Source organism: Lithobates pipiens, unplaced genomic scaffold (assembly GCF_037356315.1).
Source record: "Lithobates pipiens isolate NorthernLeopardFrog02 unplaced genomic scaffold, aLitPip1_a1.2 Scaffold_19, whole genome shotgun sequence".
Classification (NCBI taxonomy): domain Eukaryota; kingdom Metazoa; phylum Chordata; class Amphibia; order Anura; family Ranidae; genus Lithobates; species Lithobates pipiens.
The window spans coordinates 267,990,314-268,062,402 of record NW_027507764.1 but is presented as its reverse complement, the minus strand read 5'-3'; positions in this window follow the sequence as shown (position 1 = coordinate 268,062,402).

The following is a 72,089-nucleotide window of genomic DNA, read 5'->3' as shown; positions in this document are numbered from 1 at the left end:
ATCACAGATCCGAGTAAGGGGCTGATCTCGGCCCCTTACCATGTGATCAGCTGTCAGCCAATGACTTTTGATCACGTGATGTAACCAGATGATCGGTAATCATAGAAAAAAAAAATCATCAGCTTCTGTCAGAGGGGTATCGGTCCCTAACACAGAGATTTACTGCTGCCTCATCAGTGCCACTTACCTTTGCCCAACAGTGCCATCTATCAATGCCCACCAGTGCTACCATTCAATACCCATCAGTACCTCATCATCAGTGCCACCGATCAGTGCTGGCTATCTGTGTCACCTACCAGTGCCTATCGGTGCCCATCAGTGACATATATCAGTGCCCTTCAGTGCCACTCATTAGTGCAATCTCTCAGTTCCCATCAGTGCCACCTATCAGTGCCCATCAGTGCCGCCATATCAGTGCCCATCAGTGCAGCTTATCAGTGGCCATCAGTGCAGCCTCATCTGCGCACATCAATGAAGGAGAAAAATTACCCATTTTCAAAATGTTATAACAAACTATTAAACCGTTTTTTTTTCTTTCAAATTTTTCAGACTTTTTTCATTTTTTTTACCAAAACATAAAAAAAACTGTGGTGATTAAATACAACCAAAATAAAAAAAATATATACAATTTTTATGTGGGTACACACATAATATGTACCCACATAATATGTTATTATGTGGGTACAGTGTTGCATGACCATGCAACTGTCATTAAAAGTGTGAGAGCACTGAAAGCTGAAAATTGGTGTGGGCAGGAAGGGGGTTTAAGTGCCCATTTAGCGGTAAGTGGTTAAGGTAGAATAAGTTCTAAAGGCTGACATAATGACTATATATGTGGATCTGAGACAGGCCCTTCTGAATGTAAAGGAGATGGAAGATTGCCTAGACCAGTGATGGTGAACCTTGGCACCCCAGATGTTTTGGAACTACATTTCCCATGATGCTCCACCACACTGCAGAGTGCCAGAGCACCATGGGAAATGTAGTTCGAAAACATCTGGGGTGCCAAGGTTCGCCATCTCTGGCTTAGACATACATGGGGGGATTATACTATACACACACACTCTGCATTCAGTGTAGCATATACAATATCTCCCAAAAGTGAGTACACCCCTCACATTTTTGTAAATACTTTATTATATCTTTTCATGTGACAACACTGAAAAAATTACACTTTGCTACAATGTAAAGTAGTGAGTGTACAACTTATATAACAGTGTAAATTTGCTGTCCCCTCAAAATAACTCAATAACACAGCCATTAATGTCTAAACCGCTGGCAGCAAAAGTAAGTACACCCCTAAGTGAAAATGTTTAAATTGGGCCCAAAATGTCAATATTTTGTGCAGCCATCATTATTTTCCAGCACTGCTTTAACCTTTTTGGGCATGGAGTGCACCAGAGCTTCACAGGTTGCCACTGGAGTCCTCTGGTGGATGTTAGAGACCTAGTACTCCTACACCTTCTGTTTGGAACCTTCACCTTCTGATACCCCACAGATGCTCAATAGGGTTTAGGTCTGGAGCCCACCACTGAAAAGGTACTGACACAAAGTGATTTGAAAGATGTACCATTATCCAAATCAAAGTTTATTGTAAATACAAGGTGAAATACATCATATTGGTACATAACGATAATGCTGAGCGAGAACATTGACAAATTGGTACACTACATTTAGCAAGGATGTTTCCAAAGCCCTGTACAATTCAACAGGATATGATTGAACAAAACGACATCATAAACATATAACTAATAATCAGAAGTGAACAGGGGCAATTAGCCTTAAAAATTATACAAGCGAAAGAAACAACACAGAATTCCAGTTTAGTTTGTATATTGTATTTTTTCTTTTCTTTTTTCCAAGTTTCAGCCCCTTGATAAGGGAGTCTAGGGAGTATAACTGGTACTTTATGAAAGTCCAAACCTCTCAAGGCGGTTCCGAATTAATTATATATCTAGAGCGAAAGAGGCCAATTGGAGGTAAGGCAGTATTATCTTGGGTGAGTAGACTTTCGGTTAGAGCAGCAAGGTTGGGGAATAATCATTTAGGGCTGTTATGAGGTTATATAAAATTGTCAACAACCCATTGCCTATTTGCGCTTGATGTTTAAGTAGCTGATAGGGATGTGATCACTGGACCACTAGCAATCCCTAATAGTGGTTCCTCTGGTAGGCAAGGTCTTTGCACAGGGTGGGGCCTGAAGAATATGAGGTTTGGAGCAGGTCTGAGCAGAGGAAGGATTAGGAGTGGGGGTGATATTTCTGGTTAATAGGGGAGCATAGCAGTCCTATCCATGTCGTGGCAATGGTTATTTCGGATGGGGGGGGGGGGGGGGGAATGAAGGATGTACCATTATGTAACCCTGACATGACACTTTTTGTTGACGGCTCCAGTAAGAAAAATCCAGATGGCACAAATGCAACTGGATATGCAATAGTGACACAGGATGAAATCTTAGAAGCTAAGCCATTACCAAAACATTATTCAGCACAAGCGGCAGAACTTGTAGCACTGACAAGAGCATGCATACTATCAAAAGGAAACCATATACACTGACTAAATAATTAGATCTGTATAACAGATCAACTCAAGGATATAAATGTTTTTCTAAAACACTAGTACAGAGTATTCGAAGCACAAAATTGCTTCAGTGTAAGATGGCTTGTGCCTACTGTCAGAAGCATTATAACAGTGACAGCAGTAATAGAAATGATTTAGGGGTTGAAAGTCTATCCCTACCTTAGATTTTTTTATTTTATTTTTGTGTTTACTATAGCAACGAATGACACATGTATGGGAGTCTGATAAAGCTGCACACCCCGATAAAAAATGTTTGAACGGAAGTGGAAAATTCCCTTTTTAGCAGCAAATAGGAGTCAAAAAATATTTTTTCCAAAAAAATATTAATTTTATTCATTAATAGACAATTGGACATCAATATGATACAAAAGTTAAAATATGAGCTCTGGTGTACACAATGCAAGACAGTTTGGACTAAGAAGGGGAAGCAAACAGTAGATAGTACCATGTGATATAACTGATAAACAATACGCATTAGAGGGTACTCCCTCACGGTATTGATGCATTATAATTATACTATCCAATGTTTATAAAATGACCCAATACATTTCGACCTTAGAGGTTGTGATCTTCTTCAGGGGGTTCTTAAATTTCGATAAATACATCAAAAAGGTCATATATCAATATTACAATATATTATATGTAAACACATTCCTTTATAAGTAATCATATATCAGACTTGGCAAACACACTATGTTTACCCTTTTCACCAAGACGGCTCGCTTATCCAGAGACTTTGTTAAAAAGCACAGAAGAAAATAAAGAATTCCCCCAATGATGATCCTGAACCCTGCTTGGGAAATGCACTCACCTCCGCTCCCTAAGGGGAGAACAGCCCGGCCCATGAGGCTTGCAAGTGGTGACAGGCTACTATGCCCCCCATAGGGGAACCTCAGAGACCAAAACACCAGAAAATTATTGTAATTATAATAATTTTTACAGCTGACATTATCGGGAGCTCTAACTTTGCCAGCAGCGTTCTGTGATTGCCACCAGACAGGGATGGTGCTGCGTGCATGCGGGGTGTGATCCCCACATTTGCGGGGAGTTCATGCACTGTGCATGTGCATTAGCTCCTCTCCAGTCGTGTTAGTTATGTTGGAGGTGACAGAAGAATCCGGGGAAGTATTGCCTTCCTGAATGCCGAGGTGGCCACAGAAGGGCTGCTTCCAGCAGCCTGATGTTCCCTCTTTGTGGAAGTAAACCTATGAACAAATACTATACACCTGTTATCAATTAAACCACTTATAAACATGGGTAAAAGATGAGGGGTTCTCTATCGGAGTTCCTTAGTTGATCCCTGATGTGAGCACACTGACATTTTTTTTAGATTCTTGGGTAAGAACAGACATTAGCAGACTGCTTTGCTGCCTGGCTGGATGATTGCTACTTTATTTACTTAGTAATTTATTATAATTTTCTTTCTACTCAGACATGGCACTTGCATGTTCCTGATCTGAACAGACAGACACTACCTATCTAATTGTGGAAATCATAATGCCTGAATAATTCCTATAAAGCAATTAGGTATTTATTATTACCGGTTACATTTTTCATTTTCACATCATTTAGTACTTACTTTGTTCTTATTGCGTCTGGCAGTTTGTATTTTGCACATGCTGCTAGGGATGGCCCCTCCCAGTGGGAGTAAATCTATGACCAAATGTTACACACTTGTTTTCAATTAAAGCACCTACAAATGTGGGTATAAGAGGAAGTGCTCTCCATCAGAGTTCCTCAGCTGATCCCTGATGTGAGCACACAGACTTTTTTTTTTCCCCCTCAGACTCTTGGGTAAGAACAGACACCATCTCAGACTGCTTTGCTGCTTGGCTTTATTTACTTAGTAATTTATCATAATTTTCTTTCTATTCAGACACGGTAGCTGCATGCTCCTAATTTGAACAGAATAACACTGCACATCCAATTGCGGTTGTTACAGTGCTTAAATAATTCCTACAAAATAATCAGGTATTTATTATTGGTTAAGTTTTTTACATCACTTAGTATTCACTTTGTCCTTATGTGTCTGGCAGTCTGTATTTAGTACATGCTGCTAGACTACATAATGCTAATTTCTTATCACGATCACCATATTATAAGCACTTGGATTTCTTACACCACTAACACCTCCTTAATAACTATCCTTATCACATTAATTTCCATTATGTTTTTTTTGCCATAAGTAATCATGATGATTCGATTACCTTTTTATGCACGTTTTCTTTTTCATCACATTTTTGCAGTCACATTTTGAACCTTTTTGATGTATTTTAGAAGGGGTAACAAAAAATATGGGTATTTTTTTTTTATTTTTTATTTTTTTTATATTCACACACTTGCACTTTTACTATTTGATTCAGTTTATTAATTATATAATATGAGCTTTAGGAAATAACTATAATTAATCTTATCAGGCACAGACGGCTATAGTTGAGCCTTCTAGGCCTATAAAGAAGTCTTGCAACATCTATAATCTATGGATAATACACAGGCAATTCTGTGCTTTTGGCAGCACCTGGAGGGGATCTCAATGTATTTTGAGATCCTTCCCTGCTAATAAATAAAATAAAAAATAGAAATGTCGCCCTTTACTTCATCAGCTTCATCTTTTGCTAAAGTTAATTTCTATGACCCATGTTATAATAGCAATCTAATATGTATACAGCAGACTAATTATTATAATTAAAATCATTTTCAGGTGATTTGGTCTCTGAGTGTCCCCTATGGGGGGCATATTAACCTGTGACCACTTGCAAGCCTCATGGGCCGGGGCTGTTCTCCCCTTGGGGCAGAGGTGAGCGCAAATCCCAAGCAGGGCTTGGGATCATCATTGGGGGAATTCTTTATTTTCTTCTGTGTTTTTTAACAAAGAAGTCTCTGGATAAGCCATCTTAGTGGAAGGGGTAAATATATGAAAAGGGTAAACATAGTGTGTTTGCCAAGTCTAATATGATTACTTATAAAGTAATGTGTTTACATATAATATATTGTAATATTGATATATGTCCTTTTTGATGTATTTATAGAAATGTAAGAAGCCCTGAAGAAGACCACAACCTCTAAGGTTGAAATGCATTGGGGCATTTTATAAACATTGGATAGAATAATTATAATTCATCAATACTGTGAGGGAGTACCCTGTGATGTATATTGTTTACCAGTTATATCACATGGTACTATCTACTGTTTGCTTCCCCTTCTTAGTCCAAACTGTCTCGCATTGTGTACACTAGAGCTCATATTTTAACTTTTGTATCATATTGATGTCCAATTGTCTCTTAATGAATAAAATTAATATTTTTTTTATGGAAAAAATATTTTGTGACTCCTATTTGCTGCTAAAAAGCCCCATGGGGAATTCTCCACTTCCGTTCAAACATGGTAACTGTTTACTGATCTTTCATCTTTAAAAGCCATTTTAAGATTTATTACAACATTTAACTTCATAGAAATTTTATATGTTGACCTGATAGTCTTTATTTCTGCTGTCACAAAGAATATGTACTGTTCTACACTAGATATGAGCTTCATGTTCGAATCGAACCCATGTTCGACTCAAACATCGGCTGTTCGCCCGTTCAATGAATTCCGAACGTTATGGGCCACCTAAAGCTACCCATTTGCTGGTGTTCTGCTGCTCCTATAACACAGGCAGGCAGCTGCAGAAATTTACAATCAGTGTATTGTGCCACCTGCAGTGTACAGGTAAAGCTACCCCAATTGCTGGTGTTCTGCTGATCCTATACCACAGCAATTAGTTGGTTTATTGTGCCACCTGCACAGTGTACAGCTAAAGCTACCTCAATTGCTGATGTTCTGCTGATCCTATCCACAGGCAGCTGCAGTAATTACAGTCAGTGTATTGTTGTTGTGTCATCTGCACAGTGTGCACCTAAAGCTACCCCAATTGCTGGTGTTCTTCAGATCCTATACCACGCACAGGCAGCTGCAGTAATTACAGTCGGTGTATTGTCATCTGCACAGTGTACGCCTAAAGCTACCCCAATTGCTGGTGTTCTGCTGATCCTATCCGCAGGCAGCTGTAGCAATTACAGTTGGTGTATTATGCCACCTGCAGTGTACAGCTAAAGCTACCCCAAATTGCTGGTGTTCTGCTGCTCCTATAACACAGACAGGCAGCTGCAGTCGGTGTATTGTCATATGCCCAGTGTGCACCTTAAGCTACCCCAATTGCTGGTGTTCTTCAGCTCCTATACCACAGGCAGGCAGCTGCAGTAATTACAGTTGATGTATTGTCATCTGCACAGTGTACATCTAAAGCTACTCCAATTGCTGGTGTTCTGCTGATCCTATCCGCAGGCAGCTGTAGCAATTACAGTCAGTGTACTGTGTCATCTTCACAGTTTGCACTTAAAGCTACCCCAATTGCTGGTGTTCTGCTGATCCTATACCACAGGCAGCTGTAGTAATTAGTCGGTGTACTGTGTCATCTGCACAGTGTGCACTTAACGCTACCCCAATTGCTGGTGTTCTCATAGTAATAATACTACAGGCAGGCCGTTGATTCTGCTAGCTGAAGTATAATCAGTATATACGCCCCAGCTTTGTGCAGCTACAGCTCCCTGCAGGCCATTAATGTCTGGAAGGCCAACACGGAGAGGCAGACAATCACAAGCCAATAAAAGAGGGCAAGCAGGCTCTGTCTAGCAGCAACAGTGCTGGTCGTGGACACGGTGCATCCTCATCAGCACCTGGCCATGGGACACACTTGTCCTTATTTTTGGCAGCTGGACATCTTGAGCCTCCACAGGCTTAAGACTTGGTAGAGTGGATGACCAAGCCGTCCCCATCCTCCTCATCCTCTCTTACCCAGGTTCAGGGTACTGGCAAAGCAGCTCACAATGTGGCCTCTTCCCTCATCCCCTGCCCAAGAACCGCCTAATCTGTGACATGCCCACCAGGTGGAACTCGATGTTGGCCATGCTGCAGCGACTGCACACGCAGAAGAGGGCCATCAATGAGTACCTGTGCAACTACGGCACCAGGACAGGGTCAGGGGAGCTTGTTTTTTTTCCATGGGCCATGATCAGGGATGCATGCACTGTCCTGTCACCATTTGAGGAAGCCACAAGGAGGTGAGCAGTGACAGTGCATGCATCAGTGACACTGTCCCTCTTGTCCACCTGTTGGAGCACATGCTGCATGGAATAATGGACAGGGCACTTGAGGCAGGAAGAGGAGGACTTTCTTGCCTCTCAAGGCCCCCTTTATCCAAACAGTGTTCCTGCTGGCCTGCCGATCACACAGGGAGAGGACGAGTAGGAGGAAGATTGTGTCAGCATAGAGGTGGAGCCTGGCACTCAGCATCAGCAGCAGTCTTTTAGGGATCATTTACAGTACCAAGAAACCTGTGGACTTGTATGTGGCTGCGGATCATGTCGTCCTTAGTGACCCAGAGGACTCCGGACTGAATGCCTCAGCTAACCTATGCTGCATGGCCTCCCTGATCCTGCAAAGCCTGCGGAAGGATCCTCATATTCAGCTGATCAAGGAGAGGAATCATTACTGGCTGGCAACTCTCCTTGATCCAAGTTACAAGGGTAAGGTAACCTTATCTTGCTGTAGCAGAGGGAGCAGAGGATGAGAAATCTTCGGTAGGCCTTGCAGAAAGGTTTGTGCAATGCATTCCAAAGAAACTGGGAGGTTACAAATTCCTGGTCCTGGACAACGTGTTTCTGAGGCTTCAACCAGTCACAGAAGGAGCAGTGGACAAGCTGGCCATCTGACCGATGCCTTCAGAAATTTTTTAGTCCGCAGCCCCAAGGTATGATCAGTTAAGCAACCATCGCCAGCATCTGATTTACATGGTGCAGGAATACCTAGGGGCAAGATCAGACTTGGACACCTTTCCCACCGAAAATCTTCTGGGTTACTGGGTCTCGAGGATGGGTCACTGGCCAGAGCTTGCACAGTATGCAATTGAGCTACTGGCCTGTCCTGCATCCAGCGTTCTTTCGGGAACACATTCAGTGCTGCTGGAGGCTTTGTAACCGATCACAGGGTGCGCCTGTCCACTGACTCGGTTGATCGACTGACCTTCATAAAAATGAACCAGTCTTGGATCACCACCAACTACCAAGCACCTGAAGCTGATGTAACTGAATAATTTTTTTGAAATGTCAGATCACTTCAAGACTGCCTAAGCTGATGCTGAGTGACTATCCTCTTCCTCCTCAATGATCCTGCTGATAGCTTGTAAGAACATTTTTGGTTCTGGGCACCGCCACCAGTGGCTAAGGTCCAATTTTTCAGCCCCTGTTTAACAGGGGTGTGTAATTACAATTTTTGATGCAATACTTTGCAGCAAGGCTCATTCCTGCGCCCACCAAGAGTAACTGTGAGGACTTAGTGTTATGGCAACAGCACCACCACCAAAGGCCCAATTTTTCTACCACTGTTCAACAATAGCATGTAATTACAATTCTTAATATAATAGTTCACAGCAGGGTGTTCCAGTGCCCACCAAGAGTCACTTTGAGGGCTTACAGTGTTGTGACAACACCAACACCTTAGGCCCAAATTTCTGCAGAGCATATAGGGCAGGCCACTACTTTCAAGCATCCAACTTACAAACGTCTCCTACTTGCAAACAGGAGACAACAGGAAGTGAGATGAAATCTACACCTAGGAAGGGAAATTATCTCCTGTAAGAGTTGATATGAGAAAAACATGTCTCCTCTCCACTGATGCTTTAGCCCAATACTTGTTTTACTAAAAAACCCAAATTTTCAAAAACCATTGGTCATTGGGACAGAAAGTGAGGGGAAATCTTCTGAAATTTGTTTACAGGGGTGATAACCCTTCCCTATGTTTTCCAAAAAGCTTAAAAATAGATTTTTTGACTGGAGCTACACTTTAAAAAATTACCAGTTCAAAATTACAGATTCTACTTAACAAACCTACACAGTCCCTGTCTTGTTTGCACCACCTGTATAATGCTGTTCTGAGTATATAGGGCCTGGGGTTCCCACGCCTTTCCTTTTTTTTTTTTTTTTTTTTTGGAGTATGAGGTTCCCCTTAATATCCGTACAAGACCCAAAGGGGCTGGTAATGGGCAGAGGGGGCTACCCATGCCATTTTTCTCAATGATTTTCATCCATATTCCTGGGACCAGACATTACATTAAAACCACAAGCAGTTTTAAATGATTTTTTTTCCGTTAGAAATGTCATTTTGTGCAGGGACTGTTCTAAACACGGGAAACACGTGCCACTTTACAGGCATACTATAGACATGGCATGATATTTAAAGGAATATTTCACTTTTTGTTTTACTTTAAGCGTCATGAAAATCAGTGCTCCCGAAAAAATGGACGTTTTAAAACTTTTTGTTGCATTGATGCATGTCCCCTGGGGCAGGAGCTGGGTCCCCAAACCCTTTTTAGGACAATAACTTGCATATTGGCCTTTAAAATTAGCACTTTTGATTTTGAACGTTCAAGTCCCATAGACTTTAATGGGGTTCAAAAATGTGCACACATTTCCGGTCCGTTCGCAGGTTCTGGTGCGAACTGAACTGGAGGGTGTTCGGCTCATACCTATTCTACACTCTACTTTAATCTGTACATGGAGACATACATTTGAAATAAAAACTCAAATTTATGTCTCCTTAAATTGCTGCTTGGAGATCCAAGTTCAGTCTTTTTCATGCAGGATTAATGAAACAAAAATGCAGGCATAATGCCCTCTTGTGGTGGGTATGCATAGTGCCCATTTGAAGCAGGTGTCCTAATGAGGAATAGTGCCCCTTTCTGTGTGTGTCCAGGGGTGCAATAGTGCCCCTTTCTGTATGTGTCCAGAGGTGTAATAGTGCCCCTTTGTGGTGAGTCTTCTTGTGAGGAATAGTGCCCCTTTCTGTGGGTGTCCAGGGGTGTAATAGTGCCCCATTGAGGTGGGTCTCCTTGGGAGGAATAGTGCCTCTTTCTGTGGGTGTCCAGGGGTGTAATAGTACCCTATTGTGGTGGGTCTCCTTGGGAGGAATAGTGTGTCTTTGTGGTGGATGTCCTGGGGAGCAATAGTGCCCTATTTTTGTGGGTGTCCAGAGGTAGAATAGTGCTCTTTTGTGGTGAGTGACCAGGGATGGAATAGTTCCCCTTTCTGTGGGTGTCGAGGGATGGAAAAGTGCCCCTTTTGCGGTGGGTGTCCATGGGTGGAATTGTTCACCTTTCTGTGAGTTATTGGCTGCAATAGTGGCCCACCAAGCACCAACATTTTATTAAAGGCCGAAATGTTGTCCCAAAGTTCATTTAAACACAAAAAATGCAGTTTATTTCCTTCCCGCCCATGCTATAGCTGAAAGACGGCTATGGCCGTGACTTAATTTGCCAGGGGTTAACATGGATGTCCTCCCACAATCTGTGATCACTGAGTCCTTCGAGCTCAGTTGACCACAGATCATGTAAAGTACAATAAATATTATTCAAGGCTGGTTACGGATTCCCTCTATTGCATATATGTATTAACTTGTCTATTCCCCTAGTTAGCTAGTCTATTAAAACTCTGATCACATGTTACTGTAATCACAATAATACAAGGTTAGCTATGAAACCAAGCACACTGCTTAATAAAACAAGCAGTGTGCTTGTTTTTTCCCAAGAAAATAGGAAAATGCTAACATAAGAAAGATATATTACAGAGTATATGACAAAAGAACATCAAAGATACTTATCACAATGATTTCCTCGATCTTGTTTCGTTGGCTGGGCTTGGATGGCAAAAGAGAGATAGCCCTGAGGCTCAAAATGGTGAAGAGAGCCATGCGGCTCAGGCACAAGCCAAGAGTGAAAAGGGTAGAGAGAGGAGGCTCTCTGACTCATTCAGTCCTTTTATACTTCAATCATACACCATCCAGACTCAACCCCATTGCCATTCCATCTAGACTTTTGATGAATCACAGTACTTATGGGGCAGTCCTCAATATATTATATTACTGTTCATCCTGCTGTATTGGCCTCTAGGGGCAACATTGTTCATGTATCGTGTCATATATATATATATTTAATACCTGTTGGTCCTTTGATCTTCTGTAGCACGACATTCGTCAATCATCTTGTCAGCTATGGTCCCTTTCAAGATTGCTTGCGTTGTTATAACAGACGGTCTGGAGCCAAGTGTTATTCGCCTTGATGGAGGCCTGATCTCTTCTCTCAGATATGATACAAAGACATTCCAGACCACCCCTAGAAAGCAAAGGCTTGGCTGTATCAACCAGAAAGAAACTCCAGAAATATGATATTAAATCATGTTGCCTTCCAATATATTTTGCCTAAAGGGCACATATCACCCTTCTTTAGACACGGCTTCTATGGAACAGTCCATAAGGGTCTTAACGGGTTGTGTTTCCAAACCTGAGCCGCTTTGCTACTGATTGGCACGCCACCATCATTCTTCTGTGACAGCTTCCATGTCACCATTCTGTGTCTTCTCCTTTCCAACCTCCTATAACTCATTACTGTAGATACGGGTCGGGATTAGGCAAGCTTGCTCACAATGGCCTTTCCTACCGCAATTTTGGCACATCAGCAGTATTTCAGGGCTTTGAATTGGCAACAAAGCCTGTAACTTCTATGAAGAGACTTAACTGTCAATTCATCCCTCAACTTGCATAGATAAATGGGAGACCCTTCTGCGTAAATAGTCTAACTAACACATAGTCTAACTAACACATAGTCTAACTAACACATAGTCTAACTAACACATAGTCTAACTAACACATAGTCTAACTAACACATAGTCTAACTAACACATAGTCTAACTAACACATAGTCTAACTAACACATAGTCTAACTAACACATATATAAACCTGAAAAAATTACAAACCACAAAATTCCAACCCTGTGCCATGCCCAGGGTATACCATGCATCACCTGTTGTTAGGTTCAAGGAACACCTTAGTTCCATGAATAACATTACATTGGTATCCTTTAGGACAAAGAAACAAACTTGTCTATGTCCCAAATAATACCCAGGTGCTTCCTTCCCAGCAATGATCTCTCCATTCAGAACCCAGAGTGAAATATCTTCCCAACCTTTCTCGTTCACCACCATGTACTGGCCTGGCATACCAAGGACATCATGGTCATGCTTCTGAAAGAAATAAATATCAACTGAGTCTGCACTTCTGTACATGGCATCAATGATTAAGCATAATATTTCTCGTAATCTAAACTAGCACAGCCCATCCAGGCATTCGGCCACCACCTTGGATTGGTGTAAGAGGTGTTTTGGCAAAATCTTACTGAGCTGTGATAACTCATAAGGCCACTGCCCCTCATACAGAGACTGTACAATCAGCTTGAAGTTGGTTAATGCCTCTGTCTGCCACTGTGTGCACACCAGAGCCCATGACAGATTTCTGTCCTTACTATCACACTCTCTACCACACTCTCAATATGGTTGGCAAAACCACGAGCAACATTAGTTTGGGTGCTTATGTGACTTTGGTAGCATCCTTGATAACATTCAACAATCTCTCTGAGCAACAAAGCCCCACTTAAGCTATGGCTGAGAGTTTGTTCCTCAGGATACTGATGTCCACTCCATTAACATCCCAGCTCCTATTGCCCCCCAATATAGTGCTGAATACATGCCTTGTCCTTTTGGTTACTCCTCAGAAATGAGCATCCTGCATGAACCTCATCCTGTGTCCTCACATCTTTGGAAACCACTGGTACAATGACAGCACTTGTGTGTACTCAGCACATATAGGGTAATAGGTTTCTATCAACCGCTGTGAGATGTTGAAGCACCATGTGGTGAAGGCATACTGTGCCCTGGTAGCCAGCGTTTGTTCCCTTTATCTAATGGAGAATGCTCCCATGTGTAGTCACTGGCATTACCTGTGCAAGGGTCCAACCTTTCAGGTGAGACATCAATCAGGCATATCCCCCCCATATCTAGCTCTGGTGTCCCACATGTCCAGTACCCAAGAACCTCTCTGTAGGACTGCTAAGATTGAGACATCACCCCTACAAGGAAATTTTCACCTCATTGATGTGTCACCTGGCACCCTCTAGTCTGGCCAACAGACACCTTATTATGCATAAGTGCCATCCTCCTGGGTACCTGCACCACGTTAATTCACTTATGTCAATACATGTCACACATTAAAAACATGATTTGCTTCTTTCAGTTCCTCCCTCCAACAAAAAAACCATAATTTTCATTTTCTGAAGGATTGGATAGGTTTTATTCCTTCCCCAACCTCCAACCCATCGCACATGTATTACTAGCATGTTTGCGTTCATCAATGACAGGATAGACTCCGGCAAAATGTTTCACACGTTTTTTTGATAAGCAGTCTTTCAGATTCAGCCTTAGCACTAAATTGTCCATAAGAAAAAGAAAACTTATATTGCAAGAATTAATCTGAATATTTTCGTTTGTCCCTTCTCTCCTGAATGTTTAGCAGAGCAAATTTGTGATGTGGTATTGCACCGACAACTGCGAACCAGATGAATATCTTTCATCTTTGTTCCAGAAACAGCTCCAATCTTCCTCCACCAGGATTCTAGAAGTGAAAAACAAGAGCAGAATCAAATTTGTATCCACAATATCTACTCGCTTGCTATTATTATTATTATAATATTATTGCTAGTATTCCTGACTTCTACAACTCTGAACAAATTCTCAATACAAATTCTCAATACAGCCATGATTTTTTTTTATTTATTTTTTTAGGCTGAGCTCACTCTAAAATGGATCCCCATGGTATAAGAATTATTTTTTTTTTTTAAATGAACGTGAATGTTGCTTCTCAAAAATTCTAATTTTAAACGCAAATAAAAACCCAATGCATTCACCTATACCTTAAGACCTATGCACTAACTTCCCTTTCAGGTGGACAAAGCCTAAACCTTTTGGAATTTTGTCCACCTGAATGAAAATAAACACAAAGAAAAAAAAAATTCCAGTCACTAGAATGTCTTCCTACCAACTCTTGTCTTAAACAAAATGAATTGAGGTGGACTAAACCTAACAATTTTTCCCTCTGAACAAAACTAAAATAAATGAATAAACAAAAATTAAAATTAAAAAATTAAACTAAAAACATAATTATAACTGAAAAAAAAAAAACAATCCAGAGGCTTATCCTTGAAAATACTAGAAAAAAAATCAAGGTTATCTATAATATTCCAAAAATGAAGGTTAAATTTCTGAAAGTCACATCTAAACCTTCTTCATAGCAAAGCAGCATTAACCAGAAAATTCTTACCATCCATGCAGCTCGCTAAGGGCTGCTGACATTGTTTTCCCCAGTGCTATATTTGAATGAACATGCGGCTACCTCCATTTTGAGTTTACGCGACTGTTCTATATAGTGATGCTTTTCCTGTCTTAATCGACTATTTTCCGACTAGGTTGTAGTCTCAGCATTTGGGTCTTAAAAGAGAAATGGGTTTGACTACCATGGCCTCTATGCCTTGGATTGTTACCCCATCTCACAAAATAAACTTCATAAGACCTTGTTCAAAGATATTGGGTAAGGATTAGTTCCAAGCATACAAAATACAATACCAACATCCCAAAATTGAAACATAGAAAAAAAGAGCTTGGAGGTACGGGGCTTTTTAGGTACCTATTTATACAGATGACACACTACAATTAAATAAAACAAACAAGTATTTTTATTTGAAAAAAAGGTTAAAAAGAGAATACAATGACTAAAATAATTCCTGTTGTCATAAGTCTATACGTACAACCTATCACAGACAAACCGGAATCACAGCACTCAAATACATATATTCTCTGTCCCAGTTTTTTTAACATGTTTCCCAGATGTGGGACGTAAAATATTAATTTTAAGTACAAAAAGGTATATTGCACTCTAGATGTATATAACAAAAAATTCAAAAATTAATAAATTACATTACACGTTATCAACGGATATATAATGTACATTTTTGCGAACGCGTGGCTCAACAACTCATACACCAAGGGGACTCCCTGAAAACAACCCCAAAGCACCGCCCCAAGGAGAACCCCCCCCCCGGAGGAGTGGGAGACACAAAGCCCAATTTCCAGGTAAGTGAACTCCAGGCAGGAAACGGGCCTGGAATATATTGATCAAAGATGCTCTATATATTAGAATAGGGGGCACAAAGTCATAACCATTATAAAAATGGTTTATAGCTGATCCCCTCATTTAGGCCTGGAAAACGGGTCGCTTGTAATGAATAAATCCAGGTCCTCTCCCCGTCCTTGTGGCGGCAGATGTTCAAGATTAAAAAAGCCAATAAAGCTAAGGTTGAAATTATGGTGCAGCCCTACATGGCGGCTTATCTGGGGTCTCCATTCTGTGCTTTGATATCAGGAAAACTTGATCTCTCATTCTGCAATAGAGGGGACGCTTAGTTTTGCCCACATAGAAGGCTCTGCAGGAGCACTTCATTATGTAGACTGAGCCCACTGACTGACAATTTGTCCTATCTTTAGGAGTCCATACATTACCATCGGAATTACAACATTTCTCCCTTCCAAAATAAAATGCCAGAAACCCCATTTCCCACACCGGTATGTGCCCAGTATGGTAGTTCTAGTGGCTCCTGTGCTCTTATAATGGCTAGAGACCAAGGTATCTTGTAATGAACGTGATCTTTTGTACGTAATTTCTGGGTAGGACTTAATAAATTTAGAGATCCTCTGATCCGCTGCTAGTAAATGCCAGAATTTTTTGTAGATGTTCCGAACTTTGGTATGTTGCAGATTAAATTTAGTTATAATCCATATCGAAGAGGATCCTGTCTGGGCTTATAGAGCAAAAGCTGTCTATTCAGTCCTCTGACTTTATTGTAAGCTTTTCTCAGACAAGTCCTGCTGTAGCCTCTAGCCTGGAGGCGATCACGTAGAGAATTTATAAATGTTTTACTTTTTTTGTTTTTGTTATATACATCTAGAGTGCAATATACCTTTTGTACTTAAAATGAATATTTTGCATCCCTTTTCCTGAAGAAGCCACATTGGCGAAACATGTTGAAAAAACTGGGACGAAGTATATATGTATTTGAGTGCTGTGATTCCTGTTTGTCTGTGATAGGTTGTATGTATAGACTTATGACAACAGGAATTATTGTAGTCGTTATATTCTCTTTTTAACCTTTTTTCAAATAAAAATACTTGTTTGCTTTATTTAATTGCAGTGTGTTTTCTGTATAAATAGGTACCTAAAAAGTCCCGTACCTCCAAGCTCTCTTTTTTTCTATCTTTCATAATGCCTTGGTGTAGTTTTAGGGCATTTCCTTTTGCATATCATTATTAGCCACCAAACAATACCTAGCAATGTGACCCCCCCCCCCCCCCCCCTTTTTACAAACAAAGCACTTGAGAGATGGTCTTCCTGCATAGGCCTTTCTCTGAGAATATGGTGAGGGAGACTCACATTGCTGCATAACATTACTATGATCGGAATCAACAGACTTTACACTTTTGTTGTCTGAGGAGTTAATAGTAATGAACTCATCAGAAGTGCCAACTGTTTCTATTCCTGAATCAATTTCAAGTGCAGTTACCACACTTTTATTTAACCACTTGCTTACTGGGCACTTAAACCCCCCTCAGTCCCAGACCAATTTTCAGCTTTCAGCGCTGATACACTTTGAATGACAATTGCGTGGGCATACAACACTGTACCCAAATGAAATTTTTATCATTTTTTTCCCACAAATAGAGCTTTCTTTTGGTGGTATTTAGTTACAGCTCGGAGTTTTATTTTTTGCTAAACAAACAAAAAAAGATGCAAAAAAAAAAAATCATGTTTTAATAGTTTGTTATAAAATTTTGCAAACGGGTCATTTTTCTCCTTCATTGAAGTGCGCTGATAAGGCGGCACTGATAGGCTGCATTGGTGGGCACTGATGGGCTGCATTGGTGGGCACTGATAGGCTGCATTGGTGGGCACTGATAGGCTGCACTGGTGGGCACTGATAGGCATAGTTAAGGCGGCACTAATAGGCACAGATAAGGCGGCACCGATGGGCACAGATAAGGCGGCACTGATGGGCAAAGATGGGCACAGATAAGATGGCACGGATGGGTGGCACGGATAAGTGGCACGGATGGGTGGCACGGATGGGCACTGATAGGTACCACAGATAGATGGGACTGATGGGCACTGATAGGTGGCACTGATAGGTGGCTCTGATAGGTGGCACTGCTGGGCACTGATGGGCGGCACTGCTGGGCACTGATGGGCGGCACTGCTGGGCACTGATGGGCGGCACTGGGGTGCAGCACCTTTGAGGCAGATTGGGTGGCACTGTGGGTGGCACTGTGGGTGGCACTGTGGGTGGCACTGTGGGCACTATGGGCACAGACGGGGGCACTTACTTTTATTTATCCTTCAGGATGGCACTGCGGGAGGCAGGTGGGCACTGGCAGGTGGCATGTGGTGCCTTGCATTGCTGGCCGTGATCGGGACATCAGTCCCGATCACGGCCGCCGGTGATCGGCTTTTTTTTTTTATAGCCGATTACCGGCTCCGTTCTATCACATGATCAGCTGTCATTGGCTGACAGCTGATCACGTGATAAGGGGTCGGGATCGACCCCTTGCACGGATCGGTGATCAGGCGAGTCTCACGGACTCGCCGATCACAGAGCGCGCCGCGCGCGCCCCTCAGGGGGCGCGCAGGCCGCTCGTAACCGGGACGACGTCAATAGATGTAGTCCCGGAAATCTAGGTCCGCGCTAATGCCGTCATTCGGCAATAGCGCGGTACCCAAGTGGTTAAATACCCCTCATTCAGATCTCTAACCTTGATTCCCATCCTAAACTTTGTTTTTTCCAGGGCATCTGAACCTCTAGTATCTCTTCCTCCCATTATGTGCTGCATTTCCCTCATTCTATCTGCCGAATTTCCCCAATTTGAGATTAACTCAGAAGATAGACCTCTGTGACTCCCGACTGGCGGTTTCAGTTTTTCACACAGTTGCAATGGAAGCCATGAGTGGAGGAGTGTGCATGCATCCCTATTGTTTAAAATGTATTGTGCCACCACAACTTCCAACCTGTTTGAGAGACTAATGGGTGAAGTGCTAGTGTCAAATTTCCCCAAAATCTGGCATAGATTTGTTCAATCTTCTATGGAGAGTATTGTGGATTGGGTGCTACCCTTCCTTTTATTAATTCCTATTCCTTGCCCAGTCCTTTCTGATGCTTCAGGATCGTCAGCCAAATATACTGGTTGCTGTTCCATCAGTATCCTGTCTCCCTGCTCCTATGTCACAAAGGGATGTGTATCCTTAACAAGGATGTGTTAGCTCAACAATGTCTGTGCACTTTCTCATTGGCTGTGCTTTCAAAGATAGAATGGCATGATTTTGTTGGGCTAGCTGAGTTTTACATTCTTGTAACTCGCTCTTAATTATTTCTATCAAAGTTTCATTCTCTGTCAAAAAGATGTAATACGTTGTTCCCTCAACATACATGTTTCTTCCAACTCCTCCAATCTCTGTTCTGATACATATTTCTCATTCACTACTTGTTCAATGTGATCAGCAACATTTGCATCTGTCTTTGCAACCATTGCTACTCTATTCTCAGTTGCACTTTGTACCTGCTCCGAGAATTGCTTTCTCTCAGTACACCATTAGACTTCTTTCGCTATAGCAATGTCTTTCATCTTCATCAACATGCATACAACATTTGCTGCCTTTTTTTTGATGACTTTTTATGTTTTGCCTCATCATTATGAATATCACATTGTTTCAAAGGGTCATTGAATTGGTGTGTTAAAGCATTCTCAGGCATAGAGATACAGACACACAGATAAAGCTGTTTAAAGCTAATGCCGCGTACACACGGTCGAACTGTAAGACGTACTTAGTCTGGCGTACTTTCCGCCAGACTGTCCATCGGACTTTCCGAACGGGCTACTTGCCCACACACGGCACTTTTTCAGCGGACTAATACGGTGTACTAAGTCCGCCGTACTATCCGCCCTACTTTTGAAATGAACGGACTCGCCCACACACGCGGAGGAAAGTCCGCTCATTTCGAGCGCGTCTCCAGGTAGGCGGGGCCCGTGAAGGAGACGTCGCTGGCCCCGCCGCCTGGTATGGACTTAAAGGGGAACCCTAACGCCGAAAAAAATCGGCGTGGGGGTCCCCCCAAGTCCACAGCAGACCCTTGTCCGAGCACGCTACCCGGCCGGCCAGGAAAGGGGGGCGAGCGAGCGCCCCCCCTCCTGAGCCGTACCAGGCTGCATGCCCTCAACATGGGGGGGTGCCTTGGGGAAGGGGGGGCCGCGCGGCCCCCCCACCCCAAAGCACCTTGTCCCCATGTTGATGAGGACAAGGGCCTCTTCCCGACAACCCTGGCCGTTGGTTGTCGGGGTCTGCGGGCGGGGGGCTTATCGGAATCCGGGAGCCCCCTTTAATAAGGGGGCCCCTGGATACCGGCCCCCCACCCTATGTGAATGAGTATGGGGTACAATGTACCCCTACCCATTCACCTGTAAAATAAAGTAGTTCCCATGTGACATCAACCCATGTGACACCACCCCTTGTCCCTATATAAGTGGGCGCGCAGCACGAAGAAGAAGAAGAAGAATTTTATCTCGTGTGTTGTGTTTTTTTTGTACTTTATTTTACAGGTGAATGGGTAGGGGTACATTGTACCCCATACTCATTCACATAGGGTGGGGGGCCGGTATCCGGGGGGCCCCCTTATTAAAGGGGGCTCCCGGATTCCGATAAGCCCCCCGCCCGCAGACCCCGACAACCAACGGCCAGGGTTGTCGGGAAGAGGCCCTTGTCCTCATCAACATGGGGACAAGGTGCTTTGGGGTGGGGGGCCGTGCGGCCCCCCCTTCCCCAAGGCACCCCCCATGTTGAGGGCACGCGGCTTGGTACGGCTCAGGAGGGGGGGCGCTCGCTCGCCCCCCTTTCCTGGCTGGCCGGGTAGCGTGCTCGGACAAGGGTCTGTTGTGGACTTGGGGGGGACCCCCACACCGATTTTTTTTTTTTTTTTTTTTTTTTTTTTTTTTTTTTTTTTCGGCGTTGGGGTTCCCCTTTAAGTCCATACCAGGCGGCGGGGCCAGCGACGTCTCCTTCGCGGACCCCGCCTACCTGGATACCCGCTCGAAATGAGCGGACTTTTCACCGGGCGGGAAAAGTCCGCTCATTTCAAAAGTACGGCGGACTGGCATACACACGGCCGGATTGTCCGCCGAAATGCGAGTACGACGGACAGAATTTCGAAAAATCCGAAATTCTTAGTACGCCGGACTGCACACTGAAAAAGTCCGCTGAAGCCCACACACGAGCGGACTGTCCGCTGAAATGTGTTTCGGCGGACTAAGTACGCCATACAGTCCCCTCGTGTGTACGCGGCATAACACTAACTTGTAGTTCTCCAGCACACAAGGGAGAACACACTAATCAATGCTCTTCCACACCAGGGCACATACACACTCTTAATCCATGCCTTACAATCTCCTTATTACCACAGATTTCTAGCCCTATTATCACAGAATGCAGACCACATTGAACTTCTATTGGAACAGAGAGCTATTTCACTCTCACGTGGGGGAAAAAAAACTACAAAAAAAAATGTACATATTTCTCTCACTTTCTCCTCAAAGATGTGTGATTTATCCTACAATAAACGTTAAAACATATACATATATACCAGCCAAAAATCTCACCAAATTTTGCGTGTCCACTCACTGATGAAATATGCCATAGAACTTTCAGGACCACACATGTAGGGCTTCAGAATTCATGAACCAGTACAAATCTTGTCTACAGTAGAGAGGGCTTCCAGTTTTAGGTGTAGTTGATTACTTAGCTTATAGGGATTCAAGATAAAAATACATCAGGGTTTGGATTCTGTGCAGAAATAAAATCCACACACCTTCTGGGGTGTCAAATGAAGTAATAGGTACAATAAATATTAATCAAGGGTGGTTACGGATTCCCTCTATCTATTGCACCTATGTATTACTTTGTCTATTCCTATAACTAGTTAGTCTATTAAAACTCTGATCACATGTTACTGTTGCTATCACTATAATACAAGGTTATCTATGAAACCAAGCACACTGCTTAATAAAACAAAGTCTTAGGCCGCGTACACACAGGCGGATTGTCTGCCCAACTTAGTCCGCTGAACCGTGTTTCAGCGGACAATCCGCTCGTGTGTGAGCTTCAGCGGACTTTTTCAGCGGACAGTCTGACGGACTTTGTCTTTCGGAATTTCCGTAATTTTGTCCGTCCAAACTTGGTTTCAGCGGACAGTCCACTCGTGTGTAGGCAAGTTGGACGGACTAAGTATGGCGCATGCTCAGAAAGGATTTACACGGCCGAAGGTTGCATTGCAGTGTATTGGACGTCGTTTTTCTAGTCCCGTCGTACGTGCTGTACACGTCATCGTGCAAGTTTTCAGCAGACTGTCTGTTCATCGTGTGTGGTCAAGTCCGTTCATTCAAAATTTGGACGGACTGTCTGTCGGATTGCCTGACGAACTTAGTTGGGCAGACAATCCGCCCGTGTGTACGCGGCCTCAGCGTTTCCTATTTTCTTGGGAAATAAATAACATGAAAATACTAAAAAAAGATATAACAAAGCATATAACATCAGAGCATATAATACAAGAATATCAAAGATACTCATCACAATGCTTTCCTCGAGATTTTTGTTTTGTCAGTTGGGCTCAGATGGCAAAGAGATAGCCATGAGGCTCAGAATCAGGCAAGAGCCATAAGCGAAAAAAGGGACAAATTCCCTCCTGTGTGCCTTTTTTACACATTCATTCAGACCCATTCGTAACCACCCCCACTAGCCTCCTGTCCAATTAGATATTGCCAAGAAGAAGTTCTTTTAATATCTTATATTACTGTCCATCCTGCTGTATTGGACTCTAGTGGCAGTATTGTCCATATATCATCTCTAGGTGCCTGTTGATCCTTTGATGGTGTCACTCACCCTCATCAATCATCCTGGCAGCCATGGCTCTCTTTGAGATTGCCTGAAGTGTATTATGATACCAGTTGTCCTGGAGCCAAGTTGTCCAGCTTTGATGGAGGCCTAATCTTTTCTTTCAGAAATGCTACAAAGACATTCCAGGCCACCCACATAAAAGCAAAGGCTTGGTTAAAAATAGTTTGTACATAAAATTTACAGTGGTTTACATAAATGGTGGTCTTAGAGGTCACAGGTAGAGGGGGGAGGGATGTTTGTTGCACATTAGCCCTACATGTTTCGCTAATAAGCTTCTTCAGGGGATGTGCAAACTGTTACCAAAGACACTATACATATTAGAGACAGAACAAAATACATAAGAAAAATATGTTATTGGCTGTTATATCAATATAGGAACGCACTATCAACCCGACGCCACAGAGACCACACTCACCCCAAGGCGTATCCACCTATTGAGAACCACTGCCTGAAAAACTCACACCTACCCAACAACCAAAGGAAATAGTGTCCCTGTATCTTCATAGAGGGTGGAAAAGCCAAGCTGGGAAAAAGGGGATAAAAAGTAAGTATACATATATAAAACAAAAAATGGTTCTGCTGTAAAGCTAGAAACAGCAGGGAGCAAAAGTTACATATTTATCCTTTGAGGAAATTACATAGATAGTAAAGGAATATAGACTAGGGATGATCTAGATTTTATATAGAATCCTAATAATGTATATAGATACTTAATTTAAAAAACAAATAGACAAAGCATGGGTGGGAGGGTAACTCAAAATGCCCTGTTCAGCGGAGCCAGCAAGATGTTAGTCTAAAAATGAAAACAGTAAGGAAAAAATAGAATGTTGCAAAAATGTTCAGAAGGGAGTGGAAAAATAACTTTTGATATAGATGGAAAAGTTCAATACCCCATACACAGAGGTTTGCAGGAAAAGGGGGTTCTCCTAAATAAGGCCAATTTCCTATATTACAATAGATAGGGATGGCTTAAATACAGACAGAGGTATGGTAGACAAATTTTTAAACAAAATATAGTTAGGCTTACCAGCTGCAATAGCTGATTTAGTGAGAGTCATACCCTCCAGCTCTGGCTGCTAGGGTTGACAGGTAGGCTGGCTTTTAAACTGCCCTCCATCGAGCCGGTGCCTGACATCATCGGCTCAATGCGGACGTGAGACCAGTGCGCATGCTCCGGTGACTAAGGGAGCCCATAAGACTACACTACCCAACAGGCAAAGCGGCAATGAGAGGACCCCAAACTGGACGAAGATGTCAAAGACATCGCGGCCAGAGAGGGGGGCGTGCCAACCCCAAGTTGACCAATGGGAGGGGAGACAAAGATGGTAAACGTGGCAAGATGAAATTACTGTGCCATGTAAATGTAGTAGACGTAACCAGGGGTAAAAAGTCACAAGAGGGTGCGGCGCTGAATCGGGCACAAAGTGAAAAAATACACACCAAGTGCCCTGGGTGTCCATATGACAAACACTGAATGTAGTTATATCACGAATTATACAATTGCAATAGATCCAAACAATGTATATGAACAAAGACCATATCATTAAATAAGTATACAGAGATACATGAAATATATATTTGATATTCAGTTGAAACAAAAAACAAAAAGAAAAAGTGCATAAGGAATAGGAAGGGGGAAGGGTGAAAAAAAGGAGGAAAAGAACGCAGAGGGGAAGAAAAAGAAATAGAGGAAGAGAAATAGAAGGGAAAGGGAAAAGAAGGAATGGAGAATGGAAAATTAAGCATGGAAACCATAAAGGGGGGAAAAGGACAGATGGAACAAGGGGAAGGGAGAAAGGACAAAATTACACCAAAACAAGGGAACATGTTCTAATGCCTGGAACTTGATTACATTAGGATTGAATGCATGGTGAAGACCAGGCATGTCCAAAGTCCGGCCCGCGGGCCAATCGCTGCCCGCGGTCCGGTTTTGAACAGCCCGTCTGGTCACAAATGATATATAGTCCTGCACACAGGAGGAGAATTTCCTGTTTACACGGCAGCTCTAATAGGAAGTCTCATCTCTGCCATTGGACGACTGTTCTGTCCATCAGAGGAGGCGGGACTTTCTCTTAAAGGAGCCGTTGTGTAAACAGGAAATTCTCCTGTAGGATGTCTTCAGCGCTCGTCCTGCTCTCCATGGCTGCACTGATGGTAATGGGGGCTGCATTCCTGGCAATGATGGCTGCATTCATAGCAATGGTGGGTGAATTCCTGGCAATGGTGGTGCTGCATTCTTAGCAATAGTGGGTGCATTCCCGGCAATGGTGGGGCTGCATCCCTGGCAATGGTGGGGCTGCATCCCCGGCAATGGTGGGGCTGCATTCCCGGCAATGGTGGGGCTGCATTCCCGGCAATGGTGGGGCTGCATTCCCGGCAATGGTGGGGCTGCATTCCCGTCAATGGTGGGGCTGCCTTCCCGTCAATGGTGGGGCTGCATTCCCGTCAATGGTGGGGCTGCATTCCCGTCAATGGTGGGGCTGCATTCCCGTCAATGGTGGGGCTGCATTCCGGGCAATGGTGGGGCTGCATTCCGGGCAATGGTGGGGCTGCATTCCGGGCAATGGTGGGGCTGCATTCCGGGCAATGGTGGGGCTGCATTCCGGGAAATGGTGGGGCTGCATTCCGGGAAATGGTGGGGCTGCATTCCCGGAAATGGTGAGTGAATTTCTAGCAATGGTAGGTGCATTCCTGGCAATGGTGGGGCTGCATTCCTGGCAATGGTGGGTACATTCCTAGCAATGGTGGGCGCTGCATTCCTGGAAATGGTGGACGCTGCGTTCCTGGCAATTGTGGGTCTGCAGATGGACACTGACCCTTATTTTGCTTCACAGTTCTTTATTTAAATTATTTTTTTTTTTTCCTGAAGCTTCCCTCTTAAAGTGAAGGTGCGTGTTATACGCCAATAAATACAGTGTATCCAAATAATACACTTGAGTTCATCTCTTCACCACACACAGCCACGAAGGCAAGAGAATTCTTGTTGGGTAGTGTATTAGTGCTCGGACGAACACACTTAGACTTAGAATTTTAATCGTTCAAAGAATGTCAGGCAAAATGGTCGGCCCTCGCGCATGTTCAGTTCATCAAATCTGGCCCTCTTTGAAAAAAGTTTGGACATCCCTGGTGTAGACCAACATGTCGACTAATTGCAGTGCCCATATTTTTATTTTCAATAGTTTTTTTTATAACAATAGATTTTTATTGAAAATTTCCACAAGAATAGCAGCAAAGGATATTTAACAGCATATATATATATATATATATATATATACTCAAACTGTAATACAGAGTATAGTCATAAGCATTGTAAATTCAGCACATGAAACAATAAGTACTTAAGTTTCAACATTACTCTAATGGAGACCAGAGACCTGCCAAAGCAAATATATGTATTACACACTGGGTGATATAAAATAATAGATCAAGAGGGGAGGATCACCGATCTAGATATGTATGTATAGAATAACCACTGGGTAGTCTTCAGAGAGTAGAGGTGAAACAGTTAGGGAGCATGCGACTCTGCGACCCGGGCGCCCCATCTGGGATCTAACTGCACCCGAGCCAATGGACCGCACCCCCCCCATGCTACGGGCCATGGATTTCTCCACTCTCGTGCAACTAGCGGTGCACACGGACTATTTAGCTACATAATAGGAATACGCAATTATACAAGTCCAACAAATGTTGTTTTCTGCTGTAGAAGGCTATACATTAACGAGATTCCCTTAATAGATGTGGTAGGGTTGTTGAAGTAAAGATAGACCCTCCACGGTAAAACAGTGGATGGGTCGGGAAGTGTCGAAAGTAAGTGGGAGACTTGTAAGTAAAAATGTCCTCCGGTTGTAATCCGAATTCCAATTGTAATGCTCTAAAGGTTTTCGTAGCTGGTCCTATTTGCAATGCAATAACTGCAGTGACACCTTTGGCCAACCATTGTTTGATTTTTAAGTTCGGGATCAAGAGTTGTAGACTGGATAGGGTTTGCGGAATGGATTTTGAAGGAGTATCGTCCGATGGAGTGTGAAGTAGGATTCTCCAAGCCTCTATGGCTGCCACCATAGGTGGAGAAATGTTAGGGGGCAATGCGGACATGAATCTAGCTGCTAAGAGTAGATCCAGTGGGTTCCTGTAAGGGCATTGGTAGATTTCCAATTCAATCCATCTAGCATTGGCACTACCTAAAAACCACTGTCTGATTTGGGCTACGCTGCCAGATAGTAGTCTTTTAGGGCGATATGTCCTATACCCCCCACCAATCTGGACTTGATGAGTTTGTGAGATGCGCACCTAGCTTTTTTTCCCCTGCCACAGAAAATTATTCAGCATGGATTGAGCTTTAGTAAGGTAAATGTTTGGGGTTGGAATAGGGAGAGTGTGAAACAGATATATAAATTGGGGGAGTATTGTCATTTTAAGGGCTGCCAGTCGGCCGGACCACGTTAGTTCTACTTTAGATAGAGAATGCAGTTTGGGTTCTAAGTGTTGGAGAAATGCTGTGTAATTTGCCTCAGCTAATTGTGCAGTCCTAGCCGTAAGTGTAATGCCTAGATATTGTATCCCATTGGCGTTCCAAGAGTAGGGGTAGGTTTCCACTAGGCGAGCTTGAATGGCAGGGTTGATGCCTAGGCCAAGAATGTGGGATTTGTTTTCATTAACCTTATTGTAAGATACTCAGTTGAACATAGTCAAAGTATCGGAAATCACAGCCAGGGAAGACTCCACCTCTGTCACGATCAAGATTATGTCGTCAGCAAATAAACTGATAGCATGACTGTCTGCGCCAACTGGGAAGCCTCTAATTTCAGGGTGGCTTCTGATATATATATATATATATAATATATATAGCTAGGGGTTCCATTAACAGGTTAAATATTAATGGGGATAATGGACACCCCTGCCTTGTGCCATTGGAAATTGCGAAAGGTGTGGATAGTACCCCGGATGCATTCACTCTAGCCGAGGGATTAGAATATAGTGCTAGGATAGCGGTGAGTATATTGCCAGCAAAACCAAAGGCTTCCAGGACTCTTGTCATATAAAGCCAGTATATGCGATCAAAGGCCTTCTCTGCGTCTAAAGTCAGAAGCAGAGAAGGCCTTTTCTGCCTTTCGGCCATGTGAATGATATTAATCATTCTACAAGTGGCATCTGATGTCTGTCTGCCCATGGTAAACCCTGTTTGATCCGGATTAACAATTGTGGGGATTATTTCGGCTAAGCGCAGAGCAATCAGCTTAGCATATAGTTTCACGTCCGTGTTGAGCGAAATCGGCCTAAAATTAGAGGGGGTATCGGGAGTCTTCCCTGGCTTGGGTATAGTAACAATTATTGCTTCTAACATTTCAGGAGGGAAAGAGGCAGAGGCGGCTGCATCATTAAAAACTTTCACTAAATAAGGGGTCAGCATTGGAGCAAATTCTTTATAATATTCCCCCCCAAATCCGTCCGGTCCCGGAGATTTATTTAGTGGTAAAGTGGCAATAACTTTGTGGACGTCGGTATCAGTAAATGGTTCGTTTAGTGATTGTAGTTGGACGGGCGTCAGTCGGGGAATGGAGATGGAGGATAGGAAGTCGTTAATCGTGTCTAATTGTGGTTGGTGTGTCGAAGGGTCCTTTTTAAGGTTGTATAAAGACTCGTAATATGAGCTAAATGCATCTGCTATTTGTTTGGGGTGGTACACTTTTTGCTTAGTCACAGGGTGAATTATGAAAGGAATTTTAGATTTATGTCTGTCGCCCCCGAAGTTGTGCGCTAGGAGTTTGCCTGCTCTGTTGCCGTGTACATAGTAGTTCATTTTCACTCGCTTGGATGTTTTTTCGAATTCTTCTAGGAGCAGGAGCCTAAGATCATGTCTGAGTTGGGACAGTCTTTCGGATAAGGTCAGTGTGGTGTGAAGTTCGTTTTGTGCTTCTGTGTCAGCAATTGCTGTAGTTAGCTCGTTTAATCGCTGCAGCCTCTTCCTCTTTGCCCTCGCCCCCAACTGTACCAAAATTCCCCGCATAAATGCCTTATGGGCATTCCATAATACACAGTTATCTCCAACTGAACCATCATTATGATCCAAAAATTCCCGAAGGCGGGTTTGAACAGTGTCTCTAGAGTCCTTCTGTTGAAGAAGATAAGAGTTAAGTTTCCATAATGGACTCCTCTGCACCGCTGTTGGATCGGCAATGGACAACACCACTGGGGCATAGTCCGCCCAAGATATTGTGCCAATGGAGACAGATTTCGACAATAATAATACTCTTTGATCAACTTGAAATAGGTCTATTCGTGTGTAGACCCGATGGGGTGAAGAGAAAAAAGTGAAATCCCTTTCAGCCGCATGGAAGCAGCGCCAAGCATCATACAAATTGTTGTTGTGAATGGAGGGTAGTAGTTTAACTCGCCTTCCGGTGGGAAGTCAAGGTCGAATCTCACGCCGGGTCTGGAGTGGCGTTAAAGTCTCCACATATCACTAATAAACCTTTTTGGATCTTCCGGATTTTTCCAATAAGTTTGTTGAAAAAATGCACTTGGTGCACATTAGGGGAGTATACGGTGGCGATCGTGTAGGTGGAAGAGTTCACTTCACAGACCAGGATCAAGAATCTGCCTTTTGGATCTTTAACCTCTAGGTGTACCTTAAACGCCACCGTATCTCTAGTAGCCATGAGAACACCTCTAGACTTGGAGTCAGCGTTGGCTGTAAAGACATAGGTATAGCTGCTGTGTGAGCATTTGGGGGGAGTCGAGGAGTTAAAGTGTGTCTCCTGAGCGCAGACAATATCACTGTTGTGGAGTAAAGCTTCCCTCCATAGGGATTTCCGCTTTGCGGGATGGTTAAGACCCCTAGTGTTGATAGGGAGCCATATGTTCTGGGATCTATGTGCTAAGATGTAGCGTTGATAAGGACCTGAGGCGGGGGTGCAATCGTTAGGGGGGAAATGGGGGTGCAACAATGAAGAAAGTCCCATAGCCAGCAACAAAAAAGGTGTACTCACATTGCCGATCATAGAAACATGGGGTCCACCTGAAGGACCCAGAGAAGTAAGATGCCAGTGGTCTGGGTTTTCTGTCATCCTGGTCTCCTGAAGGTTCGAAGAAATTCCTGCTTCTGATGCAGGTAGATATCTCGTGGAAAAGAAATGGAACATATTAGGAAAAAAGAAAAGAAGTAAACCTGTAAAAACGTAAAAATGAAACATATTCCAGTGCAGCTGAGCACCAAACAGGGTGCTCCACTGAGGGAGTAACAAGTCACCCGCAATCAGCGGGAAACTGCTGCTATTTGTGGGGGTTTAGTCCGACCGTACAAGTCACGGCCCTACACTCCAGGGATACAGAGTTTCTTATGACCATCCGATAAGTTCATGTATGAGAACGAGCATTCTTGCCAGTGACCTCTTTCCAGTCCCTGTCAACTTGTCTGGGTGTGCTGGTGGGTGGGGGAGTGACCACATCCTCAGGAAGAATGTCCCATTCTCGCAGGAGAGCTATACCCTCCTCTAAAGAAGAGATTGCATATGTGCGATTGTCACGTGTCACTACAAGCTTCGTGGGGTAACCCCATTTGTATGCAACTTTGTGGTTCCGGAGAACTTTTGTAACTGTGTTCAGGTTTCTCCTTTTCTGTAAGGTGTATTGGGACAGATCTGCAAAAAACTGCAAGTTCTGATACTGTGGGGGAATGACCACCTGCTTTCTCATGTACAACATGAGGCTTTCTTTAACGTGAAAGAAGTGTAGGCGGAGGAGTACATCCCCTGGTATTTGCTCAGACAAATGTGAAGGTTTGGGTAGCCGGTGTATTCTATCAATGGTAACATCAAGATCAGTAAGCTCAGGAATGAGGGTTTTAAAGAGCGTTGTAGCATAGGAGTTCAGGTCAGGTTGTTGCACTGATTCGGGGATACCCCTGATTTTCAGGTTGTTTCTCCTCGACCTGTCTTCCAAATCGGCCAATTTCGCCCTAACCCATGCAGTGTCACTTTCTTTCTCCTCATACACATCGACTAGATCTTTGATCGTATCGGCATATTCACCCATTTTCACCTCAATGTGATCTACCCTTTCACCCAGTTCATGAATATCCTGATTAAACTTGTGCATGCAGGAAGCCATATCTGATTGTATGGTACTTCTAAGGGACAACAGCATGTCTTTTAACACAGTGTCCATCACAGGCTGATTCTGTGTAGGGAAAGATTTGATCGATTCCAGCATGTCTCTCGTGTCATCTCCCGACTCGGGGCCTGGGCTATCCAATTTGTGCAATCCGTTGCCATCCAGCCTGGGTCTGGACTTAACTGGGCTCCGGGTCGCTGGGGAAGGCAGGGAGGAGGGCCGGGAATCGGGTGAAAGTGTAATTTTAGCAAGATTCCCTTTCTTAGTGTGATGTCTTGCTGCTGGGGCTGCAGGGACGGAGTAGGCCTCGGTGCCATCTTGCTTACCCTCCATAGCTTTCATGTGGAAGAAGTCCGTTAAACGTTGCGGGCGCCTTGGGTTCCGCCGTTTGCTAGGCATGTTCACGACTGTTGCCCAAGCTAAATCACCGGTTTTGGAGTGGAATCGGTGGTCGGATGGTTCGCTAATAGCCGCTTAATCCCTGAATCGCCGGAGCTCTGGATCTATGTGACCATCTGGCTCCGCTGCAGGCCACGCCCCCCATTTTCAATCGTTTTTATTGGTATTTTAACAGAACAAGGATAAGATTACATATGGTCTCATTGAAACAGTGGCTATAAGTATAAGAAATCATGTATCACGTTAAGGTTAATTCTCATATGTGTTTGTTACAGTAGCTTAACATATCAGGTAGTCTTCTCATACAATGTAGCATAAAAGTTAGTTATAGATATCTTTAGTTACTTCACTCGTTCATAGTCCCTTCAGCCAGTATATTTGAATTTACAACATAAACAAGTTGAGGTCTGACTTTAGGCGTGAACACAGTAATGCCCCATGGAAGTAACCGTACCTAAAATTTAGATAAACTAAACATATAGAAAAAGAAAAGAAAAAACAGAATGGAATATTCTGCTCATCACGTCTAGTTGGCGTAAAGTTAAGAAGGTACAATTCAATGTTCTTTATATCTCCTATACCATTCGGCCCAGGATCTCCATACAGATGTTGCTAATGGGAGACGATTTTGTGTGCTTGCAAACATTAGCTCATAGGTAGAGTGTGTGTGTGTGTGTGTGTGGGGGTGGTTAGTACTACTTCTCGTATTGAAGGAGCTACTTGATCCTTCCAGTGGCGAGTCAGTACCAGTCTAGCACTCATTAAAACATGGGATTTCACTGTTCTGTGCTCTTTCGGCAGTGTCTCAATGGTTAAGGAGAGGAGGGCCAGTTCTGGGGAGGGAGTTATGCGACCTCCAAGGAGCTGCTCAATAATCTGAAAGACTCCCCTCCAGTAACCGCCGGACAAGACCAAAGGATGTGATATAGAGTTCCCACCTCCTTGCATTGCCTCCAACATAGGGCAGAGGACTGGGGTGCAAATCCTGGCTTATGTCTATGTCTATCTTATATGGAGTTAGATACAATTTGAGTGCTATTTTTTGGGATAATTCCCATAGACTAACACTTCTCATGGAGGAATAGGTTTCTTTAAAGGCTCTTTGCCATTGCTCTGGAGTGAAGGTGTTCCCTATATCTCTGTCTTCCCAGGAGGACATTGTCAATGTTTTTGTAAATACAGTTTTATTGCTAAGCATTCCATAGAAGAGGGATATACCCTTGGATTTAGGGTTGGTACTTAAAGTGGAAGTAAACCCATCGATTTAAACTGTTTAAAAAAACAGTTACATTTCCGGGAAAGCCGGGAATGCTAACTGCACATTGGCTGTGCTCTCAACCAAACTGTCAAACCATCCAATGGCTGGTGTCATAACGCATCACATGTGCAGCACCTTGGCAGTTGAAGATTAAACAGAGGCAAAGATGGCAGCTTCCTTGGCTGAAAACGATAAGGGAGTTTACTTCCACTTTAAGTAGTATTGTGATAGGTTCCATGGAATGGAAATATGAATATTGGGATTTGATCGGAGAAAATGGTTAATGCGTATATAAGTGTAGAGGTCTTGTGCTGTTAGGTCGTACTCTATTTAGAGAGATCTAAAGGTCTTTGGGTTCGGTCCAATCATTTGGTCGTCTACTACGCTAATCCCCTTGTCTATCCATTTTACTATGTTCAAGTCCGGTATAATCGTAGATAGGCTTTGTTCGGACATTGGTAGAGTTACAGTCTTGGTCTGTTGAAAAGACTAATTTATAAGTATGTCCCATGCATATAGGGAAGCTGTTATCGTAGGAGATGGGGCTTTATTTTTTGGGGTGTTGTGACGCTGTTGGAAGAGTAAGTAGTAGAAATTGTGGTCGGGAAGTTGGGTGCTCTCTGCCTCTGTCAATCTATAGTTTTTTGAGGTAGGGAACCATGCCTTAAGTTGAGTCAGTAAAGTGGCTAAGTAATAGTCTTTTATATTTATCCTTCAAATACCTCCCAGTTTCCTGGGTTGTACTAGACGAGAGAAGGCACATCTCACTTTTTTCCCTTGCCAGATATAATGATTGATTACAGAATGGGTTTTAAGGAAAAAGGTGTTAGGTAAGGGTATGGGAAGAGTTCTGAATAAGTAGATTATCTGCGGTAGTGTAGTCATTTTAAAAGCCGCTAAGAGTTTCGCTCTTAGTTTGTCTAAGAACGGGATGTAGTTAGAGCTATAAAGGTCGTCTGTATTAGGTGTCAAAGTAATTCTGAGGTATTTTATGCCCGATTTTTTTTTTTTCCCATGTATATGGGTAGTCTGTTGCTAATTTCTGTTGTGTCACCAAGGGTATATCCAAGCCTAGTATATAGGATTTTGATTCATTCACTTTGTAATAAGACAGTTTGCTAAACATCTGCAATGTATGATGTACCGAAGCCAGGGATTTCTCCCCATCTGTGATCATCAAGATAACATCATCTGTGAAAAGGCTGATGGTATGTATTGAATTATACATCTCAACTCCCGAGATGTGTGGGTGGGTACAAATTCGACACGCCAGGGGCTCCATCAGTAGGTTAAATATCAGTGGTGATAAGGGGCATCCCTGGCGCGTCCCATTCGTAATGTTAAATGGATTGGAGTGAGCTCCAGTCGTGAAGACCTGAGCTGAAGGATTGGTGTAGAGGGTCATAATCGCCGAAAAAATAGGGCCAGTAAGGCCAAAAGCAAGTTAGGGTGTTAGCTAGATAGCTCCAGTGTATGCAATTGAATGCCTTCTCTGCATCCAATGCAAGGAGCAGAGAAGGAATCCCCTTCACATTTGCGTCATGAATGATGTTGTTTAATCGCCTGGTGGCGTCTGATGTTTGTCTGCCCTTCGTAAAACCCTGACTGATCCGGGTGAATTAGACCAGAGAGGACATCTGTCAATCGTTGTGCTTTTAGTTTAGCATAGAGTTTCACATTGTTATTAAGTAGCGAGATGGGTCTAAAGTTTTGTGGACTGGATGGGTCCTTCCTCGGCTTAGGCATAGTTACTATCAACGCTCTAAGCATCTCTGAAGGCAAAGAGGCAGAGGCAGCAGCATCATTGAATATGCGTAATAGGTGTGGGGCTAGGATATGTTTGAACGTTTTGTAATATTCCCCTATAAAGCCATCAGGTCCTGGGGACTTGTTGAATGGTAACGAGGCTATAGCATTGTTTATTTCTAGTATGGTAAAGGGTAAATTCAGCTGTTGGAGTTGATCAGGAGTTAGTTGGGAGGGGTAGATAGTAGTTAGTCAGAAAACTAGATATTTTTTTCTAATTCTGGTTGGGAGGTAGAATGGTCCGTTTTTAAATTGTACAGGGAGCTGTAGTACTCCCTGAAGGCATCCGCTATTTCTTTTGGGTGGTAGTGTTTAATTTTCATGGTGGGATGAATAATGTATGGAATTGTTGATTTATACCTATGCCCTTGTAGTCGTTGGGTGAGAAATTTCCCTGCTCTATTACCACTGGCGTAATGAGTCATTTTCAATCTCCTGGTTGCTTTTTCAAAGTCTCCCAGGAGGCAAAGTCTAAGATCATGTCTAATCGTTGAAATAGTGTTGGATAAAGAAATCGAGGGTTGTTTTTTGTTTTGGGCCTCTAGGGAGTGGATGCTATCGGTGAGCTCTTTTATCCTCTGCTGCCTCTGCCTCTTCATTCCCGCTCCAATTTTTATAAACATACCCCTCATAAACGCCTTATGAGCGTTCCACAGTACAGTATAATCAGATACAGAGCCTGCATTGTCACTGAAATATGCATTTAGTTGAGTTTCTACATTTTCCCTAGAGTCCTGTTTCTGAAGGACGTAAGTGTTCGCCCTCCAGACTGGATTTGACCCAGGGGCAAGCGGGTCAGCCATGGTTAGGGTCACAGATACCTGGTCAGACCAGGTAATGTTGTTGATCATCGCTTTGGTAGCTCGCGCCAGAAGGGTTCGATCCACCAAAAAGAGGTCAATGCGGAAATAGGAACGGTGTGCTGCTGAGAAAAAGGTAAAGTCTCGTTCTCCCGCGGGACAGCAGCGCCATACGTCGTATAGGTCATATTTATAGATAAAATCTTGTAGCGAGGGACTAGTGCGATCGTTGTAGATGTGGTGTCCAAAGATTTATCTGGAGGTAGGTTAAAATCTCAACATATAACTAAAGATCCTCTTCTAATCGAATCAATTTCTTTCGTAGTTTGTTGAGAAATTTAACCTGGTGAGAGTTCGGTGCATAGACATTTTCTATGGTATATGTGCAGGAATTGATGTCACATATTGTTATAAGATATCTGCCATTAGGGTCCTTGACTTCCTCATGTAGGTGGAAGGAGACTGTGTCTCTGATCGCTGTGAGTACACCCCTTTTCTTTGCATCTGCTTTAGCAGTGAATATAAAAGGGTAATTTCTATGTGAGCATTTGGGCTGTGCATTGGTACAAAAATGGGTTTCTTGCACACATAGTATGCCACTTTTATAGTGAGCAGCCTCAGTCCACAAGGATTTTCATTTAGCAGGGTGATTGAGACCCTTTGCATTGATGGATAAGAATTTCACTCCCATTTGTATTGCTCGTAAATGCTCAGTTGTTGCCTCCACCCCAAGTCCTCTAAGGCATATGGCGGGTACCGCTTTCCAGATGTGGGCAGGAAGTGACCCTTACTGTAGTGAAAGTGCAGATAAATTAGGTTTAAAGTACTCACGTTTGGATGTCCCTCCATGGCAGATTCAGTAGGGAGAATGACAGTGGTGTAGTATATTCCCTCTTGGCTTCTGGTGCGTCTTTTCTGGATGGCAGTTGAGGAAGATGAGGAGAATTGCACGTGGTCTGTGTGAAATTTTCAGGTAGTAGTTGCATCCTACTGTGATGAGCAGTAAATATAAAGAAAAATGTAAAGCAACGAAACGTCTGCGTTAAGTAAAAAGTAAAACAAAGCTGTAGTACAGATTTCTGAAAATGAATAAACATTTTAGGCACGTTACCGGTGAGCGGCCCAGATTGTTCCGCTGTCTATTTGAATGCAGCTAGGTGCTATTCAAACGTGAATTGAGGGTCAAGTTTGTGGCATAGAGGGTTAGCTCTGACTGCAATGGAGCTTATGATGCCTCGGGCATACTCTTTCAATTTAGGTGTGTTTTTTAGCATTTTCATTTGTAACTGTTTTCCATCCTACATCCAGCTGCTGTGTTTTTTCCTAGCGGGGTTGTAGAGAGTGGGCAATGTAAGTAGCTCCATCTTTGATGATAGTAAGGTTAGCTGGATATCCCCATCTGTAGGAAATCTAGTGGTTTCGGAGAGCTTTGCTAATCATTGCTAGGCTTCTCCACTTTTTCAGTGTGTACTGTATTAAATCTGCGAAAAAAACTGCAGATGTTGGTATTTGACAGGGATGAGGTATTTTTTGCACATAGTTGCCATAAGTTGCTCTTTGGCATGGTAAAAATGCAATCTCAGTATCGCATCCCTTGGTGTCTGGTCAGGGAGGTAGGGTGGCTTGGGGAGGTGGTGTATCCTATCTATGGTGACTTCCATCTTTGTAAGATCAGGCAGGAGGACTGTAAATAAAGTAGTGGCGTACGATCTCAAGTCGTTCTGCTGAACGGTTTCTGGGATGCCTTTGATCTTCATGTTATTTTTACTACTCCTATCCTCCATGTCCGTCATCTTTGCTTGCATGACTTCTATCTCTCCCTCAGTTTCCTCTGGCATCCATGAGGTCATTTATCGTAGTGGCAAATTCACCCATCTTACATTCAATATGATCGACTTTAGTCTCCACCTCCTGAATGTCTGCACAGAATTTATTCATACCTGTCGTCATGTCAGCTTGTATAGTACTTCTTAAGGAAAGTAACATGTCCACAGAACAGTGTCTATGACAGGTTGGTTGCTTGTGGGGAATTTTTCAATTCCGTCTGGCAAATCCCTAGTGTCTTCCCCCGAGTCATCCTCATGGCCACTCAGCGGGCTGCATCCAGGGCCACCCAGCCTAAGTCTTGCTTTGGCTGGGCTGGCCAACTGTGGGGTGTCAGGACAGGAATGAGTGCTCTTCGGGGAGCCCTCATTTCTGGTCTGGGTGGCTTATGGAGAGAGAGGGCCCTGTGTGTAAATGGCCGGCATGGATGTAAAGCCTGCGCCATCTTGCCTAACACTGTTCGTTTCTGCAATTTCCTGTTGCCTTTCCGCTTCTTAGTCATGCTCATCCATGCTTCGTGGATGATCAGCAGTGGATTGGGGTATGTATATGCCTTCAGGAAAGCCGTTCTGTGCCACTGTGAGTTCCGTCGCTGAGGAGCTCCGCTCTTACGCAGCCATCACTGTCAGTGGCTAGCCACACCCCCCATCTTTTTATTTTTGATGGGCTTAATATGGTCCCTAATCCTCTTCAGGAACTGTCTCTTGGTTTTTCCAATATAAAAGCCACCGCACAGACACTGTGCCAAATACATGACACCAGGTGTCTGGCAGGTGACTCTGAACTTTATAGGGTGCCATTTTCCATTAGGCAATTTAATTTGGGACCTCCAGTCAACATATTGACAAATGTTGCAGTGACCACAGGGAAAAGTGCCAGTGTTGGCTGGATATTTACTGGATTGGTGCTATCAAAATGAACATGACGGTCCTTTAACAATGGAACTCATCTATACGTAACTTCTGGGAACTTTCTGATATACTTTCTTGCAATAGGATCTGCCGACAAAAGTGGCCAAAATCTGTTTAGAATTCTTTTAAATTCCATATGTTGATTAGAATAACAAGAAATAACTCTTATTGTATCACATTTACTTGAGCATTTCAAGGAAAAAATCAAGGAATTTCTATCTTTGGCATTGACCCGATTATAGGCCTTCTTGAGGCAAGCGTGACTGTAGCCTTGAATTTTTAATCTGCAGTAAAGATCCTCAGCAGCAATCTGAAAATCTAAATCCTTGCTACAAATGTGTTTAAGCCGCAAGTATTGGCTGTACGGGATACTATTCAGAAGTGGTACCGGATGAAAGCTCTCATCCATTCTCACTTCTGAATAGTATCCCGTACAGCCAATACTTGCGACTTAAACGCAATTGTAGCAAGGATTTAGATTTTCAGATTGCTGCTATGGATTTTTACTGCAGATGAAAAAATTGAGGCTACAGTTTTCATGTAAAAACAAAAAGTGTTAGAAAGGGCTTTGTCTTCAAGTGCTTAGAAGAGTGGGACATGTGAGATATAAGCCTCTAAATGTTGTGTATAAAATGCCAGGACAGTTCAAAACCCCCCTAAATGACCCGCAACTTGTGGCAAAATATAAAATATAAAATATTCGATGGACTTAACATGCCTCTCAGCAAATATCTTGGGGTGTCTACTTTCCAAAATGGGGTCATGGGGGGGGGGGGGGTTATTGTGCCATCTTGACATTTTATGACCTTAAAAACTGTGATAGGTAATGAGGAGTGAAATCAAAAATGTACGCCCTTAGAAATCCTGAAGGCGGTGCTTGTATTTTGGGGCACTATACACGGCTAGGCTCCCAAAAAGTCTCACACATGTGGTATCCCCATACTCAGGAGAAGCAGCAGAATGTATTTTGAGGTGTAATTCCACATATAACCATGGCATGTGTGAACAATATATCATTTAGTGACAACTTTGTGCAAAAAAAAAGTTTGTAATTTTCCCGCAACTTGTGGCAAAATATAAAATATTCAACATGCCTCTCAGCAAATAGCTTGGGGTGCCTACTTTCCAAAATTGGGTAATTTGGGGTGGGGAGGGTGTGCCATCTTGGCATTTTATGGCCTTCAAAACAGTGATAGGTAGTGAGGAGTGAAATCAAAAATTTACTCCCTTAGAAATCCTGAAGGCGGTGCTTGGTTTTCGGGGCCTGGTACGTGGCTAGGCTCCCAAAAAGTCCCACACATGTGGTATCCCCGTACTCAGGAGAAGCAGCAAAATGTATTGTGGGGTGTAATTCCACATATAACGATGGCATGTGTGAGCAATATATCATTTAATGACAACTTTTTGTAATTTTTTTTTTGTCATTATTCAATCACTTGGGACGAAAAAATTAAATATTCAATGGACTCAACATGCCTCTCCTCATCCTTGGGATGTCTACGTTCCAAAATGGGGTCATTTGGGGGGGGGGTTTCTTCTGCCCTGCCATTTTAGCACCTCAAGAAATGAGATAGGCAGTCATAAACTAAATGCTGTGTAAATTACAGAAAATGTACCCTAGTTTATACATACTATAACTTTTGCGCAAACCAATAAATATACGCTCATTGACATTTTTTTTTTTTTTTTTACCAAAGACATGTGGCTGAATACATTTTGGCCTAAATGTATGCCTAAAATTGAGTTTATTGGATTTTTTTTATAACATAAAGTAGAAAATATAATTTTTTTTCAAACTTTTTCCGTTTATATTGCAAAAAATAAAAATGGCAGAGGCAATCAAATACCATCAAAAGAAAGCTCTATTTGTGGGGAAAAAAGGACACACATTTAGTGTCATGGTTATGCAATAGAGTTTGTTTGCTTACCTGTCTCCATGTGTTCATCTCTAGAGACCACCCGACCCTCACCTGACTGCTTTTTTAATCCATCCTCTGGCATGGCTCCACCCTAGCTCCTATCAGAGAACTCTATATTAACCTGTGCACTGCAGGCCAACCCTGCTGATCAACCTTTGTGTGTTTGGCTTCCTGTTACCAGCCGTGTGCTCTTCTATTGTTCTGTTAGCGACTTTGGCATGTCCCTGACTATCCCTGTTTGCCTGTGATCCTGACCTTTTGGCATGTCCCTGACTATCCCTGTCTGCTTGTGGCCCCGACCTTGGCTTTATCCCTATCCTCCTGTTGCCTACTGTGGGTGTGAGCTGGGGGACCCTGGGGGTCGCGACCTAGAGCCAGTTGCAGCCCAGTCCATCCTCACCACTAGAGGCTCTGGTGAACACCTGCTGGCTATTTGACTCCACGCCCCAGGGAATCTTACGCTCTAACCCCGGTGGGATCCGTCTTGGTGTTCCGGTGGCCCTGCCTTCCTTATCACCTTGACTCCCATCCACATCAGTCAGTCGTAGGGTCCACAACCTTGCGGTGCACTCCTGATTCTATGGTGTGCATCTGTCACCTGGCCTCTAGGTGACCTGACATTTAGTTTGAGTACAACATGACCATGCAATTAGCAGCACCAAATTGTAAAATGCGCTCTGGTTAGGAAGTGGGTAAAACCTTCCGGGGCTGAAGTGGTTAATCTCCTGATGACCTTGGGATTGTACATTTAACAATGGAGATGGTCATAAAGATGTAATCACCTGTTATAGTTACATAGTTACATAGTTAGTCAGGTTGAAAAAAGACACCCAAGTCCATCCAGTTCAACCTTAAAAACAAATAAATAAAATAAAAAATAATCGTACAATTCCAAATACCCAATTTTATGCCCACAATTGATCCAGAGGAAGGCGGAAAAAAAACCCAGCAGAGCATGCTCCAATTTGCTACAGCAGGGGAAAAAAATTCCTTCCTGATCCCCCAAGAGGTGATCAGATTTTCCCTGGATCAACTTTACCTAATTTAGTACCTAGTTATATTATGCACCATCAGGAAAGTATCCAGGCCTTTCTTAAAGCAATCTACTGAGCTGGCCAGAACCACCTCTGGCGGGAGTCTATTCCACATTTTCACAGCTCTAACTGTGAAGAAACCTTTCCGTACTTGAAGATGAAATCTCTTTTCCTCTAGACGTAAAGAGTGCCCCCGTGTCCTCTGGGTTGACCGTACAGAGAACAACTCAACACCAAGTTCACTATATGGACCCCTAATATATTTGAACATGTTGATCATATCCCCTCTTATTCTCCTCTTCTCAAGAGTGAATACATTTAGTTCCTCTAATCCCTCCTCATAGCTGAGTTTCTCCATGCCTCTTATAAATTTGGTTGCCCTTCTCTGCACTTTCTCCAGTTCCCTGATATCCTTTTTGAGAACTGGTGCCCAAAACTGAACTGCATATTCCAGATTAGGTCTTACTAATGATTTGAACAGGGGCAAAATTATATCTTTCTCTCTGGAGTCCATACCTATCTTAATACAAGAAAGGACTTTGCTCACTTTGGAAACAGCAGCTTGGCATTGCATGTTGTTATTGAGCTTATGGTCTACCAAAACCCCCAGATCCTTCTCCACTATGGATTCCCCCAGTTGTACTCCCCCTAGCATGTATGATGCATGCATATTCTTAGCCCCCAAGTGCATAACTTTACATTTATCCACATTAAACCTCATCTGCCACATAGTCGCCCAATTAAACCTGTTATGTAAGTTCAGTTATATCAGGTGCTATTGCTTTTATTATTAGTAGTACTTTTTATGAGGGCATTATGTTTTTAATGCCTACTCTGCCAAATAGCTTTAATTTCTTATAGTTACCTCATATTATATTCAGGTTTATACTGCCAATGGATAACAGTATCTTAAAGTGTATTTCCACTTTTGGAATAACACCTACTTTGTATTTATTACATGTCCTCATTTACATAGTATTATGTAAAAAAAATAATAATTTTTTTTTTTATTACAGCTTACCTTTTAAATTCTTTATATAGACTAAAATTAGATGAGGGTTAAACATTTAGTCTTGCATATCACATGCACTGCAAAGACAGTAGCAAACCTCAATATGTATAAACAATTGTTCACAGCACCATACAGAATAAACGTGCAGTATCCAGAGAATTCTATACAACATGAATAAAGAAAAAAGAGACATTTTGTATGGATGTTTTCCTAGTCTCAGGTCAAAAGAAAATACTTAAAAAAAAGACTTAGAACTTAGAAAATAGAGGCAACCGTGGGACAATTTATTTATTAGAGGGCCCAAACACAGTATAACATTAGGCTTTCCTTCATTTGTGCCATATAGTTCTGCTATAAAACCATTCTTAGTAGCTATACTGTAGGGCTTTTATCTGCTGTAGCATATCATTTCAGACCATCTACATTGTAGTTTACTTTTTGTAATGTGATATTTAATATATATAATTATTTTGATATAGTATTTTTAGATGTATGCAATGCATCTCCTTACAAAACAGATGCAAAAGTTAGAGAAATGGATTATCAGCCCTACCTCAGCAGTTTGTTCAGCATAATATTTGATTATTAGACCTGTCCTGTCTGCAAAGTTTATCAAAAGCTGTATAGTGGGGTTACTTGAGGACATTCTATGTGGTAGTAGCACATATTTAAGTTATTAACAAATTTGAAATGTATTACATTTTGGTACAACACATAGTACTGTGAATCTTTGTTTTTTTTTTTCACTTTTCTACAAATAAAATATATGTTCTTATAAGTTTACATGTTTGTAAAAGTTTATGATTCATTAACCGTTTGCACCTTAAAGGTTCCTGTAAATATTTATTGGTATTTCTTGGTTTCTACAAATAAATGTTCATCATACTTGCCATTTTTTTTTTTTTATATTTGTTTTCTTTCATTGGGAAAGACTCAACACATGTTCATAAAGCGTAGTCTACATGCTGTGCTTAATTCATATTGTTGAATACTCACAGTCAAATAACATAATGAGGGAGGACTTCTATTCAGAAAAGGCATAATTAGAAAGGCATTTTATTAAAGCCACAAAAAGAAGGGTAGAAAGAAAGCCACAAAGCATAATTAATAACAGGACTGAGTTATGGAATCAACATTCTCATTTAAGTGATTTTCTTTTTTAATCAGAGACCTTACACATAAAAATAACACAGTCATTTGTCAGTTCAGACAAATACTAAAGATGAAGTCTTTAGTGCCTCTCAGTAATAGCTAATAAGCTAATTGGAATTATTATGTTGATTACATCCCATCATTACTGAAATAATGTGATCCACAACTAGCAGTTTTCAGTTTATTTGTTAAATTCCATAGGTATTCAAACATATGGGTGTCAGTTAATTTTTAAGTGCACAAAACTGCATTTTGAAAGCATTCAGTACATTCCTGATTTTTCATCACAGTTTGATAACTGTAATGTATTGGTGTCACATTAAAGAAAGACATTGGGAGCTAAACTACTGTTTAAGTGTGCTTGAGGCATTTGTTGTGCTTAAAGCAGTAGTTTTTTATTGTTTTTACAAAGTGTTCCACATGACATTAATTAAAACATGTTTGTTTTCAACAGAGGACTTAATTTGTATGCTGTTTTATAAGTGTTCACCTCTTCCCTTTTTGTTCCTATGGCAAAACTGGCATAATCTACAGTTACTTTGATTCTACAACAATGACCAGCTGTTTTCACATTCACTGCGATTGTTTCCAATATATGTATTTAGTGCATGGAGTAGGTAAACTGATATACAGCAAATAATTTACCTGGCATGTGATGTTTTTATTTCATAACAATCCTTAAAAAAGTGTATCTTCTACATGCAGTGCTTTGTTGCTTTTAAATTTGTGTTTCAAAATAGAATTACATAGAGGGGGTTATTTACGAAAGGCAAATCCACTTTGCACTGCAAGTGCACTTGGAAGTGCAGTCGTTCTTAATCTAAGGGGCAGATCTGAAATGAGTAGAAGCTCTTCTGATTTTATCATTCGATTATGTGCAAGCTAAAATGCTGTTTTTTATTTTCCTTGCATATCCCCCTCAGATCTACAGCGACTTTACTTCCAAGTGCACTTGCAGTGCAAAGTGGATTTACCTTTAGTGAATAACCCCCAGAGTGTCATTCTTTGGTGCTATCAGACTGTAATGCAGGTACTTTATGTAGGTTAAATGATTATATTTCATAAGGGAGAATATTAAGTAATTGTTGTTATCATATGACACTGTTATGTACAGTGTGTTCATATAAAGTCAATAGAAAGGTATATTGTTTGCAATGCAATCATGGTATCAAAACACCCTTATACTGTATCATATCTCACTCATGGTTTATCTGTCAAAAAGAAGCTGAGATAGGAGAAGATTTCAATTAGAATTGGGTCAACCCCCCCCCCCCCCCCCCCCCCCCGGTTCGGTTTGCGCCGGAGCTCTCGAACATGGCAAAAGTTTGAACCTGAACGATGAACCCCCATTGAAGTCTATTGGACCCAAACAGGAAAAACCAACAGTACCCATTTTGGTCATAAAAAGGATATGGGGCCCAGGTACTGCCCTGGGGGACAAATATCAATGCAAAAAAAAAAAAAAACTTTTGAAAGATTGTTTTTAAAGGAGCAGTGATTTTACTTATGTTTAAAGTGAAACAATAAAAATGAAAAATTCCTTTAATCACTTAAGGACCAGGCCTCTTTTTCAGATTCGGTGTTTACATGTTTAAAACATATACTTTTTTTTTTTTAATTACTTAGAGCCCCCAAACATTATATATTGCTTTTTTTCGAATACCCTAGAGAATAAATTGGCTGTCATTGCAATACTTTTTTTCACACCGTATTTGCACAGCAGTCTTACAAGCACACTTTTTTGAATAAAAAAATAAGACAACAGTGAAATTAGCCCAATTTTTTTTATAATGTGAAAGATAATGTTACACCGAGTAAATTGATACCCAATATATCATGCTTCAAAATTGCGCCCGCTCGTGGAATGGCGTCAAACTTTTACCCTCAAAAATCTCCATAAGCAACATTTAAAAAATTCTACAGGTTTTGCGTTACAGAGGATGTTATGGCTAGAATTATTATTCTCATTCTACCGATCGTGGAGATACCTCACATGTGTGGTTTGACTACCGTTTTCATATGCAGGCGCTACTCACGTATGTGTTCGCTTCTGCGCGCAAGCTCGTCAGGACAGAATGTTTAAAAAAAATAAAAAATCATATTTATTTTACTTGATTTTATTTATTTTTACACTGTTTAAAAAAAAATGGATCACTTTTATTCCTATTACAAGGAATGTAAACATCCCTTGTAATAGAAAAAAACATGACAGGTCCTCTTAAATATGAGATCTGGGGTCAAAAAGTCCTTAGATCTCATTTTTGGACTTAAATGCAGTAAAAAATAAAATAAATGTAATTTGAAAAAATGGCATTGAAAAAATGTTACTTTAAAAATGTCACTTCCGCCTTCCTATGGTATAGAGACGAGTGGGGACCATCTTAACCTCACTTGTCTCCATACCCAGCACAGGAAAGGACCCGATCGCCTCCGCCGCTACCAATGGCTCCGGTAAGTGGGAGAGCTGCGGGGGGTGGTCCCTCTCCCATCGCCAATAACAGTGATCTCACGGGGGAACCTGCTGCAGAGACCATTATCGTAAACAGGACTGCCTCCTGTAAAGATGGATATCTTGGTTGTGGCAGCAGCTGCTGCCGTTACCGAGGTATCCCTCTTCAAAGTGCTGACATTATATATATATATATATATATATATATATATATATATATATATATATATATATATATATATTATATACAGGAGGCGGTCCTTAAGTGGTTAAATATAGTGCCTGGGGGGTCCTCATAGTCTGCCTGTAAACTGGAGCATCTGTACCATGTATAGAACCTGCTGCAGCAAAACTGACATTTATAAAGAAAACAAGATTACATTTAAATTTGATTTTCCCTGCAAACTTTCCTTATTTAGTAAACAATGGCTTGGAAAGCCAGTCTGTATGATGAGACCACAATTTAGTGCACTCGGAACAAGATTAGAGATTTTTTGGAAAAAATTCTGTGTCTCTTTGGCAGACTATGGATGGAAATAACAAAGGGGGTTATTTACTAAAGGAAAATCCACTTTGCACTGAAAGTGCACTTTGAAGTGCAGTCGCTGTAGATCCGATGGGGACATGCAAGGAAAATAAAAAACAGCATTTTAGCTTGCACATGATTGGATGATATAATCAGCAGAACTTTCCCTCATTTCAGATCTACCCCTTAGATTTAGAGAGACTGCACTTCCAAGTGCACTTTCAGTGCAAAGTGGATTTGCCTTTCGTAAATAACCACCGTGAGCAATCTTTTGTGAAGAAGCCAAATTACAGTACACTCTAAGTGTACTGTAATTAACACTAAGATTAACAATGTTTTTTTTTTTAAGTCTGGTGTCTTTCACAGACTTTGGATAGGAGTAATGCCGCGTACACACGAGCGGACTTTTCAACATCCAAAGTCCGACGGACTGATTCCGTCAGACTATTCGATCGTGTGTGGGCTGCAACGGACTTTTAATTCGCCAAAGTCTGACGGACTTTAGAATATGGAACATTCTTCAAATTTTTCCGACGGAACTCCGCCGGACCCGGTCCCTTCGAAAAATTCGCTCGTGTGTATGCTATTCCGACGGACTAAAACCGACGCTAGGGCAGCTATTGGCTACTGGCTATGAACTTCCTTATTCGAGTCGAGTCGTACGTCATCACGTTCGAATCCGTCGGAGTTTAGTGTGATTGTGTGTGGCCAAGTCCGCTCAGTCGAAAAGTCCGTCAGAACTCTGTCGGAACTCCGGCAGAACTCCGGCAGAACTCCTTCGGAAGTCTGTCAGACATAAGTCCTCTCGTGTGTACGGGCTTAACAGTTGCAGAAAAATTGGTCTTGGGGTGTTGTGGGTGCCTTCACCCCATAACCTTCTAGAGGTACTTTTGATTAAAGCAAGAATTTACCTGGCAGTAAAGTAACTAAAATTTAATGCCTCATCACACAGTTGCAGGAAAAAATTATCTTTGAGAGTTGTTGGTGCCTTCACCCCGCAACATTCTAGAGGTACTCTTGATGAAAGCAAAGATTTTTTCTTTTCAGTAAAAAAATTAAATTTGATGCCTCTGTCAAATAGTTGTGGAAAAATTGGTCTTTGGGAGGAATGGACCTGGGGGATGGGAGGAGCCGCTGACACGTAGCAGCCGCCGGAGCGGCTTGCGTCCTCTTCCCCCATCGTCCCCGCCTTCCGTATCGCCAGCACCACCCACCCGCCGTCAGCTGTTCGCCTGCACGAGGCAGAGCGGAAGCTCCGGATGAAGGCATGACAGAGAGCGGGCAGAGAGCGTTCCCCTGTGAAGCATGGACACAGCGGTAGGACGGCGGCTCTGTGTGGAGCTCTTCACCTTCTCCCCCCTCACTACTGAGCTGGCTTGGCTGCTCGGATGAGCACGGACATCTTTACCCCCTCATGAGATGGTAAGGTTTTTGATCAGATAACAGTGGCAGAGTAGAGGAGCAGCGGAGCAGCTGGGTGAGCAAGTAGTGCGGATGAAAGGAGATGGGATGGACAGCTGGACATTTGTCATTGTTATTGACTAAACTATTACTAAAGTGTTTTTTCTTTGAAAGCGGTAAAGTGTATATATATATAAGCCTGCTATTAGCGTGACACTCACTACTAGACCACTAGACTGTTACCAACGCTGCTTGATCAGCAGGGTGAGAAGCGGCATGAGGTGGATGGATATGTGAAGGACATATAAACAGCAATGCAGTGCAGAGTTTTTTTTTTTTTTTTTTTTTTCCTCCTACATACATGGGAGGGGGTTGGAGAAGGGGGGGAGGAAGCGGGGGGGGAGGGATAGGGGGTAATCTCTCTCTCAAACAGGGTGTATGCACTCTCTCTCGCGCTCTCTCGTGTCCCCCTCCTCTCTCTCCCCATGCTGACCTTTCGGCGGGGAGGGAGCATACTGCTCCCCCCGGCGGGAGGGGGAGGAGATGAGCGAGATATGACAATGTTGAAATTGATAAAGTACAATGTGAGGGGTATAATTACTCCCCAAAAAAAGTTCAGAGTAAATAAGGAGTTAGAATTGTATGGGGCGAATGTGATCTGTCTGCAGGAAACACATATGTCACACGAGGTTGGAGGGAGATTGACATCTTGGAGGTTCCCTACATGGTTCTACGGCGAATCTACTACATGTTACGCTGGGGGGTAGCAATAGGTTTTGAGAGAAGTGTCAGGTTCGAAGTTGAGAAACAAATGGCCGACCCGGAAGGGAGATTTTTGTTCATAAGGGGAAGAATCTTTGATGGAGTATATACCTTTGCGAACATATATTCCCCAAACAGGGACCCGGATAAATTCCTGAGGAAGGTCCTGGACTTATTGGCAGAGTTCAGAAAAGGTAAATTGATAGTGGCGGGGGATTTGAATATACACAGTTGTGAAAAAATGGTCTTTGGGTGTTCTTAGTGCCTTCACCCCATAACCTTCTAGAGGGACTCTTGATCAAAACATGAATAGGTCTTGCTGTAAAAAATTGAAATTTGATGAATCCTGTCAAACAGGTGTGGAGAAATTGGTCTTTGGGTGTTGTTGGTGCCTTTATCCCATAACCTTCTAAAGGTACTCCTTTTTTTTTTTTTATCCAAATTTTTTTTTATTGAAGTAAACCTATACATGCATACCGAAGCTAAATATAAAATCAAGTACAGAATCAAGTATCAGATACAGTAACTTTGCTTAATCTGCCATCTGCACACCTCTTAGCATCACGTGTATCCAGGGCCGGTGCTACCACTAGGCGATCTAGGCAGCCGCCTAGGGTGCACAGCGGCCTAGGGCCTCTGGCCACTGTTTTCCCTAATCCCTGTCTCCCACCGGTCTCCGTGTTATGTAAGTGTTCGGTGCAGGTGCCGTGCTGTATAATACAGGGGATGCCTCCCGGCACCTCTGCAGTATGTTACATGTACTCAGGCAGGCGCTCCGTCCAACCGTAGTATCATTAGAGGCGCAGCTCACCACTGGGGGACATGTCCTGAGTCTCCCGACAGAACAGAAACAAACACATCCCCTGCTGCTGCGCGCCACTATGATTATACCAGTGACCTGTCTGTGTCTCTGGTCTCTTCCAGTACTGCCAGCTCTGCCCATACAGAGCTGGTACACTACTCCAAAGCATCTAAGGATCTCCCACAGGTATTCCCACTCAACGCTATCAAAAGGCCATAATGTCCAGTTGGCGCAAGGCCCATTTTCCCACATTATTCACCGGGACTGCATTTTTAGGTAAAGCCTCCTTAGGTTTACTGCCGTCGACTTGTTGGGCATGAATCCAGCCTGATCCAGATTCACAATATTCATGATGGCACCGTTCAACCTAATCACCGGGATTTTGGCCAAGAGCTTAATATCACCCTGTAGAGGGGATATGGGCCTATATGAGCCTGGGTGTATCAGGTCTTTTCCATGTTTTAATATGAGGACAATGTTTGCCGTGGACCTGCTGTTCCCTGGCTGCATTAAACACCATTAGAAGTCTTGGTAAGAGTATTTATGCATAGTGCTTGTACACTTCCATGGGTATCCCGTCCACCCCGGAGGCCTTATGGTTAGGGAATGCTGCCAGCACCATCTGTAACTCTTCTAAAGTGAGTGGAGCATCTAGGGCCCTCCTTTGGTCATTTGAGAGTTGTGGGAAGTCAATGCCTTGTAGGTATTCTTTAAGTTCTTCCAGGTGTATTGCCCCGTTGGAAGATACAGGTTCTCATAAAATCTGGCTAACTCCAATATAATTAGATCAGGGGAGCGCACTATCCTACCCTCCGGTAATTGAATAGCTTTTATAGTGGGTGAACGTTGTTGGGAATTAGCTATCCTGGCCAAAAGACGCTTGTGCGTTCTCCTTCCTCAAAAAACGCCAACTTGGAGAAAAATGGTTTCTTCTCTGCCTTGGAGGATAGCAGCTGCTTATAAGCAGACTGGGCCGACTGCCATGCCTCTCTGGCCGAGTCTGTCTGCGTACTGTATGTACATAATTCTCCTCCATTTCCTGCACCTGCTTCCTGAGTTCCTCTCTGTGCCCAGATGAGTTTTTCTTTAGCTTTCCAATTTCTGATATAAGCAATTCCCTTATATAGGCCTTAAAGCCATCCCCGCTGCCACTGGGGATTCAACAAATTTCCGGCAGGAATTCCCTCATGCTCCGCTCCATCTCATCGTGAGTTAAAAATAATTTTCAGCCAAAAGGCATTCAACTTCCATGGAACTCTAGGATGCTTGGATAGTGGGGATATAATCAGGCTAATCACCAAATGTGAGTGATCCGACACACTACGGGGCTTATATTTCACTTCCCAGATGGATGAGAGCATGGCAAGGATACATACAGCAAGATCAATTCTGGATAGTGTCCCGTGCGTTTTGGAGAAGCAGGAGAATTGTATATCTAAAGGATTTTTGTGTCTCCATATATCAACCCAACCCACCTCATTAAGCAATCTTGGCAATGGAGAGTCCATTGATGCGGCAGAGACCACCAAACTTGGGTGTCTGTCCATGGAGGGACTCAACCAGCAATTAAAATCCCCTATCACCAAAATCCTGTCAGCACTCCAAGTAAGCTAGCAATAGCCAGAGCACCACCACAGTAAACGGTGGGGGTACATATACACAGGCCAGGATACACTACACCTTCCCAACCTGACAGTGCAAGAAAACAAACCTTCCCTCAGCATCTGTACAAACATCAAATTTTTGGGAGTTCACTGATCCATGTATCATTACACTCACACCCCTTGAGTAGGGGGTGTGAGTAGAATTGTAGGCCTTTCCCACCCAAGCATATTCAAGGCAACTTTGAGTTTCATTAGTTAAATGTGTTTCATGCATACATAAAATCATAGAGTGATACTTTTTCAAACAAGTGGATATCATCATATGTTTAAGTGGGGAGCCTAAGCCCCTCACATTCCAGGAAATTATTCATAATTCCGCCATTGGGCAAAATAATACATGACTTTCGTGAGGAGTATGATTCTGGTACAGTCCCTGGAGGGAACTAAACCCTCTAGAGTAGGGATGAGCCAAACACCCCCCGGTTCGGTTTGCATCCAGAACATTGCAAACGGACCGAAAGTTTGCGCGAACATTCAAACCATTAAAGTCTATGGGACTGGAACATGAGAAATCAAAAGTGCAAATTTTAAAGGCTAATATGCAAGAAATGCCCCGTACACACGACTGTACTTTCTGGCAGACTAGGTCCAACGGAATCAGTCCGTCTGACATTGTGATAGTGTGTGGGCTAATCCGATTGTTTTTCCTTTAAAAAATCAGACGGACCTAGAAATAGAACATTTTTCAAATCTGTCCGACGGACTCAATTCCTATTGGGAAAACCGTTCGTCTGTATGCTGGTCCGACGGACCAAATATGACGCAAAGGAAGCTATTGGCTACTGGCTATTGAACTTCCTTTTTTAGTCCCATTTTACGTCAGCATGTTCAAAACTAATGGACTTTTAAATGGACTTTGGTTTGGAGTCCTTTGGGTCACTAAGGATGACATGATCCGCAGCTACCTCCTTCCAGCCACGTACAAGTCCATGGGTTTCTGGGGATTGAAACAATCCCTTGAAGACTGCTGCTGATGCTGAGTGCTAGGCTCCACCTCCATGCTGACACAATCCTCATCCTCCTCCTCCTCCTCCTCCTCCTCTTCCTGTGTGATAGGCGGGCCTGCAGGAATAATGTCTGGATAAAGGGGCCTTGAGAGGTAAGGAAGTCCTCCTCTTCCTCCCACTGTTCTGCCTCAAGTGCCCTGTCCATTATTCCACGTAGCATGTGCTCCAACAGGAAAACAAGAGGGACAGTATCGCTGATTCATGCACTGTCACTGTTCACCATCCTCGTGGCCTCCTGAAATGGTAATAGGACAGTGCATGCATCCTTGATCATTAGCCAAAAAAAGCCAAGCTACCCTGACCCTGTCCTGGTGCCATACTCACACAGATACTCATTGATGGCCCACTGCTGCATGTGCAGCCACTGCAGCATTGCCAACGTTGAGTTCCACCTGGTGGGCATGTCACAGATGAGGCGGTTCTTGGGAAGCTTGCATTCCTTTTTGTCAGCCAGCCAAGCACTGGCATTATATGACCGGCGGAAATGCCCACAGACTTTCTTGGCCTGCCTTAGGAGATCCTGTAAGCCCGGGTACCTGCACAAGAATCGCTCAACCACCAAGAACCGCTCAACCACCAAAGTAAGGACATGAGCCAAACGGGGAACATGGGTCAAGTATCCCTGTCGGAGGGCGGAGAGGAGGTTGGTGCCATTGTTGCAAACCACCATTGCTGGCTGAAGTTGGTGTGGCATCAACCACCTATGAACCTGCCCCTGCAGAGCTGCCAGAATCTCTGCCCCAGTGTGGCTCCTGTCCCCTAAGCAGACTAACTCAAGCACCGCATGGAATCTTTTTTTCCTGAGTGCTTGCGTAACCCCTAGAATGCCTACGGAACACCGCTGGTTCCGAAAACAAATCTGCACAGGAATAGGCCATAGAGGAAGAAGAAGAGGAGGGGGTGGAGGAGAGAGGTGTGGCAGAATCGCCACTACCAGCATTTTGGAGGCATGGTGGCGGAACAAGTTGTAACATTACTGCATCCTGTCCTGCATCCTTCTCAGCTGCCAGCAGTTACCCAATGTGCGGTGAAAGAAAGATAACGTTCCCGTCCATGCCTGCTGGACCATGAGTCAGTGATAATATGCACCTTACCATTGACCGCCATGTCCAACGAGGCCAAAACATTGCCTTCCAGATGCTGGTAGAGAGCTGGAATGGCCTTCAGAGAAAAAAAATGGCATTTGAGAACCTGCCACTGAAGTACCACACATTCCACAAATTCTTGAAAGAGGGCAGAGTCTACCAGCTAAAAAGGCAGCAGTTGAAGTGCTAGCAATTTAGCCAAACTAGCATTCAGCCGCTGAGCATGTGGATGGCTGGGACCACATTTTTTTTCTGATGATTTAGTAACTTGGATAGGGAAATTTGCCTGCTACAATCGGATTTAGGTGTCCAACTAGCAGATTTCCCGCAAGTGCTTGGGACACCTAATTCTACACCTTCATTCCTCTCAGTGCAGGTCTCTGAGAGGACTGAAGGTATAGTGGGGTTGGAGATCCCAGCTAATGAGGATCAAGGAGAGGTCAGCCTTGTACTTTGGTGTGGATCTTTTAAGTACTGTTGGCAATGGACTGCATGGGAGCTCAACATATGTTGGTCAAGCATGTGTTACCCAAGCGGCGGCTGTCGGGTCACGGCAAACTTTGCTCGTTCGCGATTCGCCAAACCGGCAGACTTCTGGTGCTGTCCGCAACGGAAATATTTGTTTACATTGTGAACAACTTTGACCCATGACACATCCATCATGGGGTACAGGACAGCCAATTGAGACATTTCAGCACATCTACCTTTTAAATAGACCTGATCTGGAGGCCATTTTACATTCTGTCTTTTGTCAGTGTAGGGAAAGGACGCTGTGTGGAACAGGGACAGTCAGTCTGTTACTATTAGGTCCACAAAAGTCCTTTTAAGGACTGGTATAGGTGTATAGTATATAGGGTTGTAATACATGTATAATATACTTTCTTTCAAATATAGCAAGCATATCATAGTGCACTGCAGTGCTGCTGACCGATTCCGCAGCTGTCTTTTCTCAGTGTAGGGACAGTTTGGTGTTTGGAGCAGGGACAGTCTGCAATTCACTAGCTACTAGCTAGCTACTATTAGGTCCACAAAGGTCCTTTTAAGGACTGGTATAGGTGTACAGTATATAGGGTTGTAATACACATATAATATACTTTCTTTCAAATATAGAAAGCATATTATAGTGCACTGCAGTGCTGACCGATTCTGCAGCTGTCTGTTTTCAGTGTAGGGATAGAGTTTGCTGTTTGGAGCAGGGACACTCTGTAATTCACTAACTACTAGCTAGCTACTATTAGGTCCACAAACGTCCTTTTAAGGACTGGTATAGGTGTACAGTATATAGGGTTGTAATACACTTATAATATACTTTATTTCGATTTATAGAAAGCATATTATAGTGCACTGCAGCGCTGAAGTAACCGATTCTGCAGCTGTCTTTTCTCAGTGTAGGGATAGAGTTTGCTGTTTGGAGCAGGGACAGTCTGTAATTCACTAGCTAGCTACTTTTAGGTCTACAAACGTCCTTTTAAGGACTGGTATAGGTGCACTATTTGGTGTGCAGTATATAGGGGTGTAATACACGTATAAAATATGTGACTGCTGAGCGGTTCTGCAGTGATACTACAAAGAGGGACAAACGCAATTAGAAAAAAGTATTATAACTTGTGTGATAGACCAGTGGCCCCCCAAAACGACAGATTGAAGTGGGGTGTTATATACCTTCTTCCACATATACTGCACTTCTCTAGGATCTTTTGTCACAGGTTCATTTAAAAAATGACAGGCCGAGGAAGAGGCAGGCCCTTCTGCAGGGGTGGTAGGGGTAGGGCAGGAGCAACAGGCTTGAGCCAAAGTGGAAAATTGCAGAAGTGCTCTCTATCTTGGTGCTGGTGTCAGTGCTCTCTATCTCGGTGCTGGTGGCAGTGCACCTCCAGACCATCGCAGTGGAGTCCTGCATAGGTGAGGAAAGGGTCGGACAGATGGAGGGGTCAGGGGCTCAAGCACAGGTTGGCACACTGGGACACTGGCACAGGACTGCGCTGCCCTGACTGTGGCACTGATCATCTCCTGCACCCCCTTCATAGCCTGGCCTGACCTTGCCTCTCCTCCATGGCCTTCATGCGCTCCTGAATTGACAAAATTTCACAGATAAAAAAAGAATGCTTGTCGTTGTCGATCCCAGATTCACTTAATACTTCTGGTATGTCAGTGTCCATGTTGTGGGACTATGTGTGCACAGCTAGTAAGTATTTTGTGGCTGAAAATATGACCTGGAGGTTTTTAAGGTTCACCTGCCATTAAAATGAATGGGGTCCACCGTGAACTTTGCGGTTCGCGAAAATTTGGGCATGTTCGCGGATCTCGTTCGTGAAATGCCCCGTCAGAAGTTCGTGCATCACTACTTCAGACATATGTTGCAAACAGCAACAGTGCGATCTGCTGCACACATCTCAAAAAAGGCCCACACCAAAGAACTTTTGAAAAAACGTGAGGAGTCAGCAGTACCCTGAACATTGGGCACTCTGCAGTGTGATGCAGTCGGTTGGCTCTCCTTAAGCTGGCCCCTGGAGGGCATCCTGCCTCGTTGGAGATGTGCCGCCTTCTCCTCCTCCTTTATTTTTAATATATTTCTTTCACTGTTTTTTTTTTTTTTTTTTTTGTATGAAATAAAAAAAAAAAATCACTGCCCTGCGGATCCTAGGATAAGTGGGAGCATTGGACAGTCTTTCATATACGTTTTTGGTTTTAAATGAATGGATTTTGTTAAAAAAAATTTTTGTGGAAATAAACGTTTTTTAATTTACTAGTGCTCCCATTTAATTATATATAGATATATATACTACACTATGGAGACTAGAATTTCTTTCCTATGAGGGATAAACGGAACCCTTTTTTGGATACGAAGGACTACAACGTATATGGGCCAGAGAGCTGGAACTGCTTAAGGCTGATTTAAAGGCACAGTAGGGGTGTATTCTTCTGGTGAGTGGGGAACCTTGTGGGGGAGCACGCAAGTCACTTGAAGGATGCATAGCAAGCACTAAAGTCACCTTACGAATATTTACCGGTTTTGCTGGATTTGCACAAAAGAGGATTTTTTCAACTGTGGACATTGAAGATTTTTGTTTGTTTTTTTCTTTTTTTGCCTTTTTTTTCTTTTTTTCTCTTTTTTCCTTTTTGCTTTTTTCTGTATTTATTTTTTGATGGTGGATTTGTCCGTAATTTTTTTTATATATACTTTTTTTTTTTTTTTTTTTAATTGGTTTGAGTTATTTTTATTTTTATTTTTTTCTTGCATATAGACTTTTTATATAGACTCAAGTTTTGTGATATATACATATATCCTGTGATATACTTTCTCCTGTCTATGGTATTTAATTTTGATATATATCCCACATACATATACCTATATAGGGTTGTTTTGCTTTTCTCTCCCCCTTTTTTTGGTGTTTTTGCACTATTATGTAATTTGGAGTATATGTTTACAGATATTTGCACTTTATAACTTGATCTACTTCGTTACACATTTGCACTTTATAATCTGATGAGTGTAACGTATGGGGTTTATTAGTTGTTGGGTAATTCAACACGTAATAGTACCTATGCTACTTAAAGCTTAAGTCGCATAGAGTATTACACTATCAATTTGCACAGAGATTTTGCACTAAGCACTTTTTGGAAATATTTGAACTCTGTTTCTTTTTGAATCTTCACAGTGTAGAGATAAGGCATCTTAAATAGTTATATTTGGCAAAGAAAGTTCATATCTATGAAATTGATGCGACACTAGGATGGTTGGTGATACCAGGGTTTATCACATCCCTTTTTTATTATAATTTTTTATTATTAATTTTGAGATTTCCAATATTAGGTAGCGCCAGATACCCCGTCCCTTTAACTCTTTATACACTGGGAATGGCCTGCAGTCAGATCTAGCTACACAGGATAAAGTGTATATATAAGAAGGCCAGTATGGTGGCCTGTAATTATAGGAGGAGCCCGGAGGGTATTTAACCAGACCACCCACAACTGTCGGTGACAGTTCCAGTGCATGGTATTACGTCACCAGGCCGACTTTCACAACTCACTACGTATTCGTGAGTGCGTACTTCCTGATCTGTTATCCCGTTCACAAGCTTTCATTGACCGTTACGCATCGCTGTCGCAGGTAGGACTTTGTTGTTAAGTTTCTACTTAAGTCATTATTATCTAATCGCTTCGTTATCATGTTTCCGCTAAATGTCGCACTTACGGCTCCGAAGCCCTTTCTGTGTCATCTTTCATGTATATCATTCTTTCTACCTGACGCGAGTCATTCGAGCCAGTCGCCACCCCTATACTGCTTACGAAACATTCACCTCACCAAATGGACCCCCTACACCACTTACTGGATAGGATACACTCACCAAACAGCCGATTTGAATCTAGTCGCAAACCTCACTTCTACAGTTTGGATCCTCAGCAATCACAAGCCCCTTCAAACCACCATCAACATTCAGTCAATCCGAACCCAACCATGTCATCGGCGATACGGTTCGGATCCAACATACGAGCCCCTCAGTCACCTCGCATCCACGGAGGATTCGAGTCCAGTCGCAGCTTCGGCGCTACAATTCGAGTCCTCACTAAGCAAAACCTTAAAAACCTTAACAACCGAATCCTGATGCATCACCGACTCAAACGGATCGAATCTTTCACAGACTATTCTACCAGGGCTCGCACCCAGCCTGGTTCCTACTAGTCACATTGTAAAGTACGTATTTCAGCAGTACCTTCGTTTCACTATCTCAAGTCTATCCATGCATGATCATATACAATTCCCCCTTCACCAATTCATTCAGTTGTGCGCGGTCAATCCTACATAATCATTTTCTCTGCTTTTCTTTCCCCTTTTAACAAGGCCGCATTCTTGCAATCGCTGCAAGTCTTTCTGCATTTGGCTCAAAAATGGCCAACGTCTCCAGTAGCAACATGGCTACTCATACGTTTTCTCTATCCCTTTTCCCCCTTTCAGGTCAGTAAGGTTTCCAACTGGTCCATCCTACAACAGGCTCGGACTATCTTTCTCCCAGGTAAAAAAAAAAAAAACTTGTCGAAGGCTTGCATTTTTTCACCAGGGGGGTCAGCTACAGCCCCAAAACAGCAATCTACCTTTCACAAGCTATTTCCATGTTTCCCCACTACAGGTCCGTGGTCGACCCAGTCCTCGACCCCAACAGAGACATCATCACTAGGGCTTTTAGGCAGACGCATAGTTAGAAGAAATCAATAAGTAAATAATAAATTAATTAACCCCCATCTTTCCTTTCTCTGATACACACTTTCACAACATATTCTACTTCACATACATAATTTGCTTGGTTCCCGAGGCGTTAGCAACTGTCACATACTTTCACTATGCATCTCACTCTGTTTTCAAAGCACAAGCCTTTACTATGCAGACAAGGTCGCCTCATCTCCATTCTTGCTGGCAGTGCAGTTTCCTGTTTTCCCTACTACCTTCCACCTATCTACTCAAACGCATCTATCCCCTCCTATATCCCCAAACTTTCCTTAAAACATATGCATTTCCCCTCTTTATTTTTAGCGGATGTCATGTCACTAGCTGGCAGCGATGATCCTACCCCCATTCCATCATCACCTGGGGCGGGCTCAGCAAACGACGTCACGCAGTCCTTCAGAGCCTGGACCATCCCCAAACTCGCAGCAGAGCTGCGGCGTAGGAATATTCCCTACCCTGCCACAGCTAGGAAAGCTGAGCTTTTTAAACTACTATTCCCACCATCTCTGCCAGCTCCACCAGACACTCAGGCATCCCTGCAGTCAATTGCTTCAGCAGTTACTCAGCTACACTCCTTGGTGTCCTCACTTTCAACAACAGTCTCTGATGTTCAGGCAAGAGTGGGGACTCTGGAGGTACGGCAAGTGGCCCCCTTAACACCTTCAGTCGCCACCGCTATCCCCGTACCAACACTTAAAGGTATGCCCCAGAACAGCTCCACCGTCTTCCCTGCACATCTCGTCCCAGCAGGCATAAGGAAGGACATCCTGGATGACCGGGATGTCAATTTGGCTTCCCTCCTTATTTCAATACATGCGGCGGAAAACAAAGCCTATTCATGAGGAGACATCTCCGTCATCCTAAAAGCAAAAGACCAAAGGCTCGCATGCAAACTGAGTTTGTGCTCGCCTTCGGGATACTCAGAGACATAATATGCTCCCTCCACCCCAACAGGAGGGAAGAACTAGATCTGTATTTACACGCAGTCACGGATCTAGAGTATAGGTATGGATGCAGTTCGTTTTACGACTACCACCGCTCCTTTTCAGCCAAAGCAGCAGCTAGGCTCAGCCAGTTCCAGGTGACTACCAACTGGAGCACAGTCGATACAGAACTGTTCTGTCGCCATTTCGCTGGCCTACGCTCCCCACTCTGCACAAACTGCCAATCTGCCACCCACACAGCTAACTGGTGTTTGGCCCCCGAGGGCAGACGCCTCCCCAACTTCTCCACCTTACCGAATACAGCTCAGTGTTCAGGAGCAACTACACAGCGCTCCCAAGAGGATAAGTTAGGATGACTCATTTGAGCACAAGGACGTGCACAAATTTGTAACAACTTCAACTTCAGGGGTTGCAATTTTCCTCAATGCAGACTCCTGCATATCTGCCTTACTTGCCAAAAAGCTCACCCCAGACATGCCTGTGGGATCAAAAAACTCAAACACCCCATGACTAAGCCGTATACACATCGGATGGCTGCATTTCTACCTTTCTTCACATCCGTCACCCTAACTGGCAAGTCCTAGTGCAAGGGTTCACCATAGGCTTTCACACGGGGTTCATTACACTTCCCGACACCACCCACAAATGCAAAAATCTGCTGTCAGCAGCCACTGACGAGGAACCTATCAGCACCTTGCTGCAAAATGAACTTGAACGAGGGTACATGATCGGCCTCTTCTCACACCCACCTTTCTCAGTTTGGAGAGTCAGCCTAATCGGGCTCGTTAAGGACAAGTTTTCTAATAAACTTTGTTTAGTCTATGATTTGGCCACGCCTCATTTTTCTCATATACAGGCATACCCCACATTTAAGTACACAATGGGGTTTATTTACTAAAGCTGGAAAGTGCAAAATCAGGCTCACTTCTGCATAGAAACCAATGAGCTTCCAGGTTTTATTACTAAAGCTTATTTGAACAAGCTGGGGTTAGAAGCTCATTAGTTTCTATGCAGAAGTGAGCCTGATTTTGCACTTTTCAGCTTTAGTAAATACACCCCATTGTGTACTTAAAAGTGGGGTATGCCTGTGCCCAGTTTAAATTCCCTCATACCCTCAGGGGAATTCTCCCTTAAGTATTCTTCAGTAGACCTTGCTATCCAAACTATCCTCAGCATAGGAGCTGGCGCCTGGCTATCCAAGGCAGACATTGCGGACCCTTTTAAGTTGCTATCAATTCAGCCATGCCTATGGCGATGGCACGGAGTCAAATGGAAAGGTCAGTACTACTTCGCCACAAAGTTAACTTTCGGCTCCAAAAGCAGTCCGTGGCTCTTTGACACGTTCAACCAGTGCCTGTCCTGCATGCTTTCACACCACGCGTCCTGTCAGAAAGTGATCAACTACTTGGATGGCTTTCTGCTCATTAAGAAACCTAGTGAACCCCCAGTAGATCTAAAGAGCCTGAGGGAGGTTTTTTTAAAACTCAATGTACCCATAGCAGAGAAGAAGGTGGAAGGCCCAGCACAATACATCACCTTCTTGGGTATCATACTTGATACTCGAGCCATGCAGGCTAGCTTACCTTTTCGACAAATTTACCCGCATCAGGGCAGTCATTCATGCATTTACAGTTACCCAAAGGTGCACTAAGAGGCAACTTCAATCATTGCTTGGGATGCTCAACTTTGCCGTAAGGATCATCCCCCAGGGACGTTCCTTCATCTCCCGCCTCTTGGTATTTCTTTCCCAAATTCAAGACCCTGACCAGATCTTTAGATTAGACCAAGTAGCGATAGCCGATCTGACCATGTGGGATGATTTCCTAGCAAATTGGAATGGCATTTCTATGTTCATTCCATCAGTATCTCCCTCTTCACCCCAGATAATCACAGATGCCGCAGCCTCCAATTTTTGGCCATCACTGGTTCGCAGGCCCATGGCAGCCAGAAATTATTTTGCTCTCCAGGTTCAGTCAATCATCCTCATTATTCGAGCTATACCCTATAGTTGCCACAGTGCAAGTCTGGGGCAGTAGCTCGGCAGGACAAACAGTGACTTTCGTTACAGACAACCAAGCCACAGCCAGTATCCTAAACAAAGGTCACTCCAAGTCATTGGCCATAATGTCCTTCCTGCACAGGCTGGTACAATTGTCCCTACAGCACCAATTTAATGTCCTCTGCATTCACATCCCAGGCAAATGTAATACCTCAGCCGACGCTCTGTCTCGCCTTAATTTTGCATCGTTCTTTTCACAGGAGCCTGGAGCCGACCCGACCATGTCTACTATCCCACACTGGTCTCAACTAACCCTGCATTGAAACAATACCTACACAACGCTACCAATCTCATTAATCTTTCATTGTCACGTAATACGCTGAAGGCCTATCGTGCTGCCTGGAAAATGTATGACAGGTTTCTAGCGGCATTCCCCGGGGCAGTGCCAGGGGATCTCCACCATATCCTGGCTTTCATTTCATACTGCCACACACAGATGGCTTTGTCACATAATACTATCAGACTCTATCTGGCTGGCATCCAGCATTAATTTCTTTACAAGATCCCACCAAACCGTCCTTATTCACCGCTCACGCGGTCAAGACAATCCTGCGTGGTATTCTCAAACGACAGCCGCAAATCAGTAGCAAACGCCTTCCTGTGACCAGCGTCATTTTCCGGGATATGTCGATCATCCTCTCTCGCTCCCTGTTTGGCTTCTTTCCCAGTCTTGTCATTCAAGCAGCCATTTACCTGGCTTTCTACGGCTTCTTATGCCCCAGCGAATTTTCAGTCACTGGCCCTTGCTGTAAGACGTTATGCAGGCGGCACCTCACACGCCATCAAGCTTTCTTCATCCTACACCTAGAGGTATCTAAAATGCAACAGGCTGGCCAAGGGGCTGACATCAAGCTTTTCAAAACCCTCAATGCCTGGTGCCCCGTGGCCATCTTAGATCAGTTACTAGTGCACCTACCTGATCCCTCACCAGACAGCCCGTTATTACCATTTTCAGTTAGACCCCTAAGCAGCAATCAGTTTATCAGTCACGTCAGGATCCTCCTACAAAACTTCGGCCTTGATCCCGCTCATTTTTCAGGACATTCTTTCCACATTGGAGCAGCATCAACAGCCTCACGCAACGGAGTTCGGGAACACGTGATCAGAAAGATGGGCAGGTGGAAATCCACCTGCTTCACTTGGTACATTCCCACAGTCTGAAATGTCTCGATCCTTCAGTAACCTTGCCCTGTAGCGTCTTATCTTGCCTAAATAAACTATTACCTCCCTAACCAAGTCTTTTGCGCCCTTCTCTTAGCATATCGCCCAGCAGAACAGGACTCACTGCCCAGCTCACCTGGGCTTACCTTACAGCAGACCAGGGCACACTTCAGGTCTATTTATATTGTTAGTCTTGTGGCGTGTTTCTGTGTTCTTCCATATCTTTGAGGACGGAGGGCTCTGACCATAAATAAGAAGACCGGTATGGTGGCCTGTAATTATGGGAGGAGCCTGGAGGGTATTTAACCAGACCACCCACAACGGTCGGTGTCGCTTCCAGTGCGCAGTACCCGCCCACCCATTCTCCTTCTCAGAGTAATTCTCTAAAATACGTTTCTCTACAGAAACATCCATTACTTCCTTAAGGTATGCGCCCTTCTCTTAGCATATCCCACAGCAGAACAGGGCTCACCGCCCCGCTTACCTGGGCTTACCTTACAGCAGACCAGGGCACACTTCAGGTCTATTTATGTGTTAGTCTTGTGGCATGTTTATGTGTTCTCCCATATGTTTAAGGATGGAGGGCTCCGACCATAAATATATATATTTTATATATATATATATATATATATATATATATATATATATATAATACACAAACCCGGGGTGTGTGTGTGTGTGTGTGTGTGTGTGTGTGTATATATATATATATATATATATATATATATATATATATATATATATATATATATAATATGGCCTGGCCTTCCTGCCTGAAAGTGTCTTTGAATATGTACACCAGGAATAACCTGTAGTCACATATATATCCACTGCATTCCAGTCTAGCCAAGCCTATATCTGACTGCAGGCCATTCCTGGTGTACATTTTCAAATATACTTTCAGGCAGACGGGAAGGTAGTTCAGTGCATAAAGATATATATACAGTCTGATACATATATATCCACTGCATTCTAGTCTAGACAAGTCTATATGTAGGAGACTGTGTGTATATATATATATATATATATATATCTTTATGCACTGAACCACCTTCCCGTCTGCCTGAAAGTATATTTGAAAATGTACACCAGGAATGGCCTGCAGTCAGATATAGGCTTGGCTAGACTGGAATGCAGTGGATATATATATATGTTGGAGACTGTATATATATTTTATGCACTGCGGATAACTGAATAACTTGCCTGCCTACCTGGAAGTGTATTTGAAAATGTACACCAGCAATGGCCTGCCGTCAGATATATGTTTGGTTAAACTGGAATGCAGTGAACATATATATTGGATACTGTATGTATATTTAAGGGGAAAAAGGTACGTGTTATACGCTGATAAATATGGTATATATATATATATATATATATATATTAAATACACTGCAGCTCACTGAATCAACTGCCTGCTCAAAGTAAATGAAATCTCTCTCTCTCTCTCTCTCTCTCTCTCTCTCTCTCTCTCTCTCTCTCTCTCTCTCTCTCTCTCTCTCTCTCTCTCTCTCTCTCTCTCTCTCTCTCTCTCTCTCTCTCTCTCTCTCTCTCTCTCTCTCTCTCTCTCTCTCTCTCTCTCTCTCTCTCTCTCTCTCTCTCTCTCTCTCTCTCTCTCTCTCTCTCTCTCTAGCATGCGGGTCATAGTGTATGCTTGGCCAATCATCAGTCAGCAATGCACTGAGATGAAGCAGTGCATTATGGGCCATGACGCGCTGTTTCGAATTTGGCGCGAATGCCCCATAATGTTCGATCTTCATCGAACAGCCAATGCTAAAGTCGAACTCATGGTCGACTCGAACAGAAAGCTCCTCCCTACTAAAGAGCACATTCATTACTCTGCTCCACATCAAACCTACGGCGGGATAGATCAAATCTTCATACAGTCCTCCTCTCCCCATCTGGGACACAGCCCTCCCAGACCACTCGATAATTTTACTATCACTTCAGTTCCCATTATGCTCAGAAGGTCCTTTTTAAATGGCATCTCAACTAAGCCCTTTTGTGCAACCCTGTACAATATACAGTTCTAGAGAAGGCTCTGAAAGATTACTTTATGACAAATGATAATGATATTTCCCCAGAAATACTATGGGCAGCCCACAAATCGGTGATTAGGGGGAAAATCTTTCAGATCTCCTCCCAATTAAAATGAGAACCCAGAACTGAAATTAGTAAACTAATGACTTGAACTCTCTGAGCAAACGTCACAAGCGAAACCCCACTACGGACACTTTAGCACAACTGGACACCGCCTGTCTAGTCTTTAACCTAGCCCTGACTGCAGAGGCAGAGAAACATTTTGGATAGACAGTCGCTCAATTCTACTCACAAAACTATAAGATTGGCTCCAAACTCAGCCCTAAACCCCAACCTTTATTTTTCCCAAAAATTTGCTTCAGATCAGGAACTATAACTCAAAATTCTCTTATAATCATGCAAACCTTAAATTAATTCTATGCAAATAGGTATAAAGCAGATACTTCATCCACTCATCTGAAACTGGCTGAATTCCTTCACAATATCTCTATCCCCAAATTGTCACTAAGTAATAGTGCGCTCCTCGACAAACCTTTCATGGCTCAGGAGGTCCTGGAAGTAATCAAATCCCTTAAAACAGGTTCTGCCCCTTTACTTCCCTGATTTTCACTATCGCTATAGAAACCCTGACTATCGCTATCAGAAACCATATTGATATTAAGGGAGTCCAAAGTGGTACACAAGAAAATAAATGTGCATTATTTTCTGATGATCTACTGATTTATGTAACCTCCCCCTGATATCTACCCCTAATATCTTCCAATTGCTCTAAGATTTTATCTCAGTCTCAGGTCTCCAGGTTGAGGTATATAAATCAAAAGCCTTGAATATCTCTGTCCCACTTCACCTTTTCATGGTCCTCTAACTTCATTCCTTATCTGGGAATTAGCTCACCTCCTAGTATAGATAAATTGTACTCTATTAACTACCCTCCCATGTTCCAGGAACTAAAGGAGGACTTAAAGTGGATGTAAACCCACTCTCATCCTTTCTAATCTACTGCCTCAGTGGTTATCTATAAGGATATACATGCCTCCTGCATATATCCTTACCTGTAAAATGTGTCCCCTCTATCATAAGACCCGAAAAACCACAGATTCTGTGGGTGGGTCTGTCGTTCAGATTTCAATGGGTGGAGTCATGATGTCAGTAGACTCCCTGCCCACCTCTACACTCCCCTTGTCAACATGCATTTTCTCCTGTGTATTTCTTACACTGAACTTCTGCTATGATCACTAACATCCAGTCAAAACCCAGAAAGGTCACCACATGACTTCAGCATGCCCAATCATGCTGATATGTGGAGCAACCAATCCTGGGAGAGCTGGAGAATAAAGGAGGAGGGCATCTGACGTACACAGAATGTCTCTCTCATGCTCGTGCATGAGATATGTAAATCCCCTGTCACTCACAGCAAGAGGGAGAAACAGGCTCCTATTTCTCTGTCTGACCGTTTTTAGCTCACTGAAAAAATATAAGAGGACTGCTCAGAGCTGGATCAACTCTTCATGGCAAGACTGTGCACAGATGACATGAAATCCTATACTGTACAAGGTGCAAGCCTTAATTAAAAAAATAAATGAATAAAATCGGGTTAACATCCCCTTTAACATTTTGGTCAAAACATGATCTATCCTGGCTAGGTAGGATTGAATGACGCTCCTGTCGTGTCTCCTGTACCTCTTCCAGTCTCTCCCTATCCCAATTAAGAAAACACTCCTACTCAAATTCCAATCTAAAATAATCCACTTTGTCTGGGGAAAAAGGGGTCAGTGTTGCTCTAATAACATAATCTGTCAGTTGAAAAGCCAAGGAGGGCATCTCCATCATATACTCCTCCCTGACTAAAACCCTAGACAAAAATTCCTATGCTTGGAATCGGATCTGGAGGCACAGTGGGACCCCGACAAGCATCATGAATACCTAATGCTGCGTACACACGATCGGACTATCTGGCAGACTTAGTCCGACGCATAATCCGCCAGACTTTGCAGCAGAGGTCCGCCGGGCTTTCCAAATGAGCGGACTTGCACACACACGACTACACACGAACAGACTTTCTGGTGGACTAGGTCTGGTGGACAATCCGCCAGACTTTTGGCGGAGGTCCGCCGGACTTTTCAAATGAACGGACTTGCCCACACACGGACTAAAGTCCGTTCATTTTGAACGGGACTTCAGGTACGACAGGACTAGAGAAGGAAGTTAATCTTGCCGCCTCCATCTGCGACATTGACGCCTTGCAAGCCCCGTCGCCTGGTAAGGGTTTTAAGGGTAACCTCTATGCTGAAAAATGGTGTGGGGGCCCCCCCAAAGTCCATACCAGACCCTTATCCAAGCACGCAGCCCGGCCGGTCAGGAAAGGAGGTGGGTACAAGCGAGTGCCCCCCCTCCTGAACTGTACCAGGCCGCATGCCCTCAACATGGGGGGGGGTGAGTGCTTTGGGGAAGGGGGAGCCCTGCGTTCCTGGTGTACCTAAATCCACTATAACTTCAATATGTTTAAAATTCTGCAGCCAGAAACCTAACTAGATCTGACACAAGTGATCATATTACCCCTATCCTGGAGTCCTTGCACTGGCTACCCATCAGGTTTTGCATAGGCTTTAACCACTTACAGACCGGAAGATTTGGCTGCTTAATGACCAGGTCATTTTTTGCTATACAGCGCTGCGTCGCTTTAACTGACAATTGCGTGGTCAGGCAACACTGTACCTAAACAAAATTTACATCCTTTTCCCCCACAAATAGGGTTTTCTTTTGCTGGTATTTGATCACCTCTGTGGATTTTTTGCGCTATAAACAAAAAAAGAGTGACAATTTTGAAAAAAAAAAAAAAATTTTTAGTTTTTGCTATAATAAATATCCCCAAAAATGTTTTTAAAACAAATTTCTTCCTCAGTTTAGGCCAATATATATTCTTCTACATACTTTTGTGGAAAAAAATCACAATAAGCATATATTGATTGGTTTGCCCAAAAGTTATAGCACCAGGGAAAGATTTATGCCATTTTTATGTCATTTTTTTTTTTTTTTTTTACTAGTAATGGCAGTGATCTGTGATTTTTAGCGATACTACGACATTGCAGTGGACAGATCGGACACTTTTGACACATTTTTGGGACCATCAACATTTCTACAGCGATCACTGCTATAAAAAATGCACTGATTACTGTGTAAATGTCACTGGAATGGAAGGGGTTAACACTAGGGGGCAATCAAGGGGTTACATGTGTGTTCCTTGGGTGTGTTCTAACTGTAAGGGGATAGGACTGACTAGAAGAGACATATTGTTTTCCTACTTAGTAGGAACAAGTGATATGTTTTCATACACAAATCCGTGTTTCTGCTCTCATGAACACAAATGAGTTCCCCGCCATGCAGCTGGCGCATGCACTGCAGATATTGCAATTAAAGGCACAGACGTGCCCATTCGCAATTTTCAGAAACTAACCACTTTGCTTCTATATACCGGCGTGAGCCGGTCGGCAAGTGGTTACGATCCTCTTGCTCACCTATAAGGCTCTTCATGGCTTGGCACCCTGATATCTCCCTGAACTTTTTTCAACTTACCCCCCCCCCCCCTTAACCTCCACTCCTCAGACTCTGGTTCACTGTGTGTCCGCCATTCTCACTTACACTTACTTTCTAAGAACATCAGAGAGTCCTCTTCTCTAAACTCATTAAAATCAAATCTAAAAAAGTTTTTCTTTAGACAAGCTTTCACTTAAATTGTCCCGTTTCCCTTATATTATGTTATCGTGTGTATTTCTTGTGTTTTTCTTGTAAAGCGCTTTGAGAAGCCACCTTTTAAGGCGCTATATAAAATAAAGTTTATAATTATTATTTGAGTTGTGATGAGAGGCCTCCCACCCCTACCCAAGGGATGAGTCTGGGAGGACCTTCGCCATGAAGAAACAACATTTGATGATATATGCTATGACCGTAGATCATAAAAGTCCTTACTAAATGTTTTTACCATGAACTAAGTGAGATGATTATACCACTGATGGAGACTGAGGAGGTAGCACCTTCCCTAGCCCCTTCCCTTCCACCAACCCTCTCTTTTCACCTTCCCCATTCCCTTAAAGTACTTCCTCTTTTACTTTAAATAGATTTTTATTGAGAGTTTATACAGAAACAAAAATATGTTTACACAGTGCCCAATTGTACAATAGCATCAAATAGAGTACAGTATAGACAGAAAATAAACCCTGAGAGTTATTGAGCAATGCTTATCTACGTAAGCTAGCTGGTGAGGAACAGGTAGACCTTAAGTTTAAAAAACTCAAACGAAACAGCATCTTAAAAGCTATAAATCCCTTGGTTCCGGAAATCCCACACATGGACAGGGGAGGACGAGCCCCCAGGGCTCAGCACCCCAAATGGGAACTCGCTGTGCTGAGAACCCGGAGACTCCATCCAACCCAGGATTGAGAACCTATGTAACAAACATCCTCTGGATTAAGTAACAAAGAACAATTGTCCCGAAACGAAAAACAATGAATTGCCTTGGTCAAGATATGACTAAACTGTTCGATCTAAGTAAGACAATGAACAATCAGTTTACAGAACTGAGGCTTAAGGTTTATGATCTTATAGAGGGCTTAAACCTCACATTGTAGCTATAATAGGCCTAATAAGAAGCACCAAATCAGAGGTATGATAAATTCAGAATTAAGAAGAAAGAAAGGAAAGAAAAGAAGAAAGGAAAGGAAAGGAAAAGGGAAAAGAGAATAGGTAGCCATGAACGAAGCGGGTCTCTCTCACCTTGCCTCAACATGGAGTCCCTGGTCAAGGTAGACACTTAGAGGTGTATCTGATCCAAGGATCCCATATCGCTGTATGTTTGTCTACCGTATCAAGGAAGATGCTTACTGTTTTTTCCTGTATCATGATCCAAGAAATTTTTCTTTTAACCAATCTCAGGGAAACCATTGTTTTTTTTTTCCATGCCCTGGCAATAGTAAGTTTAGTTCCGACTAGAATAAATCTAATGAGTTGTTGAGTTAATTTGGGGACCCCCAGCAAGAGGAAATTGAGTAAAGCTATTTGAGGCGTTTTGTGAATGGGGAAGGTTGTGATCTTCTGTATAATGTGGAAAACCTTATTCCATATAGTTATTATTATTAATTAATAATTAATTAATTAATTATTATTAATTAATAATTAATTAATTAATAATAAAAAATATTATTCCATATATTTTCGGACATTCCCACCAGATATGCAACATAGAACCTACATGACCACAACTGCGAAAACAAAGGGGAGAGGCATTCGGATAAATTTTAGCCAGTCTGAGAGGGACCATGTACCATCTCATAAGAATTTTTAAGTTAGCTTCTATGAGAGTCGCATTCAGAAAGCCTTTGAAGGCCGTAAGAGACGCCTTATGCCAATCCCCTAAGGACCATTGTTGTTGTAGATCTGTTTCCCATTCTCGCATGAAAAGAGTTTGACCTCTGCCCTGGTAAGAGCACAATAGATCACTGATACCCCCCCCCCCCTTCTGCTCCATGGCTTGACCACACCAAAGTTCGTATTCAGTGATAGAAAGAGGGGGGTCAGCAGAAAGCCCCAGAGACTTTAGAAAATGGTAAATTTGGTGAAATCAGAATTTTCGGCACATGAAACATTTTGATATAGTGTCCTAAAGAGAAAGGACCTGAGGGTGAAATAAAGTGGCCAATCCTATATAACCCTTTATCTAATCACCAACGGAAGGCCATAATATCATGCCCTGGAGGAAATAGGGGATTCCTAAATATGTGGGAAAGTGGTTTCCAGTGGGAGGTAATAAATTGATTATTTTTCAACGAGTCCCAAAGGGTGATGGAGTGGGAGAGAGTGGGTGCCATAACGGCCGGTCTGGCCTTAGGCGCACACCATAAAAGGTAATCCAAAGTATGGCTAGGGACCGCCTGTCTCTCCATCTGGACCCAATCTGGCTGGGATGTTTTAAGGTATACAGTAGACCGTTGGGAGAGTTGCGCCGCCTGGTAATAATAAAGGATGTTTGGGACCCCCAGACCCCCTTGATTTTTGTTATGGTAAAGAGTTTCTCTAGAAATTCTATGGCCCTTGGAACCCCAAATAAATGTCATGATTCTGGACTGAAAACTACAAATACGGTCCCTAGGGACAGGGATGGGCAATGACCGAAAGAGATACAGTATACGCGGTAGAAGTGTCATTTTAACCAAATTTATTCTGCCTATCCAGGATAACTTAAGGGTGTCCCAAACGGCCAGATCTTCCTCTAGCTTGTGAAGTGTCGAGGGGAAATTAGCTGAATACAATTTGTCAATGGAAGCTGTCAGGTATATCGCTAAGTAAGGAAGAATCGATTCCGACCAATCAAAACGAAAGTTATGTTTAAGTTGTGAAACAAGTATAGCTGGAAGATTAATGTTAAGAACCAAGGATTTGGCATAATTGACCCTTAGCTCAGAGATTCCGCCAAAATCATTGAGGAGTTTGCATATTACTGGGAGCGAGGTGGTCGGAGAAGAAATAAAAAGCAGAACATCGTCAGCAAATAGGGCACACTTGTGTATCTTCGATCCATATCTTATACCCTTAATGTCAGGGTTCGCTCTAATTGATATAGCAAGTGTTTCAATGACCATGGCGAAAATCAATGGTGATAAGGGGCACCCCTGCCTTGTGCCCCTTAGGATCGAGAAGGGGTTCGAATAATATCCCTGCATCTTTATTTGTGCCTCTGGATTCGAGTAAAGTGCGTGAATGATTTTCATGAAGGATTGTCCAAATCCCCCCTTTTCCAGTGTGGGGAACAGGAATGACCAGGATACTGAGTCGAACACCTTCATTAGATCCAGAGAGAGGAGGCACCCCTGTTGAGGGGGACCCCCGTCCCACTTGGACTGCAACAGTGAAATTATATCCACGGCCCTCCTTATTTGATCCGGGCCTTGTCTCCCTGGGATAAAGCCCACTTGGTCAGCATGTACGTATAGGCTAATGAAGTTAGATCATCGTTGTTGATCAAAGAAATGGGTCTATAATTAGACACACAACTGGGGTCCTTCCCAGGTTTGGGAATAACCGTGACAAAAGCTGAATTCAAGGCTTTATCCGGGGGAGAGCCAGATCTGAGGTGATTAAAGAAGCGTGCTAGATATGGGGCTAGAGTTTGCGAAAAGTGTTTGTAGTAAGGTACCGAGAATCCATCGGGCCACGGTGCCAAATTTGACTTAAGATCCTTAATGACCCCTTCTATTTCCTCTGCAGAAAATGGAGCTTCCAATTCGTCCCTGTGGTGATCCTTCAGAGTGGGAATTTGAATTGACTGTAAGAACAAATGAATAGCGTCGGAAGACGAGCTACTATCTTTATTGCCGTAGAGGGAGAGATAAAAGTCATGAAATGCATCTAAAATTTTTGGGGGATTCTGGGATAGTGAACCATTCTTCATTTTGATTTTGGGAAGTGAAAACAGTTTGGTTTTAGGGGTAAGATGTCTAGCAAGTCGGGTACCAAGACTATTATTATGTTGATAAATGCGACCTCCCTCCCATCTGAGGTCTTTTTCTGCTACAGCAGTAAGAGCAAGATTTAATGCATTGCGGGCCACATCTAGACTGTCTTCTGAAAGTTGTGTGAGGTTAGCTTTATGACGTTTGCTTAGGGAAGAAAATTCCCTTTCAAGTTTGTGTATTTCTGCCTTACGAGCCTTACGTAACCTGGTAGATAGTTGGATGAGGACTCCTCTTAAGGTAGCCTTGTGAGCCGCCCATAGCGTTAAGGGGGAAATGTCTTCTACATCATTAAGTCGGAAGTAATCCTGGATATGTTGTTCTATTTCCATAACGTGTACAGGGTTGCTGAGAATGGAGATATTGAGGCGCCAGTGAAACTCAGAACGAGGGATCGTACCCCCCTGAATAGAGAGTAGGACAATGGAGTGGTCCGAGCAAGCAGAGTCCTTAATGATTGACCAATGTACTAGTGGGATATGTTGTTGGAGGATAAAGAAGTGATCAATTCTTGCAAAGGTTTGATGAGGACTAGAGTAATGAGTATAATCCCGAACCTTGGGATTAAGTTCCCTCCAGGCATCAATCAAGCCATAGTGATACAATTGTCTGGCTACCTTAAGGCTTTGCTTAGTCGGACGAACCCTATCCCCTTCCGGGGGGACGTGATTTGTCCACTCCAGAGTCGAAAGCTAA